This window comes from Ictalurus punctatus, chromosome 5 (assembly GCF_001660625.3).
Source record: "Ictalurus punctatus breed USDA103 chromosome 5, Coco_2.0, whole genome shotgun sequence".
NCBI lineage: Eukaryota > Metazoa > Chordata > Actinopteri > Siluriformes > Ictaluridae > Ictalurus > Ictalurus punctatus.
In genome coordinates this window covers 11,882,076-11,949,922 of record NC_030420.2, presented here as the reverse complement: position 1 = coordinate 11,949,922, position 67,847 = coordinate 11,882,076, and the positions used below count along the sequence as shown (strand labels likewise).

The following is a 67,847-nucleotide window of genomic DNA, read 5'->3' as shown; positions in this document are numbered from 1 at the left end:
AAAGTACAAACACCGAAAACAAACCTGGTTACATGATTTCCTCCAAAACTAATGTCATGTGATTCTAAAAGGGTGGTCTGTCATGTAGCTCCAGGGGTCAGTGGCTTTTTATTTTTAATCACATGACTGTAGTGGAGATTACCATTAACTAGTATCGTGGTTGGCATCATAACTGACTAATTGCCTGTTAACTTTAAATGAAGGGGCTTCATCTAAGACTCAAAAACCAAAAAATAAACAAAAGACTTAAATCGTTTTAATAAAATCATGAAGTGTTGATAATGATACCCAGTGTTTCAAATCTACAGCTCGAATGGCTTGAATAAATTAGTATGATGGCACATACACTAGCCGTCCACTTTATTAGGAACACTTGCACATTTATGCAGTTATCTTATCAGCCAATCATGTGGCAGCAACACAGTGCATAAAATCATGCAGATACAGGTCAAGAGCTTCAGTTAATGTTCACATCAACCATCAGAATAAAGCAAAATTGTGATCTCTGTGACTTAACCATGTCATTGTTGTTGGTGCCAGATGAGCTGGTTTGAGTATTTCAGAAACTGCTGATCTCTCTATTTTCATACACAACAGTCTGTAGAGTTTACACAGAATAGTGCAAAAAACAAAAACCACCGAGTGAGCGACAGGTCTGTGGGGGGAAACACCCTTGTTGATAAGAGAGGTCAAAGTAAAATGGCCAGATTGGTTCGAGCTGCCAGGATGGACATAGTAATTCATATAATCCATCCAATCATTTTCTGTACCACTTATCCTACACAGGGTCATGGAGAGCCTGAAGCCTATCCCAGGGGACTCGGGGCACAAGGCGGGGGACACCCTGGATGTGGTGTCAACCCATCAGAGGGCACAATCACACACCCATTCACACACTACAGACAACTTGGAAACGCCAACCAGACTACAATGCATGTCTTTGGACTGGGGAGCAAACCAGAGTACTCCCCACTCATATAATCACTCTTTACAATCGTGGTGAGCAGAAAAGCATCTTAGCATGTGGTCCACCTTGTGGTGGATGGGCTACAACAGCAGAAGACCACATTGCATTCCAATTCTGTCATCTAAGAACAGGAATTTGAGGCTATAATGGGTACAGACTCACCCAAACTGGACAGATGAAGACTGGAAAAAGACCAGATGATTTTTTTCCCCTAATTTTCCAAGTTGCTGAAACACCCAATCCAGCCCATCTGATACCAATATCCAAGCCATGGTTGAAGTCACAGAGATCACACATTTTCCTCATTCTGGTGTTTGATCAGATACTGAGGATCTGACTGTTGATTTTAAACACCAGACAAATATGGGATCTGTATTAAAATAGTTCCCAATTCTAAACCATCCACTGATATGTTTCTATATATACAATAAATGCATATGATCTTGACGGACGACACAGATTCTGCATGTGATCACATGACAGCTTGTCTTAAAGCAGCATTCTCAAATTCAATCATGAAGACCCACTCATCCCTTAACATGGTGTAACGTTTTTCAGATCCCAACACACCTGATCCAGCCCAGCAAAGCAAATGCAGCAAAGATCCGTGGTCAAAATGTAAACTGAAAGTATTGATTAAATTCTACTCTTACTGATTAAGAGAACAAAGAGTCACCAATTTGGACCACTATTGTGTTTAATGGCAGACAACACATGGATTAAGCATACTCGACTATGCTTTTACATAAATTACTATACTACACGTATTCTTATGAACACAGAACTAGATATTACCGTGTAAACCTTGAGGATAATGAATCATTTCAATACGTTGAGAAATTTTATGATGTTAATGCTTTGATATCAAAACCATAGAAAATAGGATCTGTGCAGTTCAACAGCTAATCAAACCATCCAATACCAAAATATGCCCCTCCCAAACCGTACAGCTGTACATCATGACTATTAGTTCCCAAATGTATTTCAGTATTTTCAAAATAACATAATATAAATACATGTTTCACAAAGCGATGCATGCAACTTGCCTAAACAGATCTTTTACCAAGAGCCTAATAATGTCTCATATGAGGGAGATAGATAGATAGATAGATAGATAGCTTTCTCATTCATTTTGGAAGTTTGGCTTCACAACACAGATCACTTACATGCACATGAATCAATAATCAATACTAGAACGAGACAAAAGAAAAATTAATACACAGGGGCATTTAAATGAAGAAGGCACCCACCAAAGCAACAGGACAAATATTATTTGCAGCTATAAGTACCCTGTAATGCAGAGGTGGGCAATCTTATCCGGAAAGGGGCTGTGTGGGTGCAGGTTTTCATTCCAACCAAGCAGAAGCTACACCTGAATCTATTGAAAGCTAAGATCAACTGATTAAACAGGTGGAATCAGGTGTGCCTCCTGCTTGGTTGGGATGAAAACCTGCACCCACACTGGCCCCTTCTGGATAAGCTTGCCCACCCCTGCTGTAATGGCTCCCAGAGAGAAGTTTGCCAAATCCACTAAAAAAAATAGGATGTCTCGCTTAAAGCCTGCTCATCGTCCTGTCTGCTAAAAAAAAAAGCCTACTTAAATGTCAAATATCAGATAGTTCACATTGCCACAAATAAAGTACAGCTATGACAAGATCATTGTTTACTGATACACATAACAGGAGGCTGCCTATGCACCATTTTACCTGTTAATTCACTATACTTTAAAAAAGTGTCCATCATCTACAAAAGTAACTGTGTTTCTTGCCCTCTTCTATTTTTCAATTTAGCTGAGGAAGCCGCTTTGATATAATGAATGCAATGCCTAACCCCAACTGGGGATATCATTGTGTTGTGGATTTTGTGTCTCGAGTTCAATACGTAATGAGCAACACTTCTCTGGTTGATGAATATGAATGGCTTTCTGGCACAAATGAAACATAAGACAATCTTGTTAGTGTGATCATTATAAAATGTATGCATCTATGTATTTGTCGACATTCCCTTCAACAAATGTACCAGTGACCCAAAAGGCACTGTTTTCACTAACCTAAAATGCTAGTTTTTATGGAGCCCCCCTAGTGTCAGGTAAGAAAAAAAACAGCCATGTGTAATCCGTACCCTCGGTTTTGTAAACCGTACCCTCGGTTTTGAAATCCATCCCCTCAGTTTTGTAAACCGCGTGCACCGCCTTAAAGTTGGGTTTATATTGGACAGTTGCTGTACATTCGAGCTTCTCTCTTCTATTTCTCAAGAAATAAACACACAAAAAGGACATAATGTGTATTGTCTTAATAATGTATATTGAGTGGACATAGAACCAATACAACTGAATATATATATATATATTTTTTTACATTTTCTCCCATTAAAGCCCGCGGAAGCGGAAACGCAGTTCATCAGCGCCTTATAGTAATGGAGGCAGGAAGGGACCGTCGAAAAAGTGCATGACCTCGGCAACTGTATAAGATTTTGCTAAGTTTATAGTCATCTACTTAACAGGATATCTAACTTATTGCAATGTTAGGATACAGTATGGATAAAGAATTTTTTATAGCATATATATTATTAATGATATACCTTTATATTACACATATAAACTTATTGTGCCATATAAAAATCTTATAGTTGCCCAAGTCATGCACTTTTTAGACGGTCCCTTACTGACTGCGCTGATAACCTGCGTTTCCCAAAGCCCGCTTCCGCCAGCTTTAACGGGAGAAAATTTAAAAATATATTCAGTTGTATTGGTTCTATGTCCACTCAAAACACATTATGTCCATTTTGTGTGTTTATATCTTGAGAAATAGAAGAGAGAAGCTCGAATGTACAGAGAATGTCGAATATAAACCCAACTTTAACACGGGGTGCGCGGTTTACAAAACCGAGGGTACGGATTACACATGGCTGTATTTTTTTTCTTACCTGACACTAGGGGGGCTCCGTAGAAGTTGGTCTCTTTAATTAAATAAATAAATAAATAAATGGGGGGGGGTTTAGCTTTTTGTTACCATTCGTCGTTCCACCTTAAATGACTGCAGGTACGATATTGCACCAGTAGAGGGCACTCAGTCTTCTTTAATCTTCTTTGTGGAGTATTGTGCTTTAGAATAGCAATGACTTGCTCAGATATACCATTTTAGAGTGCTTTTACTTTTCTTCATCTTTTTATTTTCATTTCCTTTACCTGCTTTCATATTTTTTGTTGGTATGAGTCAGGAAAAATACTTATTGTTCGAACCATTTTCAAAATACTATGTTGTATAAATTCCTACAAATGCCATATTGTTCTATATAACTAATGTTCAGACCGTGACTTCCTAAAATGGTGTTTCCAGCCCGACTAAAGAATCTTCTTTTTACCCTTAAAATGGTTATATTTCATTGGGAAAAAATGGCTATTTTTCAATAGTTTCACGTGACATCAGACAATAATCGCTGCCATTTTGAGGACAGCAAAAGACTGACTGCTTTAATGAGATGCCTTTAATTTGCTATGCTGTCAGTTGTAATAACCATAAAAGTAGTGTAGGATTAACATTTTATTTTTACCGCCATGATAAGTAGATCACCACCATAAAGAGGGACCCCAAAAGAACACTCCCGCCAGTGTAATGAGCACTTTATTTCAGTATAACATGCTAGCTAGCTAATGCTATCCTGCATTAACTAATGTTATTGCCTTGGGAATTACATTAATGTTAGGGCTCAAGAGCCTCTCTTGTTAAACACATCTTTCAAAACAAAATGTTTGTTTTTTTAACCATCTGGCAAGTTTGATCTTTAACAGTAGGAAAAGTTATAAAGTTATTAAGATATTGACTCCCCTTGACATACAGTGCCCTCCACTAGCATTGGCACCCTTGGTAAATATGAGCAAAAATGGCTGTGAAAATGGTCTTTATTGTTTAAACTTTTGATCTTTTGTTCAGAATATTCACAAAAATGCTCATGGATATCAAACAATTGCGAACACAACAACGGTTTATATATATATATAAATATATAAATATATATATATTATATATATATATAATCTTTGTTAAATATAGGTGGGCAACAATTATTGGCACCCCTTTGAATTCATATAAGAAAAATATATTTGACGTATATTCCCAGTGATATTTTACATTTCTTTAGTATACCTGGGTGACTAGGAAGAGGAAATTGTTCAACCATGACTTCCTGTTTTATAGGGGTATAAATATGAGGTAACACATAGGTCAAATTCTCTTAGTAATTCATAACAATGGGTAAGATAAAGGAATATAGCTGTAGTGTGCTGCAAAAGGTTGTTGAGCTTCACAAAACGGGGAGTGGCTATAAGGAAATAACAAAAGCATTTAAAATGACAATTTCCACCATCAGGGCAATAATTATGAAGTTTCAGTCAACTGGAAATGTTATGAATCAACCTGGAATTGGACGTGTGTCTATATTGTCTCAACGCACTGTGAAGATGGTTCGAGTGGGCAAATAATTCTCAAAGTATCACAGCTGGAGAATTGCAGATGTTACTTGCATTTTGGGGTCAGAAAGTCTCCAAAACTACAATCCGAAGTCACCTACATCCCCACAAGTTGTTTGGAAGGGTTTCAAGAAAAAAAAAGCCTCTGCTCTCACACAAAAACAAATTCAAACGTCTTCAGTTTGCCAGACACTATTGGACCTTCAAATGGGATCAGGTTCTATGGCCAGATGAAATCAAAATACAGCTTTTTGGCAATAAATACCAGAGGTGGTTTTGGCTCACACAGAGAGGTATCTATAAGGAAAATACCTCATGCCCACGGTTAAATATGGTGGTGGATCTTTAATGTTTTTCGACTGTTTTTCTGCCAGAGGACCTGGACATTTTGTTAGGATACATGACATTCTGGACTCTATTAAATATCAACAGATATTAAATGAAAACCTGACTGCCTCTGCCAGAAAGCTTAAAATTGGCTGTGGTTGGATCTTCCAGCAAGACAATGATCCAAAACATACATCAAAATCAACACAAAAATGGTTTACTGATCACAAGATCAAGGTCCGGCCATGGCCATCCCAGTCCTCTGACTTGAAACCCATAAAACACCTGTGGGGAGAACTGAAGAGGAGAGAGCACCAGCAAGAACCTTGAAGGATCTGGAGAGATTCTGTATGGCGGAATGGTCTCAGATCCCTTGCAATGTATTCTCCAACCTCATCAGGCATTATAGGAGAAGACTCAGAGCTGTTATCTTGGCAAAGGGAGGTAGCAAATGTATTGACTAAAAGGGTGCCAATAATTGTTGCACAGTGATATTTAACAAAGTTTATATATATATATATATATATATATATATATATATATATATTATATATAAACCTGTGTTTTGTTTGCAATTATTTGATATCCATTAGAGCAGAGTATTTTTGTGAATCTTTTTAACAGAAGATCAAAAGTTTAAACAATAAAGATTTTTTTTTACAGCCTTCTTTACTCATATTTACCAAGGGTGCCAATAAGGGTGGAGGACACAAATCATATCAGAAAGGCACAAAATTGACAAGTTTTCTGCTAGTTGGTATCAGCAGTTTATAAGCAGTATTACAATCCATTTGATCAATTTGTTGATGTACCACTTATTCTCTTCTCCAACTTGAGTTTTTATTTTAATTTTTTATCTTTCACCAAAAATGTTTAGACCACTTTAAGGGTTTATACGTTTTAGCCGATTAAAATCTCACCTCAATCTGAAAGAACAGGACTTCCTAAAATAGGACAATTTGTTCCAAGTCTGGTTCTGGACCCATTTGAGTGCAGACTCATTCCTCACTTTCATATCTACATTCCTTTCCTTAGTTAGTTTCACTGTAGTGACTGAATAATACTGGACAGAATATTGAATAAGGGACCACTGGTAATTACAGACGCCAATCTCCAAACAAGGCAGTAAAACACTTTGGGCCAGTAAAATAAAGAAATGTTAGGATACCATTAGGGCAAGACTGCTGGCCAGACAGCTTTAGCCCAGGGCTTCATGAGGCAAGTAGTACTATAGTGCCTGTGCACCCTGGAAAGGATGGTTTTAGCCTACTTAATTTGGACAAAACAGGCAACACTTTGTGTGTCATGTTCCTTGCCTTCTCCAGTGAATTTACCAAAAAATAAACCTATGTAGTAAGAAGATATGAATGATTCAGATGGGCATTAAGGCAGAAGAATTAGGAACGCTGGTAAGGTCACTGTAAACAACTTGGACTCTGTACAGCTGCATGTTCAGGGGAGGACTGTGGCTAAACTGGTGCTCATCTTAGACAATGTCTCCCACCCCCTGCATGACTAGTCTAGTCATATAACAAGAGCACCCTGATCTCCTGACTAATCTGGCCACGGTGCAGCAAGAAGCGATATTATGCATATATCAGAAAACGTAAGAGTTGTACCATGGATGATATCAGTCAGAAGGCTCCTGGTGAGAGCAGAAAAGCACTGGATCTGTTTCATTACAACTACAAGCTGAAGAAGAAGAAACATAAACGTTTTCCCTTTTAATGCTAGTAATCCCATGAAATGTTGAACGAAAATGCTTAAAATATGTTTCATACCTGCTGCTGTCAGACATTATATTCATATAACTTGTGCCATCTAGGCTTTAAGGCAACGTACAACCAATGATACACTATCACATTAATCTGATATTTATGCATTTATTTACATAGTTATTTTATTAGTTATCTAATGCCCATTATAAAAATAGCTATTTTATACAATATAAAGGGTGACAAAGACTTTATGCCAGACCTGATGTGCCAGAGGACCAAATGATCCTATTTTAGGACGTGATACTCTTATAGTCTGTGATTTTTTTCATCGCCGAAGATGTTTTACGCCCTTTAATCTGAGGTCTGAACATTGGGTCTTGTTGGAAAATGATACATTTTAATGCAACATATGATACATTTAAAGGTGAAGCAGACTTTGGGCAAGGCTAAAGCTATTTTAAAACCCATTTAGAAGGTCAGAAGACTGTGGCAGCTTTTTGGTGTCCAAAGACGTTTTAACCTACTAAACATGGCCTCATTAGGGGAAAGAGTCATTTTATACAATATGTTATGATACCTTTAAGAGTGAAGATGATATTGGGATGGACTGGAACCAAGATGCCATTTTACAATGTGCTTTTCTGACAGACTCCAATGAAATTAGTGGCCTGACATGTTTTTTCAGACTGTGAAAAACAATTTCCTTTCAGACTGTGGTCAGATTTTTGCGGCCCAACATGTTCTAACCTTTTACAGTTACACTATATGGCCAGCAGTATCTGGCACCTGAGTACTGAACATCCCGTTCCAAATCCATAGGCATTAATATTGAGTTGTTCCTACTTTGCTGTTATAACAGCCTCCACTCTTCTGGGAAGGTTTCCACTAGTTTTTGAAGCATGGCTGTGGGCATTTGTGCTCATTCAGCCACAAGAGCACAAGAGTTTTGGCACTGATGTGGCCAAAAAGGTCTTGCATGAAGTTGGGATTCCGGTTCATCCCAAAGGTGTTCAGTTGGGTCAAGGTCAGGGATCTGTGCAGGACACTCAAGTTCTTCCACATCAAACTTGGCAAACCATGTTTTCATGGACCTTACTTTGTACACAGGAGTATTGTCATGGTGGAACATGTTTGAACCCCTTAGTTCCACTGAAGGGAAATCTTAATGTTACAACATTCAAAGACATTCAAGACAGTTGTGCATTTCCAACTTTGTGGCAACAGATTGAGGAAGAACCACATGTAGGAATGATGGTCAGATGTCCACCAACTTTTGGCCATACAGTGTATTTCTCAGTCCATACAAGATTTGCTAGATTTTTTGTGATTGGTGAAGCCAAATATGATCGATTTTGCTACAGCTTTTTTCAAAATTACAATGCAATTTGCGGAGGAAAATCTTTGTGGAAAACTACCCGAGTTGGCAAAATTGCAATCCCATGAAATTGTTTTGCACGCCATTTCACAGTGATGTTTGTTGGTAAATGAGACCTAGCTCTACTCATGTTTGATGAACGTGAATCGAAGAGGGCTTTGGCTGAATGTGTACAGTGATGGTATGGATTGGCCCAAATCTGTGGAAAACCTGTGGCAATTTTTAAAAATTACAAGCTCTTCTGAATATTGTGGCGTTTCCTCGATTTTGCTTTCATTTCTGTGAGACTGATTTGTATCCAGCTGGATATAAATTTAGGGGTGGATTTTGGTGACCAAAGCCATCTGGTGATGTGAACAGAAAAATCAGGCATTAAATGCAATATAATATGATACTTTTAAAAGTTGAAAATGGTCCAAAGAGGTATTTTCCCAGTTTGTACTACCAACAAAAACGAAAGCCACCAAAAATGCATTTATGAATGAATGCCATGGATGGCACAGAGGCACAACAGGTAGTGTTGCTGCCCCACAGCTCCTGATCTCGGGTTACTGTCTGTACAGAGTTTCTATGCATGTTCTCATCTTGTTCTCACCGCATCTCTGTGGGTTTTCTTTGGGTTCACTGGTTTCCTCCAATCCCCAAAAAACATGCCAGTAGGTTGACTAGAATTGTAAAATTGCCCTAGAAGCGTATGAATGTTTAGGTGTGTGCGCACTGCAATGGACTGCTGTCCCATCTAGGGTGTACAGTATTCCTGCACCCAGTGTTCCTGAGATAGAGTCTGGATCCACCGGGCGCTTGAGCACGATAACGTGGCAATGAAAATGAACGAATGACTGCGCCCTCTGCAGGCTGAATAACGTAACCGTCATTATTTAAGGTGGAACGGCGAATTGTAATAAGAATATTATTTGAGCCTCGTTGCACTGTCAATGAGCACCGGTCAGGCACTGCATTTCAATTAAGTGGTGGTTTCGGATACACGGAACAGACAAAGCTTGTTCATTTAATGCGAAACACACGCGTAATTAAGTTTCCCTCATGGCAGTGCGTCTTTGTTTACTATGACAAAACCAGAAACTAAACTATTTACTGTAACCCAGTAACGCTTCCTGCGAGCTAATTAGCCTGCTTGCTCTGTCCACTCACACATCGTGTTGCCTGGCTAGTTAGCCATCTAGCCCATTTCTGAACTCCATCACACAGCTAGTTAAGATACTTCGCAGATTGCCCTCTCAGAAAAACCAACAAATGTAGTTTTTCGTATGTTCAGATAAGCAGTTCCTCTTCCCACAACCAAGTTAAGCTAACAACCGAAGCCTGAGTATGAATGCTCATTGAGACAACTAGCTAGTTGGCATCTTTGTTGTTGTTAGCTTGCTAGCTGAAGTTAGCCAGCAGTAGCAGAATAGTTTAGGAGCTCATTAGTAGCCAGCAGGGTTTAGCGATTTGTGTACCAGATGCAGATGAATTAAACGTTACTGTGGTTATTATTACTATATATATATATATATATATATATATATATATATATATATATATATATATATATATATATATATATATATATATATATATAAAACGAACACTATAGTATGGTGCACCTGTATGGAATAAAATATAACTCAGACACAAGATTTACATTGCAGATGTGACATATGCGCTGGTTGGTTCGCGAGTATTTAAATATGGAAAAGATTGAAAAGAAAAGTCGGAGTCAGAGCTGGACAAAGAGAGAACAGTATATAGTGTGTGTACCTGTGATGAAATCCCGGGGTGGTCCCACAGTGCAGCCGCAGTGTCCCAGCGACCTGAACCACAACTCAACTCACTGCGTCAACTTCAAATATATATCAATAAACACAATTTAACAGCCAAGACACGCAGTTCTCACTCTTTCACCACTGTCAAGACTGGATGTTTCACTCAGACCCCTCATCCACATCCTCGTCCTCGTCCTTGACAACTGGGGGGGATGCCCGAACACCCAGCGCACTCTCTCTCACTCTCTCTCTCTCTCACACACACACACACACACACACACACACGCAAGCCGGCTACACTAACCATCCCGGAAACTCTGGCTTCCCCAAAACACACAACGCCATCAACATATTTGACTTTTCTCCCCGTTTTTCTCAGCGGAGTCCAAAAGCAATGGGTTTGATGAAATATGTGAATATTTCGGAGCATCCGTTTTTGTTTTGTTTTTAATCTGCGATACACTAGTGATGTGATCACTTCCTCCATATTTAGTGCTCATAATCATCGACAAATATCAGCTCTGAACTTCTCAGTCTTGCATGCTTTTATACTTGAGTAAAAATCCAATGTATTATTAATAATATTATTTTATTATATTATTAGTAATATATAATAATAGGATGCTGATCACACAAATATCCTAATCTTAACTAAATCACCACAGAATCTTCCCATCCATGATTAGTTGGCTGCTGTAGATTTCAGGCCATTATCTCGTGGAAAGTGCTCCATGTGTCTGGAGGGTTTTCTGCAAGTCATCGTAGTGCTTCTTCTTTAGGTACATTAGTAACAGAGGAATCAGCCAGCAGTACAGCACACCTTACTCATTCTCAGTACTTTACAATAATACAATGTGTGATTAGTCTTTTGTTTTTGCCTTACTCTATCATCAAAGCTTAAAACATGTGACTACAGGTGAACTTTGTAACCAGAAGCAAAAATGGTACCATGGAAATTCTAAAAAACTGAATTTCTAATGAAAAATCTGTCAAACAGTACAATGGAATGAGAAAATCTACATTTTATTATTTTATGCAACATGTACTGTAATTGTAAGTATTTTTTTGAAAAATATAAGTATGTAAAGCAAGTAGCACTGGTTGAGGATGAAACACACAAAGGTGTTTAGGACATTTGTTCTGTGTAGAGTGTGTGTGTAATGTAATCTTCTATCTTGCTGGTGAAGTGGGGAAGTGGAGGGCTTCCAGTTGAACATGGCTTCCCCACACCAACAAAGTAGAAAGGCACGTGAGAGATTCGGCCATTTGACCAGCACTGCAAACAGAAATGATTACCATAACAATCTGCATAAATCACACCTGAAATTAAGCACCTCATTCAGTTCAAAGTAAATTCCCCCCAAACGTTTTTAGACAGACTCACTGAGATTACTCCCCTTTTTTTAAATAAAGACAAATGCATTTTTTAAATTTGACAACTGATTGTGAATCCACAGGTTGCAGTTTCCTGCAGTTATTGATCTACTACCTAACATAACCATTTTCCACTGTCAAAGTGCCAGTGCTGAATCAGGGATCAGCAGATGCTTTTAAAAACTGACCTGCGTTTCCACTGCGCCAAACCGTTACATAGTTTCCTAATGCATGGCGTAACAATATCACGGCTATTACGGCTTTATATATTTTATGGCTTTAAGGTCTTTAGAGTCTACTCTAATCTGGGTATCTGCAGGTATCAGCACTTCAAATTTAATACTTTTTAATACCATTTTCAAGACATTTCCAAAAAAAATGTAAGACCTGCATGTCACTTCAATCATGCTAGACGATCCATCAGCTATAATGGATTGTGTTTATGCATATACATCCATTTCTGGGTTCAAGTAAACTATAGCAGGGTAAACTTCTATAGAGGTATATGGGAGACCAGAGCAAACCATGCATTACCATTTCTCCAACAGTGAAAGAAAAAAAAAAATCCACTATATCCTTCCCATGGCTTTCCAAGAGAGGAAAACAAAATACAGAGAGAGGGATTATGGCAGTCAGAAGAAAAAAGATCTCAACTCCCACGCAGCAGTGTTTATGAGTTTGTTTGTTTTTTTGTAATTTAATGCAAGGTAATATAAAAAGCAGTGTTATAAATGTACAAAAATGTTTGTAAATAAGAAAATATATATATATATTTAAAAAAAAAAAAAGTTGCTATTTTGTAATATATTATTGCACTCAATAATAGTTAATAATAATACATTTTTATTTGGGGGAACAAATAGTAATATTTTTCTGACTTAATTCACTTTTGTGTGTTAGACCTTGTGGCTTTTATTTTGGCGGAAAACCGCAGGAAGACCTCCTTTTAGATGGCAACAGTTTTTTAAAATTCACTTCTCATTGCCAATCAGGTGAAATGCTGTAAACCACAAAAATGTTTGAGATTACGCTAACGTAAAACCAAAGTGAATCTGGCACGTGTTGGGTTCTAAACGCACGTTAAAAGCGACTCAAAATCACAGCACAGACAGAGATGAAGTTGGTGTGGAGCGGCATTTACTGTGACCTGAGCCGCTCTAAAACACAGATGAGCCACACACACTGAGTGCAACACTGACATGGGTTTACCATTTCAAACAGCAATGAGCCAAAATAACATCTAAATCTTCATTACAGTGTCGGTTCGATTGCATTTTTAAGATTTTTGAAACGTGAATTTAAGACATTTTAATGCTAATTAAGGCCTTATTTTTATAGTAAGGAGTTTAAGACATTTTAAGGACCCACAGACACCATGCTAGTACTAAAAACTTTATTTTAATAGGACTTTTATTTGCCTGCAGATCTCATCTTACTATCAGTTTTATTATAATAAATACTAAAGCAATTAGTTTACTTTGTTTTTTGTTTTTAAAATATCAATACATACATATAGGGATGTCCCGATCAGATCTGAAAGATCACTATTGGGGCTGATTAAGGCATTTTTCAAACTGATCGGTATCAGCTTTATTGAGCATTAAGCCCAGTCCATTGTTGTACGTCAGCTGTCACTGAGAGCACAATTTGTGGGAGGACTACGCGCCTGAAATGTCTGCTGTGTGGAAATATTTTAAATTGGAAAACGAAAGCAGTCCAACAGCCACTTGTAATGTCTGCAATGCGAGCATTTCATGAGGCTTTTCATGAGGCACAAGAGCAGCGTTCAACACCATCAATTTCATAAGGCAACTAAACACTCAACAGAATACAATGAGTTCACTCGGGTAACTCGAGCAAAGGCTGCACTAAAGCAACACACACTGGAGGATACTTGTAAAAGGACAGAGAAATTTTTTCCTGGAGATTTTAAGATAATAACCATGGCTCTGAATTGATGAGCCCTATAAAAATATTTTTAGTTTGTTTACTTCGTAGGTAAAAATTTTTATTTATTTATTTTTTTTAAACTATAAGGAACAGCTTGGATTCAGGCAATTTTTTTCTTAATGCATTGAAGAACTATTCAGTTGTCAAGCATATACTGTACATCAGACATTTTTTTTTTTTTTTTTTTTTAATAACTTTAATGTATTTGAAGTGTGCACCTAGCATTAGCAAAATACAAGTATCAGATCAGGGCTCTATATCGGCAAATATTCAATATTAAATGATCCGGGTCGTGGTTGAGGGAAAAAACTTGATTGAGACATCCCTACATACATTATAATTTTTTGCAAAACTTTAGCCAAAAATTGTCAAAATGGATCTTTCAGTTTTTGTTAGAGCTGCAACAACTAATTGATTAAACTGATAATAATCGATTATGAAAATCATCGTCAACGAATCTCATTATCGATTAGTTGGTCTGTGCGCGGCACGAGGTACATTAACTCACTATGTTACTTCTGTTCTGAAAACATGCTTCGGAGAGTAAATACTAAAGTTGTGTCCCAAATAACGTACCATACATTACACTATGCACTCTGCGTAAGTCTAGTGTATGAATTTTAGAAAGGTAATATCATCTCAAAAGGAACACTAGCGGGTTTTTTTACTAACCGGAAGTATAAGCCGCTTCCTAGTCGATGGCGCATGACGTCATACGCACGTATTGCGACACCACTAGCTTTACCAGATACCCAGAGTCACCGACAATGACTTTCTTCAGCTTACTGTTTATGTCGTTACCCTTTATAAAAAGTAATGCATAAATATTATTATATAATATAAACTTAAATATTAGTTTATATCATATATAATTATAAGTATGCATTATTTGTATGGATGCACAGAAAGCACTGAATTAAACTACAGTCCTAAATGAATAATATATATTCTGGTGTGTGTCTGTGTGTATTGGGTTCTTTTCAGTCTTATATAATTGGACAAACAGTTGTGTAAATTTATTGTCTGACGTTTATATTTGTAATATAAAACATTATTTTAAATAAACAAAAAAGGGTACTGAAATTCCCCCCACCCGACTAATCGATTAATCAAAGAAAAATAATAATAAATAATCGGCCAACTAATCGGTTATGAAAATAATCGTTAGTTGCAGCCCTAGTTTTTATTCAGAAGAGGAGGGAAAAAAATAGGACAAAGGTTGACACAAAATGATGAAACAATGATAACATTAATGATGGTGATAATTATAACGCGATTCATTACGCTGTGGGGTAATGCCCGGTAGTCTTCTGCTCTTTATTGTGGTCTCCTGAGCAACACTGAGCAGCATCAACAGAGAAAATGTCAGCCATGTGAATGTTTGACAACTGATTTCTAAAAGGATTCCATCGAAATGAATCATTGAACCGCCTACAAATCCATCTGCCAATCATCCAGCTGATTTTTCACGATTGCCAGTTTTCAATTGCACAGCTGATAATACCGTTAATACACACACAATACACACTCCTTGATGCTGAAATGGTGGACATGCTCGTTGTCCTGTCTCTTTTTAAGGCCAGTCGTTCTGGACAATTAAATTGTTAATCGTGACATGTTAAAAGGAAAAATTGAGACATCAACAACAACATATAATAAAAACACTCACCACAGTGAGCAATGCACCATGCTGAAAGTGAGGCTGGAACTGCATCAGTCTTGGCTCTGCTCCGGCCTCGCCTTTCACAAAACCGCTAAAATAAAGTACATAACAGCCACGTGAACACATTACACACATGATATTCAAGGCTGTGGATTTTACTTTACCAATCTACAGCGCAATCAGTCAGTTTTAATTCATCGCATAAAGTTAGACAAAATCATGTTGTGGTACTGTTTATTTAATTAAGCAAAACATAAATCTGTACATTCCTAGCTCTAGCCTCTCTAATTTAAACCTACAGAAAATATCAACAGAACCCAGTTATTTATTCAATTATATACTACAGCCTAAATTTCTGTGAATCCATAAGGTTTTGTTTTTTTACATACATCATTAATAATATATATAACATACTTTCAGCTGTTTGCAATGAACAAATCAAACAAAACCAATTGAAATAGTTCAACACAACGAATGCTTTAAGTGGTTTCCCGAAATTCAACTGAAAATGCAACTTATAATGACTTCTCCAGTTCAAAATTATTCAACCCCTTCATGGCAAGCGTCTTTACTACTTAGTAGAGCACCCTTTTGCTGTTATGACCTGCCTCAAACGAGATGCAGAGAGAAAACCAGCTTCTGGCAGCGTTCCTGAGGAATCTTATCCCATTCCTCATGAGCAACAGGCTCCAGTTCAGTAATATTCTTGGGCTTGCGTGCTGCAACTGCCTTCTTCAAATCCCACCAGAGATTTTCTATGGAGTTCAAGTCAGGTGACTGTGATGACCCTGTAGAATCTTGCAGGACTTCGTCTGCAACAAAGCCTTGGTGGAATTTGAAGTATACTTGGGATCACTGTCCTGTTAGAAGGTCCAATGAGACCAAATCTTCAGCTTACTCACAGACAGCATGACGTTTTCTCCTAGGATTTCCTGATACTTCAGTGATTCCATCTCGCCTTCCACACGCTGTAGGTTTCCAGTGCCAGAAGATGCAAAGCAGTCCCAGAGCATCACCGAGCCACCACCATGTTTGACTGTGGACAGAGTGTTCTTTCTTCATTCTTCTTCCTCCAGACATACCGCTGATCCATGGTGCCGAAAAGTTCCAGTTTTGTTTAATTACTCCACAGAACAGAATCCCAAAACTTCTGTGGCTTATATATATGATTTTAAGCAGACTTTTCTTTTGCTTTTGGGTCAGTAGTGGTGTACGTCTTGGAGTTCTGGCATGGAAACCTTCTGTGTATAGTACGCTCCATACTGTGCTCACCTCAGTGCCTGTTGCCACCATGTCTTTCTGCAGGTCTTTTGCAGTCACTCGAGGGTTTTTCACAACCTGCCTTCTCAAAAATCTGGCTGCAGCCATTGATAGCTTCCTTTTTCTGCCCTGTCCAGGTATTTCATACATTTTCTGCCCCTAGCCAGTTCAGTTATTTCATGTGTTCCAGCTCAAGCAAAGCTGGTGCAACTAATGAATCCCTTGATTAGATGCATCAGGTGTGCTTGAGACAACATCTGTTTTGCATGTTTGTGTTGTTGTGAATGATTCTATTCAAGGGGTTGAATAATTTTGAGACTGGAGAAGTCATTAATAAAGTTGCATTTTCAGTTGAATTTGGGGAAACCACTTGAAGCATTCTCTGCGTTGAACTATTTCAATTGCTTTTGTTTGATTTATTCATTGCAAACAGCTTAAAGTCTGTAAATTTTGACAAACCTGATTTGCAGTGGGGGTTGAATACTTTTGATTGTATACACGTATATGAATACATACATACACACATATATAGTGTGTGCATGTGTATGTATTATATATATATATATATATATATATATATATATATATATATATATATATATATATATATATATATATATATATATATATATATACACACACACACATACATACACACACACACACACACACACACACACACACACTTACTTTGCCAAAAGAATGAGCCCACTAGACTTTGAAGTATACTTGGGATCACTGTCCTGTTAGAAGGTCCAATGAGACCAAATTGGATACAGCATACAAAGCTACAGCATACAAATGCTGTTTTTTTTCTTCTTCTGTATAACAATTCTTTTCTTTCACTTTTTATTATTATAAATTGTAAGGGCCGGTTAAACTCAGGGACAGTGTAGCACACCACTGTAAAGCTCTGACTGATCAGTTTGCTTTTTGCCTGTAAAGTGCACAATTGCCTGCCGTAATCCTTCATGCAAATGCTACTCAGAAAGGTGCGGTAAATGTTTAGTTTAGTTATTTATAAAGCACATTTAGAAAACAACAGAAGCTGAAACCAAAGTACTATACATATAGTATAAAACAGATTTAAAACAAACATTTAATAGTATCAAATACAAATGGACAAATGAAAATTCTACACCCTCAGAACGAATTAAACGATAACGAATAAAAGTGGGTCTTCCAAGAAGATTTAAACATAGCAATAAGAGGGTGAAGATCTAATATGCAAAGGGACACTATTCCAGAGCCTGGAGCAGCTACTGAGAAAGCCTGGTCACCTTTGGTTTTAAAGCTTGGACAAGGGACTCAAAAGAGTAGATGGTAAGGAGATCACACATGTACTGAGGAGTAAGTCCATGTAAAGCTTTAAAAAAGAATAGCAAAATGTTTAAATCATTGCGGAAATTGACTGGCAACCAGTGTAAAGCGGTGAGGACAGGAGTAATATGCTCACGTTTTCTGGTGCCAGCCAATAATCTAGCCACATTTTGTACTATCTGTAAGCGATCTAGAGCAGGGGATTACAGTAGTCTACCCATGATGTTATAAAAGCATGAATAACGTTTCCAGGTCCTTCTTAGATTAATTAAATGTCGCTTACCATACTGTAAAGAGAAAAACCCTCAGTACAGACAAATCCCACTCAGATGGACACCAGTAGCGCATGATACTCACCATGGAAGTAACTCAAAGACGGGGCTGGAGCGTGTTTTAAATACAGCAATGATGGCAGAATGATTGGAGGATTCTGCATTTCCTGGTAAAGAAAAATAAGAAAGAGAGACTTTTAAATCACATTTGATATATTTGTTATATAATTTTTTTATTAGTTGCCGCTTGCAAACTGGAATCATTGGTATTTGCGAAAATGTTCTATGTAGAGTTGCAACAACGAATCGATAAAAAATAATAATCGATAATCATCAATAATAATCGATAATCAACATGCCTCGGAGAGTAAATACTAAAGTTGTGTCCCAAATGAAGTACTATACACTTACACTATGCACTGTATACTCTACCATCTAGTGTGTGGATTTTAGAAAGGAAATATCGTCTCAAATATATCACTAGCGTTGTTTTTTTTTTACTAACCGGAAGTATAAGCTGCTTTCTAGGCAATGGCGCATGACGTCATACGCACGCTAGCATTAGCAGACACCCAGAATCACTGACAATAACGTTCTTCAGTTTACTTCCTGTCAGCGTTACCTTTTATTCCCAGCATGACCTCAGTCACCATCAGATGGAGGCGAAATAGTCATGTGACTGAGGAAGAAAGCGTGTAACCTCCAAGTCCTCTAAGGCAGGGAGGCATTTTAAACACTGCGAAAATCAAACTGATGCACGAGGACAAACTTATGTTTATATCCAAAATGCTCCACTGTGTGCAAAGAGTTGGGGAAACTGGCACACACTGTTTAAAAGGTTTAGTTTAATTTAAGTTTATTGTCATTATATACTGTATTTGCACACTTGCAGTGTAAATTCTGTTGTTTATTATAACGAAAGTGATCTATTAGTAACAAGGCCACGTTGCTGATCACGTGTGGTGTAGACGCACTGATATAGAGAGGGAGCACGAGTAAGTCTAAAGGCAGTGAGTAACAGAAACCATTGCAAAGGTGCAGTGAAAGTGAGTTTTTATTATTAATTTAGGACTGTAGTTTAATTGGGTGCTTTTTGTGCATCCATAAAAATAATGTATAAATACTATATAAAATTTATTTTGTAGTATTTATGCATTATTTTTTATGGATGCACAAAAAGCACCCAATTAAACTACAGTCCTAAATTAATAATATATATTTGTGTGTGTGTGTGTGTGTGTGTGTGTGTGTGTGTGTGTGTGTGTGTGTGTGTGTGTGTGTGTGTATTGGGTTTTTTTCTGTTTTGGACAAACAGTTGTGTAAAGTTTTAATCTGAAAAAAGGGTAAAAGAAAGTTTGCCCCGCCCCATCCGATTAATCGAAAAAAATAATCAGCCAAACCTATTGATTATGAAAATAATCGTTAGTTGCAGGCCTAGATGTAATTAATCAGAAAATGTTAAAATAATTTCTTATTATTGACACTTTTTGACAATTACTGAAAGAAAACATACAAACCATATTTAAAACAATACATGATTAAAACATATTTTAAACTTTATAGGTTTGCATTGTGATGGACACACTGTGGCACTGCTGCACTAAATAAATTAACAAGGCCTTTTCCCTACCTTTCAGAAGCACAGCCAGCCTCTCTCCGGTGGGATCCCAGGCAAGAGACTGAACCTCTCCCCCAACTCTGATTAGCATAGGATAAGATTAATTTCAGTAAATATATTAATGCAAAAAAAAAGAAAAGAAAAGAAAAGAAAAAAAAGAGAGAATCTCTAGGATCTAGAAACTTACATTAGGTCACCGTCAGGCCCACTGAAAGTAGTCACAGAGAGATTAGCCACCACTGCAGCAGACTTAGGTCCTCCTGAAACCAATGATATTAATTAGTCCATTAGTAATGAACTCTAATCATTATACACGATGTCACAAAGAACATTCAGAATGTATTTCTCCAATGTGCTTGAAAGGATCAGATATAAATCTTTTAGTGAAAGTATTAAGAAAACCAATGGAGGACGCAAGAGGAAACTTTCAACGGATGAGGCACGAGCAAGCAGAACAATTTGGGGAATGAGCAGGCTTGATTAGAGCTCTGAATGCCAAAGTCTAAAAACCACCTTAAGGTGTCTCCACCTTAATTAATCCTCTATTTCTAATTTTTTTTAATGCTCGAATGACTGTAGGATCAACAACTACAACAAGCTGCTCAGGCTACAATCAATTAAGTCACATCATTCACTTCAGATTTATTCTTTGCACACCACGGAAATTTGGGATCTTCTGTGTCAAGGAACCCTTCAGGTAAATGATCCTGTAATGTATGAGCCTCGTCTGCACTTGTCTGTGTAGTGTGCCAACTGTTATGTCAACACACATGGCCAAGAACTGCCTACAGTCAGAAATCTGGGGTAAATAAATAAATAAATAAAAATTCCAATCTTCAACTGTCCAGTTTGAGTGAGCCTGTGCCCACTGTAGCCTCAGATTCTTGTTGTTGGCTGACAGAAGTGGAACCTGATGTGGTCTATTGTTGTAGCCCATCCACCTCAAGGTTCAGATGTACTGTGCATTCTGAGATGCTTTTCTGCTAACCATAGTTATAAAGAGTGGTTATTTGAGTAACTGTAGCCTGGCCACTCTCCTATGACCTCTCTCAACAAGATGTTTCCACTCGCAAAAAGATGTTTTTGTGTGTGTGTTATACACAAGTTTGTGTAAACTATAGTGTTGTGTGAAAATCCCAGGAGATCAACAGTTTCTGCAATACTAAAACCAGCCCATATACTTAAACCAGCCCACCTGGCAACAAAAAACTTTGGCATAGTCACTGAGATCACATTTTCTCCCCATTCTGATGCTTTTCTGGTCTTTATCTGTGTCTGCACAATTTTATGCATTGCGCTGCTGCCACTTGATTGGCTGAGTTTACAGTAAGTGTATATTTAAAAAGAACCCCGACTATGAAGACTTGTAGGCCTCAGCACGCAGTAATTGCCCTCTTCTACTTTAATACGTTGTTAGAAACACATGAAATGTTCATTACTTTAAAAATCCTTAATATTTAATACATATTTTAACCTACGGAGACCGCCATTACGTGACATGCTCAATGCACTCTGAGTCGATGACGTAAAATGGTTGCACTTGAGCACTCAAAAGAATTAGCTACTAGCCGCCGCAGCAGGAAAAGAATGTCATATTGTGCTGCTTTTGGCTGTAATTTTCTAGTTCTTGTGTGCTGTGATACAGGAGATATCTGTACATTTATTCAAACCCGTAAGAATCTTTGTAATGTGTTTTTTCTGTATATTCTCATAACATAAAGCTCCTGCAAAGTTCGCCTAAAACGCATAGCCAAGGCATACCGAAAGTAAAATTAAAGCTGTTCTTGAACCATCTGGGAGTACATGCATGGTTTTGGTCTCTTCTGAAAGGTGGACTAAATATTTTACATAATTGGATTGTTTGGACATTTGCCAGTGTAACAACTTTTTTTTCAGGATGTTATGGATCAGTGGATTACTGTGAGGCTTCAAATGAGGTGAGTTTCCTCCGTTTCATAAATGTTTGTTTGTATGTCGGTGGTCTGACAGAGACACTGATTGTAGCTGCTGTTGTGATTGTGTCTCAAAATGGTTTATATCAATCGAATCACAATAATCTTAGCTTTCCAAAGATATGAGTACCTTCGTTCACACAGAAGCTGTGTACATAGCATAGATTTGCTCATAACATGGCGACAGCGCGCTGGCCGTCGGAATTTTAACAGGATAAAGTATAAGATATGACGATAATCTCAAAAAATTATTGATATTAGAATACGTTTAATCATAAAACGATAGTTTTATCCATATGCTTACCTTGAACAGCAAGCACTCTGGCATAGACGTGCAGTTGCTACACAGACACCATCGATTTTGTCCCACTCTCACCTCCCTGATCGTCTTCATTTTCATGTACATTTGTCTTACAGATGTCTTCCATATATACATATGTCTTCTATATTAGCCTCCTCACTTATGTTATGCTCGGGTTCAAATTGAAAAGGCTGAAGACATGTTTACATCACTGAAGAATCAAGACCATTGCAGACATTTGACGTCACTACCCAGAATGCATTGCGACGTAAACAGCAGTGGTAGCCTATGAGTGCAAGGATTTATTTATTTTTTTAAACTGACATCTAGAGTGTTTTTGTAAAGCGGATTTATATAGAGGATGTCAGCGTTAATCTAATAAGCAATACAAGTCTTCATAGTCATGGTTCCCTTTAAAATAGCAAACTTGCTTCACAAAGAATGAAATGTTTGAACAATTTGGTATATAAATTAAGAGGCAAATAATCTAAAAAATTCCCAAAGCTGTGAGTGTTGTAGTATATATAATTGTAGAAAATAAAACACACTAGGATTTATTACCTGCCACATCTGAAAAAGTAAGCGCGTAGATCACCGTTTCTCCCTGAACGCAGAACAACAATCTACTTCCATCCGGACTCCAGCACCCTGACTGGGGGTTAAATAAACAGACAGCATTACACAGAAAGTAATAACCTGTCTGTTGAGATAACATCACTTACATTCATATATGCCTTGCATCATTTTTGTTATTTTTTGAAAATCTTTAGAAAATGACATGCAAGTGCTTCAGTGAAATGTCTTCTCAGCCCAACTGGACTGGCATAGTTAAGAAAATAATGCTTTAAATTGTATGTTTTTTGGTATGATTAGCTAATCAATTAACACCTCAAGGCCTCGAATAAATCGGCTGGTGTAAATGTGCAAAAACTGACATGGAAATGAGCTGCAGTACCAACTACAGAATTTTCACACTAGCACAGCAGACCTGTAGTGTAGCAGCTGCCTGCACCTCTGTACAGCGCACGCAGACTCACACCGCTAGAACACTGGTTAAACTCATCGCCTGTCTGCTATGTGTGTCATGCACTTCAAACCCATGTCTAAAACAAAATTCAGAAATGAGTCAACCTTTAGTGTGATTCAGTGATTAACTCTAAATCCAAAAATGCATCTCTCTGTGTAGAGACCTATAAATATGCTGAAAAAAGAGAAGTCGATGAAGCATGAAGAAGAGAGATGAGAGACAAAGGACATGTATATTCTTAGAGTACAAGTTACATTTTCATTTCTTAAATCTTGGTCTTATTGTTATGTATGTGATATTTGGAAAAACAGTTTTAACCTATATAAGGGGTTGCATGACTATTAAGTTTAGTCAACCAGTAGGCATAATTCAAAAAAGTAGCTAAAGCAATAACTGATGAGCGCAGTACATGTCATACAAAGTGTAAACACCTCATTAAAGCAGAAGTAAAAAAAACACCCTTCCTGCATAGCTTTACACAATATCAATATATACATTATGCCATTAATTGCCGTCAGCCATTTAGGACTGTTTGTGACCTGGGAGTCTTCTGAACTACCAGGATCTTGCAGAATTCAGACTGTCAATTTTTGTTTTTTTACAGTCAAATGCATTGTTAATCACTCTTGCTTATAGGAAAATTAGGAGCCTTAATTTTAGGATACAGGGTTGGAAGTTCAGTCCTGTACTCAGGTTAATGTCTGTGTGGCATTACACATGATCTCCACCTGGGTCCTCATGGGTTTCCTACAGGTTTTTGTCACTTCTGAAAAACATGCCAGTAAATGTAGCCCCAAAAACATGCCGGTGGTGGATACTCTAAAGTGCCCCTAGGTGTGAAGCAGTGTGTGCGTGCAACCCTGACCAGGATAAAGTGGTTACTGAAGATGAATGGAGGAATATTAGGACTAACACATCCATTTTTAAAATGAGCTCCAATCAGCCACATATTCTTTGTGAATATGACCCCTGCTTTTTACACATATGTTTCTCTAATATTTGCTCCAGTACTTGTCCTAGTTGAGATGCCTTCCCCCCCCCCCAACCTGATTTATAGCATATGAGCAATTCCCACGGCCAAGAATTTCCACCGATATAACCTGTTTACTGAAAACCTACCATCACAGAAGACTAGGGTCAGTTGTTGGAGCAAACAATACTCATTTATATAAAATATTTAAAATATTTCCATGATTTTAACAGACTTGTAAAATGTTTAAAATCTGTCCTTTCTGAGCATTTTGCTTTTAGATAGAAGAATCTGTTATGTAATACCACAGTAATTAGTCTGGGTTTAGAACTTTTTTTTTCTTTTTTTTTCTTTTTTTTTTACTGTTTTGGTCCAGTGCTGGAAAGTTGAATAAAACTGTACAAGAATAAACATTGATAAAACATTATTGCAGGTCTGTTTCATCCAAACACTAATGTGAGCCTGGAATAGTTGTAGCTTTCAATTCATGTTATACAGCTGTGTCTTTTCAAACATTTATCAAATTTAACAATTGCCCTTAGACAATGATCAAACACAGGTCAATTTGATTTTCCCCAGTAGAGACGCAGTAAATAGAAAAACGCTGGGTAACTGGATAAATATACTGTATTTTTGTAAATAAATAGTCAATTAACAAAACAGGCAAATTATTTCCCTTGATCAGGCTGTGCATAATGACATAAAATGGAATCAAGTGAATAATTTATTACTGCATTATGCAATATCTTACCTGACAGCGGCCTTTGAGACAAGGCCACCTTTCACACGTCCACATCTTTGTCTCCCATACCCTGCAGATGCGCACACACACACACATTCATTTATATCTGTAAATTACTGCACAAAGTCCAATTGTACAGGCATGTAAAGGCAAACAGTTCAAAGAGACAGTAATTATAATAATGAAAAGCCATTAGCAATATTTCAACAATATATTTTTTCAAGTGTTGAAATAAGAGCAAGCTTAATATTCATTAAAATACTAAAGAACAGAATGAAGGCTTTTCTTTCATTGCCATGGTGAACAAATTCCAATCTGAATGAATGAATGAATGAATGCATGCATGTAAGAAATACTAGCCAGCACAGGAGGCAAGGTGTTGGAATACCAAGGGTAAAATTAATTTACCATTAACTAAACATTAATTTAGTGACTGCTATTTTATTTGTGCAAAGAAGACTTAAAACAGTCAGTACAGAGTAAAAAGTCTATTCTCTGCTTAAAAAAAAAGAAGCTGACTTGTATTCATAACTTATATGCTCTCCACCTATATTACTGCAGTGCTGGTTTCCAAGTCACATCAAAACCAAGAATATGGACCTTAAATTATGCTCCATTTCATGGACCATGACTCACTTGCAAATTAATGCAATAGCCCAGAAACTCCCAACTGTATCAAAACACAGCTAAACATGAGCTACCTTAATCATGCATGTCATCCTTGAAAGCAGGTTTAAAAAACAAACAAACAAAAAAAAAAACAGATGATGTGAAACTGGGCCATCTGCAACATCCTTGTCAAACTTGATACGTGTGCATACCTGAACAGAGCAGATGGAGTGGCCGCCAACAGTCGGCTGCCATCTGGCGACCATGACAGATTTGTGACTCCTCCACCTCCTACACGCTGCAGAGGAACACAGATTTCTGCAGCCACATTCCATACCTGAATAACACACAACGCAAAACACAGCTGGGCACTGGTCTGTAACTGCTGGGGTATAAAAGACATAAATATGCACAATTACATAAAACTTTGTCTAAATCTTGTGAACACAGTATATTGTATACAATGTCTCATGCTCCGTGAGATTTATTTTACTAAGAATTCAGCTGCTTAAAAAAATAATAATAATAAAATAAAAAATACTGGCACCTACCATCATGGCTGTGTCAACAGGAGAGGCAGATACTAGTAGAGAACCAGAAGGGGACCAAGAAATGGAAGTAACTGGAGAGTGACCAGGATGAGATAATACCTGAGCACAACCAGAAGAGGGCCTGTGTGTGTGTGTGTGTGTGTGTGAGTCAGTGAATGAGTGAACGTGTGAGTGAATGAATAAGAGAGAATGAAGGAGCGAGAGAGCAAAGAGGAGGTAAGGGAAGAAGGGTGAGGGGAGAGAGAGAGAGAGAGAGAGAGAGAGAGAGAGAGAGACTTCTTAACCTAGTCCATCAGAATATTTGCAAAGCTTGACATTTATACAGTCGGGCTGCACGATTATGGCCAAAATGATAATCATGATTTTGAACAATACTGAGATCACGATTATTCATTGATTTTAGGGACAACATATTTTTATTGCACTTTCACACTTAAATAAACAGACCATGGCTTTCACCTCCATGTTGTGCTACATTCCTGCTAATGTACAAATCTTTGCATCAAATTAGACTGGTCCTGTGCATCATCTTGTAGAAGCAAAATATAAATAAAATTGTACCCAAAATATAGGATAAGTAAAAATATAAATGCCATTAACCAAATGAAAATATGCAATCAAATGAAAACAATTCAGGCCTATGCAGAAAAGGCAATAACAGTGTTTACAGGAGCAGAGACGCAGCCAAATCACCCAATAGAGTGGCGCAGGGATGACATCATTTTGTATCAGAACCCGGAAGTTAGCATCACACTGCTTCCCTCGACAAAAATCCAATAAGATTTTCCACATAGGCTTTTGGATTATTGTAATAAATAAGCTCTGTGATCAACAAAAGTTTACAATACTAACACGTTTTGTCCATCAAGATAATTTTCACAAATGAACACAGCTTTTATGAAGTTTGAAGCCTAAATACAATCGCCAGAAATAAACAGCTTGAATCTTCATCCACTTCTTTTGGGGGGAATTGTGCAGAACATACCTGAACCAGTTTATTTGCAAAGTTTTTTCCTGTTCGGCGTGATGACGTTTAATGTCCCCAACAACATCTGTAGTGCCATTTAGCAACATGTTAGTGTCATGATTTCCCCTGGTGCAAGAACTGAAATTCGCAGCTCGCTCTTTTTGCGACAGTGACTTTGTTTACTTTCTACATGTGAATTTGTTATGATTTCTGTCCTGTCTCCTCCCCCGTATGGTCATTGGTTGTTCCCTTTGTGTCATCATTAGTCTCAGCTGTTTCACGTTCACCTATAATTACGTTTGTCATTTAAACCCCTCATGTATCTTTGTTCGACGCAAAGTATTGCATGAGTTTTCCGTGTACCAAGCCTTTGTTCATAGTATCACGTCTCACAGTTTTGATCCTATTCTCAACCTCGTTGTTTGATTCTTGTTTAGCCCTGTTTATGCCCGTTTGCCGATCGCCTGTTCTTTTGCTTGTTTTTGACCATGCTATTTCTCTCACGTTTTTCGATTTGTTTACCTCTCTTCAGTAATGCTCTTATATGCACTTGCATCCATCCTAAACCCTCATTACGTGACAGTTAGCCTTTTTCAATACACATAAAAGCGTTTAAAAAAATCATGAGTGGGATTTTACTGGCGTATTTCATGTCGTAGAACATGTAAAAAATGTGAAAAATATTTTGAACTTGTGTTCATCACAGACCTTATTTCAGGCTTTTAACCAAAATCCCATGTAAAAAACCCGTTGACTTCAGGACGATGGAACCGAAGTGCTAAAATGCTAACTCGTTTCTGGGTTTTGACATGCAAAATGACGTCATCCCTGCGCCGCTCTATGGTAACTGGCTGTAAGTTTAGGAACTGCTTGATTTGATCTGCAACGGAGTTTTTTATGAGCGGAGGACGACCTTTAAACATCAATATCACAGTCGATCATGTCCAAATCGTAATCGAGATCAATATTCGATTAGTTGTGCAGCCCTATTATACAGTGATAACTCTTGGAACGGCAAGTCTGTCTAGATAAAAAATGCTGTTCATTTATGAACATTTTTAACCATTAATAATTAAAAATAAGCCAAATTTTTGTTTACCGTGTAGCAGGATACAGGACATTATAGAAGGTCATGCAATACAAAACAGAAAAGGGTGCATTTTTGCTCATTTGTGCTTGCTAAGATAAGAGATCACAAATAAATCGAGTCCTGTGCTTCCTTAAAATAAAAAAAATGCTGTGAGTGAGTGAGTGAATGAGAGAGAGAGAGAGAGAGAGGAAATCTAACAGTACCGTGTAGAGAGCGAGTTCGGGTCCACGTGCCAAATTAGTAGGCAGGTGTGGCAGGCCACGGCCAGTGTAGATGCACACAGAGGCTTCCACTGCATAGCACTCACACTCCTCTGCAGTCTGTGCTTCAGGATCGGAGTTATTGCACTGACAGATGAGGAAAAAAATGCAAGATAATACCTTTAGCAACATTTAGCAACATGTTAGGGTCATGATTTCCCCTGGTGCAAGCACTGAAGTTCGCAGTGCGCTCTTTTTGCGACACTGACTTTGTTTACTTTTTACATGTGCATTTGTTATGATATCCGTCCTGTCGCCGCCCCCGTATGGTCATTGGTTGTTTCCTTATGTGTCATCATTAGTCTCAGCTGTTTTACGCTCACCCTTAATTACGTTTGTCATTTAAACCCCTCATGTATCTTTGTTCGACGCGAAGTATTGCGTGAGTTTTCCGTGTACCAAGCAGGCTGTGCTTCAGAGTCGGAGTTATTGCACTGACAGATGAGGAAAAAAAACACAAGATAATATAATACCTTTGTGTAGTACTTAACTTTTTAAATCATGAACAGTCATAAAATGCACAGAGTGTACACACCGAGTAAAATAATTACATTTGGTTTCATACTTATTTTTGTTTGTAAAATTAGAACTTCTGTTCTTCATAAACTTTTAACACCGTTGAAGACTAGGTAGATATTACAGTTTTCCCACATCTGGCAATTAAATAAGCTGAAAGCATGTAGCCTACTAATACATAAATCTTTGTATTCAAGGACGTCGCTGTTCTCAATCAGATTCTAATGAGACTTACAATACTAATGTTTTGTTAATATAAGCCTATATTTTACTTACAATTGACATTAGACAATGTAAATAACAACCAATACAAATATCTTGTGTGCGACAAGCACCTATTGCAAAGATGATACAATTGTTTTGTAAAGAGTGTTCAATAATAAATAAAGAGTATTTAACCCTTCTATTGAAGTTTTGCCAAAAGTGTTAATTAGGGCTGCAACTAATGATTATTTTCATAGGCAATTAGTTGGCCGATTATTATTATTATTATTTTCGATTAATCGGATGGGGGGGGGCTTTCGGTACCATTTTTTAATTTATTTAAAATAAAATCCACAATTATATAAATTATATGTTTGTCCAATTATATAAGACTGAAAAGAACCCAATACACAGACACACACCAGAATATATATTATTAATTTAGGACTATAGTTTAATTCAGTTTTTTTCATCCATAAAAAAAATGCATAAATACTTACATATATTATAAACTAATATATAAGTTTATATTATATAATGGTATTTATGAATTACTTTTTATAAAAGGTAACGTTGACAAACAGTAAACTGAAGATAGTCATTGTCGGTGATTCTGGGTATCTGCTAAAGCTAACGGCGTCACATTACGTGCATGTGACGTCATGCGCCATCGACTAGGAAGCAGCTTATACTCCCAGTTCGTAAAAAAAGAAAACATTCCTTTTGAGACTATATTACCTTTCTAAAATTCATACACTGGAAGGTAGAGTAAACAGTGCATAGTGTAAGTGTATAGTACTTAATTTGGGACGCGGCTTTAGTATTTACTCTCTGAAGCATGTTTTCAGAACAGAAGTAACGTAGTGAGTAAACGTACTCCATGCCACGCGCAGACCAACTAATCGATAATTAGATTCATTGACAACGATTTTCATAATCAATTATTATCGATTAGTTGTTGCAGCTCTAGTGTTAATGTAGCGTGTTCAAAAACTTGACTGGCAGTATTACTCATGAACTGCAGTTTTGGAGACGAACAGATACTCAATGAAGCAATGAAAATTTAAATAGTATTTGGGCATTTTACTGATCTTTCCATTTTACTACTTACTAAATGGAAATTAAAATTTACTCCTAATAATTGTAATAAATGTAACTTGTAAAACATCAAAACTGGAAACATTTCCAGCAATTGTTTTACATAACGGCTTCTACGTTTGTCCACTCGGTGTACCTCCGAGAGTTGTAGATCTTAATGGAGTCATCCAGGAGGGCTACTGCAAACTTGTCTGTGTGAGGATGCCATGCAAAGCTTTGGACAGCGCTATCAGACCTAAGAGAAACACAAATAACTTTACTTGTACATAATACTTAAGACAAATATACAATCTCAAAACTAAATTCAGTAGGCGAATAAGGTCAACCTTCATGTGTGTATATGGATGTACTAAGAGTTACAATAAAATTTATAATTGTCTTACCAGCAAAAAAAGAGGATAAACATCTAATTGGTTTAAAAATAAATAAACAAATAATTTTAAAGTGTATGAAAAAGAACTCACCAACTCAATACTTGTGAAAATTCAGCGACCATATCCTCACCACTTAACTGGTAAAAGGTGACAGTAATCAAATTACCTTTGCACTTTTAACAAACAAAAGGCCAACAAAGTATCTGGATATGTAAATATAATGAATGAGGTGGAGGCAATGTACAAAATGAAGCAGTGCTTATTTCACATACAGTTGTTTAAAAAGAGCTCCATAGATTGCCATTACATAATCACCATAGCAAAATACTTAATTGTATCATTTAATGTCCACTTTATCATGTACAAAATGCCTTTTTTATATAAGAATGATGTAAAGGCCATATTTAATTCAAACAATCCAGGGCTGCTGAAACCAATACATCAAGGTGTAAACCAAGAGACTGAAAAGGGAAAACAATTAATTAATGTCAGAGTTACGGATGAAGCACTGCCCACCGTCAGATGTGGAAACAGAGAACAATGGAATGAAGACATCCATCGCAGAAGAGCCAAAACACATCCGGAACTCAACGTCAGCCACTTGGGTACTGTGAAAGACAAACACTTCAATACATTCAGTCTGATAGAGGAGAACAGGATTCAACATCAAAATAGTCAAAAATAGCAATAAATAAATAAATAAATAAAAAAAATTAAAACACACACACACCTTCTTCAGAACTGTTAGTAATTTCATCTAATAGCCCAGTAAGCCCAGCATCATGCCTACAAAGGGAGTCCGAGAACATAAGCAATATTGATGTCTTGAGGCTGTTTGCCTCTAGAAATTTATATTTTTATTATGAAATAAAACAGTAATACTGCTACTATCTGGTATTTTATCAAAACATAACCTATATCCCTTTAAAACCATTAAATCTTCATTTAGGAAATTCTGGATGAGGTTTTGGGCGTATGTGTAAGTGCATGTGTACCAGGCTCCAGCACTTCTCATCCACAAAGTATCTCTGTGATCCAGGAAGGCTGCTTTGCTGCTGCTCTCTGGGCGACTGTGTGGTTTCAGCGTCTCCCTTGGAAAATGAAGGCTAGGAGGTGTCCAGTGCTAAAACGTGTCAACAGATATTTCGATACTTTCAAAAAGTTATTTTAAATGGGTGTGGTTTCATTTAACAGTAAAAAAAATACATCAGTTAACAGTTAGACTGTTAAGACTAGGCTGTTTTATAGTGTCAGTATATCATGTGGACTCTGAATAGTAGGCAGGTTACTAGCACTTTGTCCAGGTAGAGCATGAGTTTTACCATCACATTTAACTCAGGTCAGTGAGCTAAATAAGTCAACAGTCATGTTAGTAGTGTATTCATCAGGATTCATCTGCCTCCTGAAGAAGGCAGATCATGGCCTGCATATACTGCTGGCTATGGTCTTGATCCAGACTTGTTGCACAACTTCACTAGTGTCTACAACTGGCTTAATGGTTTAACAACAGTTGATCCAGCTTTAGAAGCACTCATTTTAAAAGTACAGACAAATGCTCATTAAAGTGCCACAAAATCTAACAAAGCCAGGATCAACGGCCACAGCAAGGACTCAACTTTAACATCCAATGCGGAAGCCAAAATACACACCATACAGGTGCTATCCAAACTCCAAAGACATCCTCCATAAAACCTCAAGGAACAGAAATTAACATGCTGAAACATTAATGACCAGGCATGGAGTCATGACAGTACCCAATTCAAAAAAGCAGATACGCCTGACCAAAGCATGGTTTACATACTGCTGGTTGCTATGTGATGCTGTCTAACAGGCCGTTCTGGAGAGTGAAGTAGTTGAAAATGCATCATTAATCTGGTCCTCCTGTGTCTTGGGTGTTTGAGTGAACATAACACTGCTTCAAAACTTTTCTGCTGACGATAAGGGAGACTACCTGGAGAAATTTGTAGTCGAGATGCAAAGTAGGGTAGATTAACCTGCCTGAAGCACTGGCCATCAATTAAAGATGCGTAATTTCACAGGTGCATTTTATGTACAGGTAAGGTAAAAGCAGAACAGGTTGCATTTATATGGTCAGCAGAAAATGTGGGCTTCTCTGTCACTCACTCTCTTTGCATTACAGGTTTGACTCTCCTGGCAGAGGACACCATTTTTTTTTAGCCGAAATATCCTGTATTGAGCAGAATTAGGGCTGTGACTGTGGTAGCTTTTTACCAGTCAGGGAGACTTTATTTTAGCACTTCCATCAGTGAAACATCTCAATACACCCTTTTTGTGTCATGTTGTTGCAATGAGAAACAGCCTGAGGGCGCTGTGGGATATGGTATTGTGATTGAGAGAAGAAGTGGGTAATAAAGAGATGGAGTGAAACATCACATTGTGTAGTATAGCTCAAGCCTATAAAACTTTGAAAGAAATACCAGTAGGATGGTAACCTAAATAATATGTTAAAAATCTAAATATTATATAAAATAAAAAACACAGTTGGGTGACATGTCTGGAAATGGATCCTGAGATTTGTAGTGTTTGCCCATTTAACACTTTTTTTCCCCACAAAGCCGACATATGGCTTTATCCAAATTTATTGGTTCACCTCTCCCATTAGGCACGAATCCAAAATGTTCCCAGATCACAGATGTAACATTTCATTTCCCACCAAGATCCATCACAGCGACAGAACCCGAGGTGAAATCACAGATTACGTAATTTGTCTGTTAACATAAAATCTCCCACAATATGGTAGGCTATAATTACAATTTAATATTGCAACTGTTATTATTATTACACTTGTATACAAATCGTTGTACTTTGTACTTGTCATAATGCCCACTCAAGCAGAAAAATTAATGTGGCGTATGATGTGACACCACCGCAGGTAGCACTCCACCACCACAATTTAGGTGGTGCGGTTTTCATGGCCACTGTCACAGCCCTAAGCAAAAGTTTAGTAATTCTGGAAATACCTTGGTAACTTACCAGAGTGATGCCATAAACATAAGAGCCACATGAAACAATAGCCAGATAAGCATCATTAATCCACCACCATATTTTACAGGCTTATTATCAGCCATATAGTACACTATATAGAGAGTACAAGACATTATGTTTTGCCCTGTGTAATGCATGTCTAGAGAGTGGGAATACATTTGGGAGTCAGCCTCTGGCATGGCGATCATCATTACCATCATGTCATCTACTTTAACTTTGGGTATGGGACTGCTGCTGAGTCTGCATTGATGATTGGTTCACTGACCACCATTGTTCCCAGCGACCAATCACTGACCACCATTGTTCCCAACAGCCAATCACTGAGCACCTTTGTTCCTAACGGCCAATCACTGACCACTAGTGGATTACGTTATCGACTTATCGTACAATATATGGACATGATCTTGATCATTTTTGCTGACCTCGACATTGCCCATTGTGTTTACATGCATGTTTTGTTTACATATGTGAATGAATGTAACCAACATTTTAGCCATTCACGCTGCTTCTGTCCTCGTCTGCTCTAGGGCTGTCAAAATGAAAATACGAACTTTGAATATTTCTTGAATTTAAACTAAAAATGCACATTCAAATACAAAAACTGTGTGCATTAGAATTTAAGACGTGTAGCACTAGCACCAATTTAAATTAAAGTATACTGTTGAGAAAAATTACACGCAAGATAACAATGCACCAACAATGTTTAATGAAGAAGAAAATATCTCAAGAGAATAGTTATAGTGTTTCAAATAATCCAGTCATAGTCAATAATGTCGGGATTGAGCCGCTTAAGCTGCGTTCGCTGAAGCTGAACAGTGAATGATCTAAAAGAATTAAAAGTTCATGGCTCCTTGAAAGGCTGTACTTGCATTAATATACTATTATATTATCATTATATCAGTGGGATTAAATCATCTTAAAATGACTATCATTTATCAGTATTATTTCTGGAACAATATATCGTCCAGATAAAGTAATTATCGTGACAGGCCAATGACCACCATCGTTCCTGACAACCAACCATGACCACCATCGTTCCCGACAACCAATCCATGACCACCATCGTTCCCGACGACCAATCCATGACCACCATCGTTCCCGGCAACCAATCAACGACCACCATCATTCCCGGCGACCAATCAATGACCACTATCGTTCCCGGCGACCAATCAATGACCACCATTGTTTGTCCCACATGAGTCTGTTTTAAACTCTTTTCATGGCTGTATTTACAAGTAATAATAGTAAGTGATCCCATCTACAACCATTTCTTTCATGTCTATTTCCCACCTACTTACCATCACTGCTTATTTTTGTCTGCATTCGTGACAACTTCCGTCTTTAACAAATTACCATTCATTATTATTTTTTATTTAAAGAAACACTTATTTCATTCTATTTTACGTCAGAAAATAATGGTTCCTGTTACTCGTATTGATATGCAAATCAATGATTATGAAAATTAGCGTCGGCTGTCATCTGGCGACTTCTAGTGCCTTTTTGAGCACGAGTTAGCTACTTTCCCCTGAAAAGAGTTGGCAAGTGGCCGCTGTGTCACCTGTTTCTCGCAGCACTCGGTCCAATTCCCCCATACGAGCTCATTATTTGCCTCATATAAAGTAACCTGTCCGCTGAACGGCGGCGGCGGCGGGAAGAACGCGAGGGAGCACATGGTTCCCACATCGACCTGAAGAGAAGACAAACTAGTCTTATTACAGGCAAAATCTCTGTTACACTCAACTGTGTGCACATGACGTTCGCTCATAAAGCCAAAAAACAACGCTCGTGTTTGTTATCTAGTTGCTTTTCGTTCCCTATTAAAACTCGCTAGACATCTAAGATTACAGTAAACATGTCAGCTAATGAAATGTATTTTGGACATGGGTAACAGTATTCTATCTAACTATCAAGCAAACGTTATAAGCCAAACAGCTAGCTTTAAAACTTATGGCTAACTAGCACCCTTAGCATGAAAACAGTCATAATAAAAGCTCAGGCGATGAACTTAGATTTTTATGTGTGTTTTTAATAAGTAGCTAGGTATTTTATTTTGTGTCTGGCGCAAGAATCATTAAAAGGTCATATAAATGAAGAAGAAACAATCGGACAAACCGGATTTAACTTCAGCTGTGCTCCAGAAACCGCGCCATGCTCTTAACTACGGAACCTCAGTAGGGACAAACACCAGCTGCGCGCAAAACAACCCGAGACTGCCATCTGCAGCATGAAACCGCGCCATGCTCTTAACTACGGAACCTCAGTAGGGACAAATACCAGCTGCGCGCAAAACAACCCGAGACTGCCATCTGCAGCATGAAACCGCTTCGCTTTCACTGGTTTGTCCTCAGTATTTCAGTGTTCACAGGAGAGCCACAGTTTGATCAAAAATGTTGACTGAAAGACTGTCAGTTTATATGTCTAGTAGGTAGAACCAGTGCTTTGGAGTGACTGGTGTTTGGTTTGTTTTTTTTTCAATAATCAACTGTCCAGTTTTGGTGAACCTGTGTCCAGTAGCCTCAGATTCCTGTTCTTGACAGACAGGAGAGAAACCTAACTGATCATCTGCTGTTGCAGCCCATCTTCTTCAAGGAACGATGCGTACACCTTCTGACATGCTTTTCTACTCACCAAGGGTGATTATTTAGTTACTGTAGATCTCCTGGCAGCTTGGACCATTCTGGCCAATTTCCCCTGACCTCTTTCATCAATAAAACAGATCTACCACTAAATGGATGGGTGTTGTTGTTGTTGTTGTTGTTGTTGTTGTTGTCAGCGCCATGCTGTGGTAACTCTAGAGCAGATCACTTCGATCTTATCACTGGCATAAAGTTGGTTCGATGTTGGACGTTCGATATTTGCAGATCTGCACAAATTAATGGACCGTCTCTAAAGTTAGATACGACATTGGTATACATATTTCTAACTTCAATAGCATTTGAAGGGAATGACTTACATGTATTCATGAAGGTGTCAGCTATAATTCACACCTTTTAGATTTTATATATTTACTCAAATAAACTATTAAATCATATGTAAATTTGATATGAATTTCACTACCGAATGGGCCCATACACAAAATATACCATAATTTAAAGCTCAATAGCATTTGAAGGGTATGACATACAGTCACAAAACCAACTGTAAAGTGTTCATCTAGGTGTTTGGTATGACGCAAAAGAAAAGTCTATTGAAGTTAGAAACGTGTATATGTCGTATGTAACTTTACAGACGGTCTCTTAATTTGCGCATATCTGCGAATATCCAACGTTCAACGTCAAGCCAACTTTATGCCAGTGATCTAATCCACAAACGGCCACAAAATCCAACCTGGCAAAAGCCACACCTGATTTCATTTGTTTAATCAGATCATTTTGGCCTCCAATCAACTATTAAGTGTTCTCATATTTTTCTGGTATGAAAGCCTGCAGCTGCACTGGCCCTTCAGATACTATTGAAGACCCCTGCTCTAGATTCTGTTGTGTGTGAAATTCCCAAGAGATCAGCAATTTCTGAAATACTCAAATACACATGACTTGCATCAAAGAATGTTTCAGCAACAGTATTCACATTCAAGTTTGCATGCATTAAGTTAGACGTAGCCTATTCTATCTATTAAATCAAGCCCTAGTAGTCGTGTGCTATAGGCTAGATAGTTTGCAGTGTATGCACAGTATCACGGCAGTCTGAGAAGCAGCAGGTTGAGTTGCAGCCTTACAATTTCAGGGACCTTGATTTGATCCTGAGCATGGGTTGCTGCCTGTGAAGAGCTTCACATGTTCTTCCTGTATCTGTGTGGGTTTGTCAGTTTCATACAACAAAACAATGCCGGTAGATTGGGATTATGTGTTCGCAGCCCCCCATCCCCCCGTCCCCCCACCCCCAATAATTAGAGGGATACTATCTAATTATTATTTTTTTTATATTAACCCAGTAATATAAAAGGCAGTCGACAGTTTTTCAGATTCATACCACTGTTGAACCGCAGGTGTGTTAGCCGTCACAGCGCACACAGAAAAGCTAATATCATTAATCAGGGCTGCCAGGTTCCAAAATTTCCAGAACAAATACATCTCAAAAAACGACACAAATAACCTGAAACTGGCCCCCCAAAAAATCGGCCATTGGAAAAAGGGAGCCAAAAGGAGAAATTTTATTTCTTTTTCTCAGTTTTTGCTTAGGAAACAAGGCCACTGTGGTGCACGGTGATGTATGGACATTATCCACTCCATAATCTTCCCTTTCCCTCTTCAAGTCTTTGCAATAGATGTCGTTATGTAGCATCTTTGCAATAGATGTCGTGCATGCATAAAAGACATGCTGCATCTACTTGCACTTTGCCACTTTGTTTGTGGAAGTTTTTTTTTTTTTTTTAGATTTTATTCAGATTATTTGCTCTAAAACAAGATCTTGGCAGCCACTGAGTATTTTTTGCTATCCTAATTTGGTATTTTTAAAAAATGCAACCCTGGCAACCCTGTAATTAACTGTCCTGTCCATTTAGAAAAGTAAGGAAATCATTGGAATATCTGCTAGTATGTGTTAAATAGCAACATTTTTAACCTGGTGGTCACTCAAAGGACTCCATTCGCATTTAAATAGAATTTTAAATGCATGGGGTTGCGAATGAGGACTTTATGAAGATTCACATTGGTTGAGCAGCTGATATATACTCACCAATCACCTTAACAGAAACACCTGTGCACCTGTTCATTTATGCAGTTTATACAGGCAGCCAATCATGTGACAGCAGCACAATGCATAAAATGCAGATACAGGTCAAGAGCTTCAGTTAATGTTCACATTAAACATTGGAATGAAGAAAAAGTGTGATCGCTGTGATTTTGATCGTGACATGGTTGTTGGTACCAGAAGGGCTGGTTTGAGTATTTCAGAAACTGCTGATCTCCTGGGATTTTCCATACACAGCAGCCTCTAGAGTTTACACAGAATGATTTGAAAGCATCTTGTGTGTGGAGGGTCTGCAGGCTGAAACACCTTGTTGACTGTTGTGTGTGGAAAATCCCAGGAGATCAGCAGTTTCTGAAATACTCAAACCAGCCCTATCTGGCACCAACAACCACACCACCATTGAAGACACAGAGATCACACTTTCCCCCATTCTGATGTTTGATGTGAACATTAACTGTAGCTCTTGACCTGTATCTGAATGATTTTATCCACTGTGCTGCTGCCACATGATTGGCTATTTAGGTAACTTCATAAATGAGCAGGTGTACAGGTATTCCTATTAAAGTGCACAGTGAGTATATATAGTGAGGCCCACCACTGGCCCAACCTGACTGGGTGCACTATTTTGGCCCTAAGTGTTAATAAGTGTGTGTGCATTGTGCTGTGCAATATGTCCCTTTCTGGGTGTATTCCTGCCTCATACCCAGTGTTCCCAGGATAGTTTCCAAATACACTGTAACCCGGACTAATATGAATGAAAATGAATGAATATGAGAACATTTTAGGATCTTGGTGAAAGAACTACTTGGGTGAGTTTCAAGCTTTTAATTCAGCTCCGATACAAATATTGTAGCCTATAATGTTATTAATACATATTGTAATATATTTTGCAATAACAGCTAGTTTTTAAAGCTTGGGTTTCAAAATCTGTTTGGACTTAACTGGGCTGGTGTTTGGGCTGGTTGTGAATAGTAATCGGACTGTTTTTATTTGTAAGGAAAACCTGGCAACCCTGAAGACTAGTAAAATTTCAGCGCTGTTCGGATTGAGGCACCATTTTGGCTCGAGCGTCATTGCGCCCCCTCGCGGGAGTGACGCGTGACTCGGAGGCGTGACGTCAGCTTCAGCACCGGACAGCTCATTCCCCCTTTCTCCTCAGCTTGATCGACGAGGCCCGTTTGCCCGATGGGACTCGTTCTGAATCGGCTGGACTCACGCGGGCTCCTTAGAAAACAAGGAGAGAAGGCGAGTGGAGAGGACGCGCAGAGAGAAACGACGCTGCAGCCGGAATCCGAGGAGAAAAAAAATCTGATCCCACCCCTCACTTGACAACGCGACAACACCAAGCTCGTGCGATACGGTAATGTTTTATTCGCGAATAACCGAAACTCGCCGTACAGCGCCGCGTCTCGTGCGCGCTTCACCCCGGATTACGGCGTAATGCATCGCAGCACGACATGAGTGTGAAATGTGAGCGAAATCGATGGGATACGTTTTGAAAATGTACGATAAAATGTGTGTGTGTGTGTGTGTGTGTGTGTGCGCGCGCGCATGCGTGCATGTTCTCAACAGACATTGCGGCACTTTGCGCTGGCTCTGGGGCGCATGGCTGAATGATCTCACATTGGCCATTAAGGCTTGTGGTTGGTGAAGGTGCCCCCCCCCCCCCCCCCCCCACACACACACCGTTTTACGCAACTGCGCGATTATACACAGCGAGCTCATTTATTTCGGCTTTGTTTTGGATATCAAGCGGACAGCGACGGTGCCAAATCTCAGCGTCGGTGTTAGCGCTGCGGGTAACATTTAGTATCAAAACACACACACACACACACACACACACACACAGGCTACATCATGTGATATGTAGGTGTGTAGGGTACTGTTTATGCCTGCATTTAAGGAAGAGTGCTGCCTGGCGTACAGTCCTTGCTTGATACTGGTTATTTAATCATATTGTGCGGAAACTGAAATGACGCACGCACGGTTTTTACGTAGGCGCGTGTGTGTTTGGAGCATCTCACGGAAACATCGTAGCGTTCAGAAGCCTGAATGATGTAGAGCCATGTAGAGCATGATTCTTCTTCATGGAGCAATAAATGAGCTGTTTTCATTCAAATACTATCAACACTGTAAGAAAAATAAGCTATTGATCATACTAATTGTTGAGCCTGGTGTCACAGCTACACCTAATATTATCACATTATTATTACAAACACTTTTATTGTAAATACTATTATACTGTACGCTATATATTATATTCTGTCATAACAAAAGATTTCACTGATAATATAGTCCCAGCTATCATTTGGTTATAGTTACAAAAGTCATACAAACTATTATTATTATTATTATTATTATTATTATTATTATTATTATTAATTTAGCAACTCCTTGTAGCCTTCCTGCACAGTTTTGTATTTCAACACACCCTTTTTATACAACGTAGTGTAAGTAGCTTTAAACATTAAGTTCCAAGTTAAGATGCCTTGTTATTATCAAGTCTTAACTTGTTCTGCAAATCCTGAATCAGGTGCAATAGCAATGGGGAATGCTATCATGAGACAATCATGAAACCATATGAAATCATGTACACTATATGGCCAAAGTTTTGTAGACCCAGCCATTACACTCATATGTGCTTTTTGAACATCCCATTCCAGGTTTAGTGCCTCTTTGCTGTTATAATAACCTTCACTCTTCTGGGAAGGCTTTCCACTAGATTTTGGAGCATGGCTGTGGGGATTTGTGCTCACTCATCCATCAGAGCATTAGTGAGACCAGTCAAATTCTTCCACGCCAAACTTGGCAAGCCATGATTTCATGGAGCTCACTTTGTGCAATGGCAATGCTGGAACATGTTTGGACCTCTTAGTTCCAGTGAAGGAAATTGTAATGCTACAGTATACAAAAACGTCCCATACAATCGTGTTCTTCCAACTTTGTAGCAACAGTTTATAGAAGGTCCACATACGATCGTGATGATGAGGTGTTCACATACATTTGGTCATATAGTGCATATAGAAAATGTTGGACAAAATATTCTGCCTCCAAGTCTTAATATGCAAGAGAATACAGGGACACTGTACAGAGGACAGTATGAGACATGAGCAATGTACAAAATGTTTTAATACAATGACAAGTAGAGCACAACAGAATACACAGGACAGTACTGAAAAACTTGCAAACTAACTTCACACAAAAGACAGGAACAGTATTTTCTTGTCCCTTCAGTCACCGATCTCATCCTCTCATTTCTTTCTCCAGGTATTTTGACATTAAACATCAGTGTTTCAGCCCTTTCATTTGAACATTAAGGGCTCCAGATCTTGGGGTTTCTTAGATGAGTGTAGCCGCCCATGGCTTGTGTCCATGAGCAGTGTCCCTCCCCCTCCCTTTCGGGATTCAGTACCCCAATTTCTGATGCTCCATTTCGCCGGCCAGACTCTGATGTGGCTGCATGTACCCCGGATACCGAACTGACCCCCACACAGTGTGTTCTGCGCAACGTATTGTCTATTGATCCTGTCGGGGATGGGACCCACACACGGGGCAACACCCCAACTCCTAGTGATGACCCTGCACAGTTCTCCAACAGTGTGCTGAAGCTGCACGAAGGTGGAGCTGAAGGGGGAGCAATGCGCAACCAGTCGGAGAGCTTTAGGCTGCAGGCAGGTGGAGGAGGCTTTCTGGAGGGACTGTTTGGTTGCCTGAAGCCGGTGTGGACCATGATTGGCAAAGCATACTCTACTGAAAACAAGCAGACCCAGGAAGGTGAGTAACAAGAACATTCATAAATGTATGTAATTGCTCATTTCTAGACAATTTAACTGTTAAACTCCCAGGACCTTTTGGCTGGTCAAGACTTACATTACTCTCTTGAAACTACATACTCTTCCTATTAGTTTTGTTTAAGCTACTGAATTATGTGTCTTAACCTAAATAACTAAATAAGGAACTGAGACTTCAAGGATCTAAATCTTTTGAGTAGGTTTTTTCTCATGGAAAAATCTTGACACTTTTAGAGTTAGAGTTAATCAAGTTACACATTTATACAGTTTCTCAAAGAGCCATCAACAAGTTAATGCAGACTAAGACATTTATTACTATATACAGTACTGAGCAAGAGTCTTAGGCAAGCAATTTTTTTTTTACTACAAACGTTGTTATAGATTTTTATTTTATGACTTCTGCATTATCAGGTCAGTTCAATAAGCATTTTAGATTACCAAATATTAGTTTTCCAGCACAAAATTAAATGTTAACGAAAAATGTTTGTATGTCAGAAAAGAAAGCAGCATATGATGTAAGAGACCACTTTTCAGACAAAAAACATAATGAAGGCTGCTGGGTCTTGCTGAAAAAATAAGAAGCAAGTGCAACAGTCAACCCCTCCAGAAGAACCATGACTGGTTCTGCAAGATGCTCAATAAAACTTACAGCTCATTTCCTTATAAAACTGTAGAAAGTGTTCCTGAGACTAGTCTTTTTTTTCTTTCTTTTCTTTTTTTTTTTTAAAGCAAAGGGTCATCAAACTAAATAGTGACTTTGTTTCATATGTTACTGTTTATAACTGTACTTTATAGTATTTTTTTTTTTAATGTAGAAATATTTAATTTCTTTATTTTTTAAGGCATCTTTGCTCTACAGCATTTCTTTGTATGTACCTAAGACTTTTGCACAGTACTGTACCTAGGAAGGAACATCAAGTTAAAGCAAATGAGAAAGCTTCTTCAGAGTCACATACTCAACTTCTGAAATCTCAAATCAAATCACAAATCTGAAATCACAAATCAACTTCTGAAATCACTTCCTCAGAGTCCTGGGAGGTGCCTTTTGAGGAGATCTCAGAACTACAGTGGGTGGGCAGTGGGGCTCAAGGAGCAGTGTTCCTGGGCAAGTTCCATGGCGAAGAGGTGGCTGTGAAGAAAGTGAGAGACATCAAAGAAACCGAGATCAAACACCTTCGTAAGCTCAAGCACCCCAACATCATCACATTCAAGTAAGTAAATACATCCAATTGTGGTTGAAAATGCCATAGAGTTTCTTAGCCATTGTCGCGTGTATTGTTTGTTTCTGTACATTTTATATATATATATATATATATATATATATATATATATATATATATATATATATATATATATATATATATATATATATATATATATGTATGTATACAGTACATACACTCTGTATCAAGACACAAGGTATGGCAACCTTGACTGACATGAACCTCTCTCTTTGTAGGATTCTATATGGAACATTAGGATGCTATATGCAATCTTGTTCAATGATTTTTATTAATAGAAGCTGTAAAACATAATCATATAAAAATAATAAAAAATCAGAATGGATGCTTATATAACATTTACTGTGCATTCAAAGAAAATATATGGTATTTTACATTTATAGGTGCCTATATTTCAGTGATGTTCCTCCTTTCCTTTGGCAACATTTTGGGTTGTACTCTTCAGAATACAGAAATTATTGTGTTAGTTTTAGCTCAATGATGATTTGCTTGAATCTTAGAGCATTATAATTTTGCGGTTTTTGTTTCTCCAACTTAGTCCTGGAGTATGACAGGCTTTTTTGTGCATTTGGGACATAATTAAATAAATTGATACACAAATTATAGAATTATACACAAAACACTAAAAATTATATATTCTTTTAGTACAGTACAGAAGTCGTAGAACATCTGCGAAGTACAGGTGCTTTTAAAAAATTCTCTATCAAATGAATGACAGTAAATCGTTAAAAATCTAATCAAATCAATATTTGACTTTTAAAAATACAACAGTTTTGTCAGGTACACATTTTTTATTTATTTATTTATTTTTTTGCCATTTAAAAATTTTATAAGGAAATGGACTGGTACTGTAGGTTAAATCTGAAACCTTTTGTAGACACTGACTGTCACACTTGCTTCTGTTGTAATTCTGCATGTAATTCCAGATGTATAATTTTTGGTCTTACTGAATATCCTCTTTAACAGTAAACCAAATATTCCTATAAGATTAAAAATTGTATTGGAAAAGAATATCTTGTGTCTAAAATTTGGTTTTTATCAAAGAATAAAGCATTGATCAAAGAATATACTGTTTGTCTAAGACTTTGGAACCGTATTGTATAGTGTATCTAGTATATAGAAAACATACTAATAGGTTATTGCACAGTCATACAGTCTTAGTGGACATTAAACAGCAGCCACTACACAAGTTTTTGAGCAACTGCTTTCACTGTCAGTGAATAAATGGTTGTGAAATACTGTGAAATCTGGTCAATGCCTTGCATGTTTTTTATGAGTATGTATGTGTTTGTGCCTGTGTTTTAGGGGTGTGTGCACACAAGCTCCATGTTACTGCATAATCATGGAGTACTGTGCACAGGGGCAGCTGTATGAGGTTTTGAGAGCAGGGAGAAAGATCACACCATCACTGCTCGTTGACTGGGCCATGGGTATCGCAGGCGGCATGAACTACCTTCACCTGCACAAGATCATTCACAGAGACCTCAAATCACCTAAGTAAGTTCTGTATATTGTTGCTTAAGTTATTTATGCCAAACCTCTCGGCATTTTCATAGTATGCATATAAAATCCAGACAGTTGTTGGCTGCTGTAAGTGCTCCTTATGCTGTGCATGCTTGGTAGGATGAAGAACATTTAGAAGTACAGTGTATCGTGAAAAATGCAAAGAAAAAAATATTATATTTGTTGCAATCTTGAGCTTTGTGGTCCTGTTTTTTGTTTGTTTGTTTGTATTTTTGTTTTTCAAAAGTGAAATTCTTAGTTATTTCAGTGTTTAAGCCTGCCTGTATTTGTATTGTATTGTATTGTGTATATACAGTGGGGGGAAACAAGTATTGGATGCGTCCAAAAAAATTTCAGTAAATATATTTCCAATGAGGTTGTTCACATAAAATTTTCACCAGACATCAGTATTAAATCAAGAACTCTGGAAATATAAAGAATTAACAACATTAAAGTCCATAAATAAAGTTATGTGTAGTAAAGTGGAATGACAGGAAAAAAGTATTGAACACGCTAAGCAAAAGCAGTTCTATAAGGCAAGGTAAGGCAAGGAACAAGTTGAAATACTTATGTATTAATTATACCTCCTATCTGTGCAAAAAAATTATATCAGCTGGGTTAGTAAATTGATGGTCTATAAACAGGCTTTTCGTTTGCAAGGTGTCACACAAGAAACATGTCATGATGGTAAAAGCAAAGAACTCTCCCAAGACCTTTGCAACCTTATTGTTGCAAAACATATTGATGGAAAAGCACTCCAGAAACACTTGGAGGCAGCAGGTGCCATCGTCACAGAGAAAACAATAGGCAATGCACTCTACTGCTCACGCTCACCTTGCAAGACTCCATTACTAAGGAAAAGGCATGTCAAAGCTCGTTTAAACTTTGCTACAACTCATTTGGACAAGCCTATTAAATACTGGGAGAGTGTAGTTTGGTCAGACGAGAGCAAAATTGAACTTTTTGGCTGTCATGCTACACACCATGTTTGGAGAAGAAATGGCACTGCACATCACCCTAAAAGCACTATACCAACAGACTTCATATAATTGAAGGAACGATGAATGGACCCTTTACTAGGAGATTCTTGAGAAGAATCTTCTGCCATCCACCAGAATGATGAAGATGAGATGTGGGTGGACCTTCCAGCAGGACAACGATCCAAAACATACAGCAAAGGAAACTCTCAATTGGTTTAAGATAAAAAATAATCAAGGCGTTAGAATGGCCCAGTCAATCACCTGACTTGAATCCAATTGAAAAAGATTTAAAGACAATATGTTTCGAAGAATGGGCCAAAATCACACCTGAATACTGAGGCTGATTAATTTCTTCATACAGGAAGCGTCTTGAAGCTGTCATTACAAACAAAGACTTCTCTACTAAGTATTAAATAAATTTCAGTAAGCGTGTTCAATACTTTTTTCCTGTGTCATTTCTCTTTATTACACATAACTTTATTTATGAACTTTAATGTTTGGATTTATTTATATGTGTGGATTTCTTGAGTTAATACTAATGTCTGGTGAAAATTTCATGTGAATAGTCTCATTGGAAATATATTTACAAAAAAAGAAAATGTTGACGCGTTCAATACTTATTTCCCCCACTGTATATATAATGTTAATAATTACTTGAGTAAGAGTAATTAAGTATCCAATGAGAAGACTACTCAAAAAGCAAGTTACTAATTACTTCAGATCTGATTAAAAAGAAGGCAAAATCCTGAATCTCTGACTACATGGAGAACTGTAAGTCACACCTCTTCTTGAAAGTCTTTTCTGTTTATATGATATAAAATCTGGTTTCAAGATAAAGCAGCATATCCCAGTCCTGTGATGGTACAACACACAACCTGTCATTTTCAACACAATATCTCTCTTTCACATACACATACACACACACACACACACACACACACACACACACACACACACACACACACACACACACACACACACCTATGGAACAGAACAGAAGACAAAGTGTGTGTAGAGAGAGAGAGTGAGAGTTTGTGTGTGTTAGTATGTGTGTGTGTGTGTGTGTGTGTGTGTGTGTGTGTATGTGTGTGTGTGTGTGCGTGTGTGTGTGTGTGTGTGTGTGTGTGAGTGTGTGTAGTGTGTGTGTGTGTCCTTCCGACACGTCACCTGTGGGTGGCTGTGGCTCAGGTGGTAGAGCGGGTAGTCCACTAAACGTAGGGTTGGTGGTTCGATTCCTGGCCCATGTGACTCCACATGCCTTGAACCCCAAGTTGCTCCCGATGGCAAGTTAGTGCCTTTCATGGCAGCTCTGCTACCACTGGTGTGTGTGTGTGTGAATGGGTGAATGAGACACAGTGTAAAGCGCTTTGGATAAAAGTGCCATATAAGTGCGCCATTTACCTCTCCCCCCTCTAAAAGAGTGAGTGGTTGTTGCACCTGCATTCAGACGACTGCAGTGTATCGTTATGACCTCATTATACGTGATATAAACCAATTATTAAAACTAAATGTATTCACTAACATTTAACAGTAACGGAGGAATGCCTCCAAATGTAGTGAAGTAAAAGAACATTTCTGTGATTAAAAATTAACTTGAGTAAGAGTAAAATATGGCCAGTTAAACCTGCTCTTAAATTTTTTTTCAAAAAGTTACTCAAGTAAATGCAACAAAGTAAATGTAGTGCGTTACTACCCACCTCTGTGTATATATGATATATGTGATTTTAATGCATGACATGGAGGCAAAGAACCTCCTCTTTGCCTCTGCAGAGTGCATTAAAATCAAGTAATGCACACCTAGCCATTGATTATCCCACTTATACCATGGTCACTTGCCAGCATTGACAAGTTAAAGCTGTCATTGATTTTTGCAGTGAGAGGATTGGAAGGATAGAAATAACAGTTAATTTTCGTAAGTTATTTTATATACAGGTTGTTAGATTATGAATTCTGCCCGCTCTAAATCATACACAGAGATAAAGTAGTGCAATAAGATTACATTTATTTAAATGACTTATAATAAATAGTTTTTAGAGAGAGAGAGAGAGAGAGAGATTGTGCTTGTGCTTGTGTGTGTGTGTGTGTGTGTGTGTGTGTGTGTGTGTGTGTGTGTGTGTGTGTATGTGTATATATATAACAATACAAATATTTTGAGTGTGCACATCCATTTCTGACCTATCTCTGGCAACTGAATGTTACACAATGAAACTAAATATTAACACTTCATTTCAGCATAAGAAGTAGATAAATGCATCATTGTAAAGAGTGTGAATCTGTCAGTGAAAGCAAGTGAAAAGTGCAGAAACTTGGTGGCTGAAACACCAGATTCCTATTTAGCAAAATGTCCAGCGTGTAACAGAACAGTGTAAAAAATAGTACCCTATCTGTCATATAGTTATTAATACTGTAACATGTAGTGATGTGTAGAAACACTGATTTATAGACTCCAAGTATATTGGGTTATGCTTTATTATTCATGAAGACAATTACACACACTTTTCCTGGTACATGGTTCCTGGTCAATGTCTATGTTTGACAAGGCAGGAGCAATCAAAAATATATTCTACACAAGATTTGCTCACATTCTATCTTCTCTGGTTTCCCTACTGTTAGTATGCTGATTACCCATGATGACCTGGTGAAGATCTCAGATTTTGGCACGTCAAAGGAGTTGCGAGATAAGAGCACAAAAATGTCCTTTGCCGGCACCGTGGCTTGGATGGCACCGGAAGTCATAAGAAATGAACCCGTCTCAGAGAAAGTGGACATATGGTGCGCATTTTTGTCACTTTTCTTTTCCTGAATATGACTGAGTGAGTGTGAGTGAATTAATTAGTGTAATAGTGAATGATGGAGTGGGATGAATGATTCTATATTTCAATAGTCATTGAGCGACTGAGTGAGTAAATTAGTACATTCAGGATATGCATCCGCCCATACCATATGCCCTACTTTTCATCTCTATTTCTTCTCACTGTTTTCACCAGGTCATTTGGGGTGGTTCTCTGGGAGATGCTCACAGGCGAAATCCCCTACAAAGATGTGGACTCTTCAGCTATTATCTGGGGCGTGGGCAACAACAGCCTGCAACTGCCTCTGCCAGAAAGCTGCCCTGATGGTTTTAAGATCCTCTTAAAACAATGCTGGTGAGTCTAATAAAAATAATACAGAACATCCAAGAGTTATGGAAATCTGATTAATGTCCTGTAATCTCCATTGACTGATTCTGGATCCTGTGATTCTCTAAATGAAATGGACTAATAAATGAGCCCCCTTCTCCTTCTTAACAAAAAAGCATGTAGTTTTGTTAATAGCTATATGAATGACTGACACGCCTTGTGTAATTGTTACAGAGACCTGAAAGGCAATGTTGGGAGGAATTCAGAGACTGGAATAATGACCAACTCCAAATAAAGTAAATTATACAACAGTTAGTTCTGGTCCACTAATTAGATCGGACAAGTGGCATTCCAAGAGTGCTGATATTTAGTGCTACTAATTAATATACTACACTTACTACGGACCATCAGTCATTCTATGCATTGACATGGCAACATGCAATGCTCCATCCAGCTGTGACTTCTTTGGGAACTATTTTCGTTGACAGGGCAAAAATTACCAAAATATTTGGATTTGGCCTTACCGTGTCTGAAATGTCAGTTACTCGATATTAATTTCTGGTTCATAGAACTGTTGTATAAATGCAATATCACAATTTTTCTGTGCTGTGCTGATATTCAGTACAACAGCAGTCTTGCTCATGTGATTAATTTTGCTTAATTATGACAACACAACTTTTCAGTAACCATAGCTATCATCTTTTAAAATGTTTTTTTATTTAAAAACATCGTTAAGGTCATTTTAAGAATTTTAATTGAATAAAATTTACAATGCAGTTACTAGAAAAAAATGGAAATATTTAATAAATGGCCTATACTGTACATTAACTATTCAGCTGGCTAGTGCTTGCCAATTGCTGTCTAGTTAACTTTTAGCTTACAGACTATGACAAATTGTAAATCTGATACATTTTTGAGTGTTACTTGAGAATTTTTTTCCCAAGCAAGACTTTTAATTTACACACATATTAAAAATTTGTTCATCCATGTTTTAAACAAAAATTTATCTACTTTTTCAACCTAAAGAAAAAGTTGTTTTAAAAGGCAGAACAATTAAACAAGTAAAAGGCAGAAAAGTTTTTGGTAAAATGTTGCCAGTGCATCACGAGCATAACCTCACAGAGCCATCAGAGTTCACATAACTTAAAATCTCTAAGCCCTATCTACACACTTGACACAGTTGAACATTGATCCAGTAGCAAGAGTGTAAATAAAATCAAAAATCAAAGTTAAGTCTATGCTAATGGGGATTTGTGTGCAGGAATTGCAAGCCCAGAAATAGGCCATCATTCAGACAGATTCTGCTACACCTGGATATTGCCTCTGCTGATGTGCTATCCACCCCACAGGAGACCTACTTCAAATCACAGGTAACACACCTATGCAGACATAAGTATGGCTGTTTCAGTTAGAACAAAAATACTGTGTCAGACATGTTAGATGCAGTATCTTTTCTGCATTGCTGCATCTGCCTTGTTGTATACATGGCCGTGTACATGGGTTTTGTGTGCTTGGTGGGGTTAGGCTGAATGGCGTGAGGAGGTAAAACAACATTTTGAGAAGATAAAGTCTGAGGGAACATGTCTGCACCGACTGGATGAGGAGCTCATTAACCGTCGCCGTGAAGAGCTAAGGTCAGTGCCATGGCAACAACAAACATAGACTTCATTTCAAAAATCCTATTCCATTTTATCACTGCTGTCGAGATATTATGTTTATTGTGGAATCAGGCATGTGATTTTTTTTTCTTTTCAGTCATATGACAGAAAAGAAAAGAAAACACCTAGCTATCTATGACATACTTATGAAAGACTAAAATATTGAATATGCGAACAATATAGAATGCCAAAGTAAAAACTCTAAAACTACATGATAGATTTGGTGGTTGTAGTTGGAATATCAGTATTATTGAATTGGATGGGTGGCACAGTGAGCTTGGGTTACTGTCTGTATGGAGTTTCACAGGTTCTCCTCATGTCCATGAGAGCTTCCTCTGGGTTCTCCTGTTTCTAAGTGGGCCACGACTGTATTCCTGAGAAATACCTTGTATGAGGGGTTCATTTCCAATCCTCCATTTTTGGAAATAAATAGAACTGTAAGCTATTATTTTTGAACAAATGCTCAACTGAAACATTGTGGAAAACTTCAAAGCAGAATTTCAAACATGTTTCAAACAGGCATGCCCTTGACATCAGAGAGCATTATGAGAGGAAGCTGGAAAGAGCCAACAACCTTTACATGGAACTGAGTGCTGTCATGCTACAGCTAGAGCTGAAAGAAAAAGAACTGCTTAGGTAAAAGAAAACACACACACACACACACACACACACACACACACACAATATTTATTTACAGATCCTATATTAAGTATAGAGTTGACTTCATGTAATATACATAATATGGAACATTAATTAGGTCATTTTGGATATGTATGGTATATAGTTAAAATGAAAAATCCCTTATTTTATTCAGTTCCCTTTCAAATTACTTAACAAATGAATTACTATATCTCCAGCACTATCTTCTGTGAGTACACACAAACAAAATGAAAATAAACACATTTCATAATGTTTGGTGTACTGCCTGATGTCTCATAATACAAATTGAGCATATACCACAGTACCATAATGTTATGTAAAAAAGTACCAAATGTAGTACTTTTCTAACTCAAATGTTTGCATGCATGATGGTTTCTGAGAAACAGTAACAATAATTTAATGGTAGCTGAGAAAATACTTCTGTTAAGTAACATTAATAAATATCCTGGTATGGTTCAAACATATGGTTCAAGCATTTTCTCCCAATAAATAAAAAAAAAAAACACAATTGTGTTTACAGAAGGGAGCAGTGCCTGGATAAGAAATATCCTGGGCTGTTCAAACACCATTCTTCAAACACAGTGGACAAACTCATTAAGAAGAGGAATGTACCCCAAAAGCTTCCTTCGCATGGCAAGAGGTGAGTGTTGCTGTAAGTAGAGGGTTGTCTTTGCTTTTCTGAGACATGTTGTGCCTTATGTGTCTTTGAGTTTTGTATATTTGATGGCAATTGAAGTTTCCAATTTGAACAGTTTGACCCACCTTGAGTGGCACAATACAAACAATAGAGTGCTGTAAAAATGAGTCTTAAAACCCAGAAATGGGTTAGCATTTTTACACTTCTGGATCCAGCGTCCCGAAGTCAGTGGGGTTTTTAAAATGGGTTTTTGGTTTTTTGGTTAATTGCCTGAAATAAGGTCTGTGTCTAACACAAGCTCAAGGTATTTTCACGTTTTATTCTATGATATAAAATACATCAGTAATACCCCACTCGTGATTTTGTTAAGCTTTCACGTGTCTTGAAAAAGGTGGTTGCTAACAAGTGGATAAATAGGACTACAGAGGTTGTCAGGGACATTAAGCGTCATCACGCCAAACAGGAAAACTCCTCTACTACAGCCTTGTTGTGTTTATACTCGCACTCTTGCAAATTTTCCAACTCAAACTTTCCAACTAGTAATTTATAGTCAAATAAATTGCTATATTTAACTGTAAATAATAATACATTTATAGTATTTTCCAGTAGCATTTTTTTCTGCTATAAAGCATAGCGGTGGTGATGTTGAACTCATGCGACTGTAGTGTAGTTTGTTTATAACCTAACTTTAGCTTTTTACTTCTGGTGATTGTTTCGGCTTCAAAATTTATCAAAGTTGTTTTATCTTGATGAACAAAACTTGTATCATAAATCTTTGTTGGTCACAGAGTTTATTTTCTGCAATAATCCAAAAGCCAATGGAAAAATCCTATTGGCTTCTTGTTGAGGGAACCAGGGCCTACAATTTATGGTGCTATGTATTCCTGTGCATGCATTGATAAATGGCACACATTAATTACAAAAAAAGATTTCATGGCTGAATTGCATTTATTGATGTTCACAAAAACTCCATAAAATCAGTCTAACAAAACATGTAACAAAAGCAGTATAACAGCACCTGAAAAGGCCAAAATCTGAAATTAGGTGTGAATTAAGTGAGAGGAAAAAGAAAATGGAGCAAAAAGATCTATACTGTACCCAGGTGTACCCAATGCAGCCCCATTAAATGCTGGGATAACCTGGAGAAGAGGGAAACCTGATGTACAGTATTTAGGAAGAAGCCTGATAATGGCACACAGCACATTAGGGGGTATACAGCTGACTGTAGGCTGAGACAAACCAGATCGGTCACTTATCGCGTTTGGAAACATGCCAGTACTCAAAATCTAAGCACTGACACAGCACAGGAATGGCACAGGATTGTTTTGCTGGTTGAAATAGTGTTGGCTCATAAGTGTTGCACAGCATGAAAAGAAGATGTTGAGGTAAATGGAACCAATTTATAAGCCAGCCCTCTGAAAAAAATCTTGTCACTAAATTTTAGTCTTATTTGTCCTATTATGAAATGACGAGTTTCACAAAATGTTTGTAGTTATGTGCACAACTGAAATAAAAAAGCAATTTTAAACTTGACAGCATAAACCATATATACAAATGCAGAAACTTTACTCAAACTCTTGAGCTCTCATAAGATACAAGCGTTTTTTACAGACTGACAGGATTTTTACGAATGCCAAATTTTGTAAACACTCTTCCAGAATATTTATGAATAAATATTTTCATATCCTGCTTCATAAAATGAATTTTTTTTTTCCAACTTGAAACTTTATTTAATTGCCTCAATTTCTTAGGGAACAAGAAAATATTGTTTGGGACATTTTGATCTATGAGCAAAATTAGTGACTGACCTTAGTAATATTTGGTTCAATTCAACTTTATTTGTATAGCACTTTAAAATTAGACATGGTCACAAAGCAGCTTTACAGAAATCCTGTCAAAAAAAGCTAAGTCATGCTAACAGGCAGTTGGGAGTGGGCGATCAGTTATGAAGCTTGTGGAAATAAGAAAGGCCACATTCATTAATATATTGTAACATATTGGAACATATTGTACATTGTCTGCTAATGTGCACATTTACTGGGTCCATTCATTCAGCTTTAGTAAATGCTTCTCTGAATTATGATTGGTTTAGTTTATATTGCGAATTGTTTTATACTTTGTGAAACAGACCCAAAAATATATAACAGGTGAGTACATGTAGTTGTTCTTTGTCTCTGGATTATGGAGTGGGCAGGAGAGGTCAAACTGTCTGCAGGAGTGAGATTTAAAAATTTCCACACACACCCACACACATCAGATAAAATCAGTACTTTGTGTCCTACCCTCAGAATTTTTGGACTTGCATAATGTAATTAATTTGTGTAAAAAAAATTGTGTAAACGTCTCTTCATGTTTCCATAAACAGACCTGACCTCCTAAGATCAGAGGTCATTCTCCCTAAAATGGACCCTGGTGTGGTGCAAGTGACGGTTCCTTCTTGTGCCAACCGGACGTCCACTTCACCAAGTCGTGCCCGGAGGGTTAAAACACGACATCGCAGGGGGGGCCGAGGCAGCAGTGGTGATCTCTCGGGGCCCAAGCACTCCACTGGTACCTCCACCAGAGAGAGAGAAACGCCCACATTGGGCACTGCAGCACCCAGTGGCACTCCAGAAACTGTTCAGACAGCGAGTACTGCTTCAAGAGGAAGCCAGCTGGAAGCTCCTCCACTAAAACTGTCCTCCTCTAGCCCAGACCTGCTTTGCTCCACCCATGGAGCTGAGGGCGGAGCCAGTGGTGGGGCTGGCAGTCTGAGTGTGTGTGAAGGGCTTGTTAGCGGAGTCCGAGGTGTGGCAGAAGCCACTGTGGGATTGGATGAAACTCCTCCACGAAGCGACACAGCAAGTGAGGACGCAGCTTCACTCCCATTCTCAAGCAGTCCTGATTCACCCTGCTGCGCAAGAGGTGTGGCTGTGGGACGGGGACACACTCTAGGGGAGGAAAGGGAGGAAGGAGCCGGGGCAGTACGATTGCCGAGGGGAGCCAGTGGTAGTCATTTGACTCCATCAGCTATACTTTACAGAGCAGCTATCACACGCAAGCAGGTCTGTCATTCCCTCTCACTCTTTCTCACACATGTGTAAGTATCTGGTAATATTACTAATCAGCTGAAATGCAATGACGTATACAATGCCCTCCACTAATATTGGCACCCTTGGTAAATATGAGCAAATAAGTCTGTGAAAAACTGTCTTTATTGTTTAACTTTTTGATCTTTTGTTTTTTTAAGAATCACAAAAATACTCTGCTCTTATGGATATTAAACAATTGCAAACACAGCACAGGTTTATAAATAAAAAAAAAGTTAAATATAGGTGTGCAACAGTTATTGGCACCCCTATGAATTCATATGAGAAAAATTTATTTGAAGTATTCCCATTGATATTTTAATTTTTTTTAGTACACCTGGGTGACTAGGAACAGGAAATTGTTTAACCACGAGTTCCTGTTTCACAAGGGGTATAAATATGAGGTAACGCATAAGCCAAATTCAATTAGTCATTCATAATAATGGGTAAGGCCAAGGAATATAGCTGTGGTATGCGACAAAAGGTTGTTGAGCTTCACAAAATGGGAAGTGGCTATAAGAAAATAGCACAAGCATTGAAAATACCCATTTCCACTATCAGGGCAATAATGAAGAAGTTCCAGTCAACTGGAAATGTTATGAATCAACCTGCAATTGGACGTGTGTCTATATTGTCCCAATGCACTGTGAAGAGGACGGTTCGAGTGGCCAAAGGGAGGTAGCACAAAGTATTACTAAAAGGGTGCCTATAATTGTTGCAGACATATATTTAACAAAGATCTTTTTGTTCTTTTTTTGTATTTTTGTGAATTTTTTTAACAAAATATCAAAAGGGTAAACAAAAAAGACACACAGCCTTTTTTTGCTCATATTTACCAAGGGTGCCAATAATAGTGGAGGGCACTGTATGTAAATCTGTGTACGTTGTGTCATACAGCGTCGTGGTGTGTCTTCAGAGGAAGAGGAGGGAGAAGTAGATAGTGAAGTGGAACTACCAAGGAGACGGTGAGTGAAAATATATTTATGGATTTTGTACGTGAAAACACTAGATATTATAAGGGAGATAAATTTGTGATAAAAAAAAAACTGGACCTAAGAAAGCTAGGTGAGCAGTTTTAAAGAATATAGAATGTAAAACGTAAAACATCCTTGTAAAGGATCACTGTTTCTCACCTTGTTACTCTGAAGCTAAAATGGCTTTAACATAATTTGATTATGTGATCGCTGTAATGCAGATTTTTCTTTAAATGTAATTATTTTCATATTCACTGAAGAAATTGAGCAAAGCACATAAAGGTTCATGTTGTTATCAGTACAAAGATAAATAGATCTTAGGGATGCACCGAATGTTCGGCAACCGAAATTATTCGGCTGAAAATAGCAAAAAAAAAGCACTTTCGGTGTTTGGCCGAATAAGTGAAAAGGCTGAATAAATTTGACCAAACAATGACGTGTTTGATGACACGACCAAATAGCCTAGCAACCAGAGTGAGATGCGCGAATGTCACGATCTCCCCTTCTGGCAACACGCTCAGAGAGATGAGGGGGCGCGCGTACGCACGAGCTACGTGCATGACTGCTCAGCGAGCGCATGCTCTTCGGATGTTGATAACCGTGACATTGTTTACTGTGGACACGTGCGTTTGTTGTGTTTCTGTTCTGTCTCTTCCCTGTTTTGTCATTGGTTGTTGTTCAGGGGTGTGGCTTTATTGTTTTCAGCTGCCAGCACTTAGCGCTGATTATATTCAGGATATATACCGCTCGCGTCCCTGTACACCTCATGGAGTATTCTGTCACGTCGCGAGACATAAGGGAGTACAGTACGGAAGCAGGTGCAGGTAAAGACGTATTTATTTAAGGGCAGGCAGACAGATCCAAATCGTAATCCAAAAAACGTTGTCAAGACAGACAAAGGGTCGGGCGATCGGCAAACAGGCATAAACGGGGCAAAGCAGGAATCAAAGTCACGGTCACAGATAACAGGGTCAAAACACAAAACAAGAAACATGAACTAGTACTGTGGACTGGGAGCGGAAAAACCAGTGGGGACTAAATGAAGTAATCTATAGTTTAAACTAACTAAACCTATCAAGGAACATAACATTAACAACATATCTACATCTAACGTGTACAGGGACGCGAGTGGTATATATCCCGAATATAATCAGCCGTATATAAGCGAATAGAACCATTTTTTGCACTCTTATCAATGCACTTTTTGTTGTAGGCTACAGAGTGTTACATTCTTTCAGCAGTCAGTTATAGGCATAACATAGGCTATTTCAGGGGGGCTCAAAGATGACCACATAAAAATATTTTTATTTTACTCATTTATTTATTTAAAGGTATATTGTGCCTTGTTGGTAGCGTATGCCTGCTGGAATGAAAAAAAAATGTTCAGTGTTAAATAAATATTTTGAAATTGTAGTTTTTGTAATTGATTTTTTTTTCTTTGAAAAGCAAGACAAAATAGTAAAAAACACATTTTGACTATTTAATTTATGCAGTGGTGAAAAAAATGGCTAAATAAATAAATAAAAAACGTGTTCGGTTGTCATGTATTGTGACGTAACGGAGATATGACGGATGCAAGTGCAGTATGAACAGTTTTATTTAAGAGAGGCACAGACAGGTAAATCCAAAACGTGATCCAAAAACGTAATCCAGTAATATGCAAAGTTCAGACGATCGGCAAACAGGCATACACAGGGCTAGGCAGGAATCAAGGTTGTGGTCACGGAAAACAGGGTCGAGACACAAAACATGAAACATAAACAATGGTGAGATACTGGGAGCGGAGAAACCAGTGTAAACTGAATATGACTATGACTATGACTCTAAACTAAACGTATTCTACTATATCTAGTGTGCTGGGATGTGCGCGGTATATATACAAACCTAATCAGCCTCATAATGGCTGACGGCTGAGGGCAATTCAGACACACGTGAAACCATAACCAATGACAGAACGGGGAGGAGACATAACAGAAACATAAACAATTGCATGTGTCGTAATGTCACGATTGTCAACAAGGGAAAAGCAGGTGCTTGCTCATGCACGCGTGCTCACATGCTCCACAGCACGCTACTTAAAGGGGAACTCGTGACATCGGTATTCGGCCTCTGTCCAAGTTTTTCATTATATTCGGTTTCGGCTTCGGCCAAGAATTTTCATTTCGGTGCATCCCTAAAAGTTTTGTTTATTGAGTAGAAAATGAGAATTATTATATGTAATGTTTATTTCATACAATCATTCCAGTAATTATGCCAATAATTCTGGTGGAATCTGTACAAATTTACATTATGTGGGTTCTGTTGTGTAAGGAACACATTTAAACCAGAGTAAAAGTACTATATTATATTAACATTCTGATGTCAGATTTTTTAATGAGCAGGTTACTGATATGTCTGCCTTAATTTTCAGACGGCCAACTAGTATATCCAAGTGCCAGTCTATATCCACCTTCAGCTCAGAGAATTTGTCTGTCTCTGATGGAGAGGAAGGCCATACCACTGACCACTCTCACAGCGGCACACCAGATGTGGTCAGCACCAATACCGATGAGCGGCTGGACGATCGAAGTGATGACCTCATCTCACAGGGCTCTGAGATCCCTGCTGACATCACAGACCCTGCAATCTCAGAGAGGGAGGCTGCTGCTCTTGAACAGGAGAGAGCAAATTTTGATCTGGAACAAAACATTTTAGAGGTAAAAATTCTAGTTCCACACACAGAGTATGAATGATCTCAAGATGAAGTACATGTAATTATGAGTTCTTCATGATGTGATCATCATTAGTTTTAAATTTCAGGAAAACCCTTTTAGAAAGTAACTCATAAGTCACTTAATCTGTTACATTACAAGGGTTTCATGTGCTTTGATGCCTAAAATGCCTAAAATGCAGCACGTGTGTCACGTAATGTAGGCGCAGGACAGAAGCAAGTGCAGGTATGACAGTTATTCAAACAATAAGAAGTACAAAGGTTCAGGCAGAAAACTGGAAACAGGCTGGAGTGCACGTTGCAAAAACATTTCCAGCAACTCCATTTCTGTGTTGATTTGGAAATGTTAGAGTTTTATCTTGTGCTAAGTTCCCTTTTACAATAAGTCTTAACCGCTGATAGACGAAACCAAGTTTTGTGTTAAATTATCCTGGAATTTGGCAGAATTCATGAAGCCATCGACCTTCACATGAAGCCATGTATGCAGAAGATCACCAAACTGTCAATTATCCACCGCCATATTTCACAGTGGAAATCAGATGCTTTGTCCTTGTATGCAGTCCTCAGTATCTTTAAACATGCTAATGGTGTTCATGGTAAAAAACATCTGAGCATGGTCGCATCTGGCCACAGCACACGATTCCATTTGTAGTTCTAATAATGCTTGCCAAAGCTGCAGCTTTACCTAGTTAGAAATGCTAACTATATATATATACTAATAATAATTTGTATATGAAAGATGTCAATAAACTTTGTTTACTGTAAATGCAAAATTAAACATACCTGAAATGGTAAGAAATGAAAAATATAAACCTCAGGAAACCGCAATATGCAATATGCAATATGCAAATTTTAATACTAATTATTTTGTAGTATGAACAAACATGAGGCCACATGTTAATTTATTCTGATGTCTGAGCTACAGTACTCTCAAACAATCAGAAGCAGACCACATTAATATTATAACGAATGCTGACTGTCCTGGAGTATAATAAACTGTCCTGCAAAAACTGACAGATATGGAAACTGACATGATTATTAAGGTATAGTATAATATAATATTTGTAACATTTGCAACATGCCATGATTAAACAACCTAAACAAACCATAATTCTATTAGTTACTAGTTACACATTATAGTACAGACCTTCTTTTGTTTTCTTAGCCTTAAACATTATTGTTAATGAAAAATGACAGCAAACAGTAGAAATGACAAGAAATACACAATGCAAATGGTTTAAAATCATCTCTGTGTCTCCCCCAGACGCGGGCGTTGTGTGAAGATTCGGATTGTGACAGTGCCGAGCTAGACCAGTCGGGGAGTGGAGAACCAAGTCGCCCCCCAAGTGCAGGAGGCTGGGGTCAGGGTCCTCAGAACTAACAAACATGTGCATACACAAACACCCAGCCCTGTGCATTTGTACATATTGTATATATGTTCACCACAACACGTACCAGCACACTTCCTTATTTGTAGTCTCACTGAAACACCTGATATTAAAGACATACACTTTTACACAAACACCATGAATTTGCCTATCTTTGGGCTTGTAACAAACTGGTGATGCAGAATCAATTGATTAATGGAGAAAAAAAAGTTATATTAGCCACTTTAAGAACATACTTTTACAAGCTGGTCATGATGTCAATGAGATTCCAAAGATCAGGGCCCCATTCTTTGTACATGGCTCTCATATCAATATAATTTGAAATAATTCCCTGAATAATTTGAATTTGGTTACTCAAAGCAAGTTCAAGGTTACAGGTGTTCCTATCTTTTACTAATCAGCTCCAACACATACTCATAAAGCTTGAAATATATTACAGTCTTACCTGTAGTGTACTTACATATACCTATTATACTTGAACTCATTTATGTCTTCAACAAAAAATAGGGCTACACACTTTTCCATAGATAACGATTATGAAAGGTGCTGATTCTTATTATCTGGAGGCTTTAAAACAACACATACTGTCACCCTCCAGTCTACATCCAAGCTACATGTCTATTCCTGTCTAATTCAATAGCGACGTACACGTTCATTCAAACCGTTACTCTGTGGGGTTGGTGTGGGAATTGAAGAGAAATATGATGTCTTATACAGGAGTAGACTTTGGGACTCATTTATCAATCATTAATAAAGTTGTGTGTAAAAGTTTTCGTAGGCCAAGCTGAAAATTCCTGACAGATAAAAGAAAAGGTTCCCTAGGGCTGATTTTCTTTTTCTGTTCATGTGCACATGTTGATAAATGCCAATCACCCATAAATTGCCAGGCTCGTTGATGGCACAGCTAATTTACATTTAGTGATGTCTACAAAACTCCATGAAAGGCAAAGTTCACAGAGGGCTGAATGACAAAATGATGGCCAAATATTGAAAGTGCACCTCCTTCCAGTAATGCAGCTCGGCCAATGCAGTGCATTGCGTTCCACAGGCACAGACTCACTGACAGTCTTCCTCTTATCCTAGGGTGCCATTATTTTTGTCCTAATTGAGTGACTTGTCTTATTTGTCTTAATTTATGTATAAAATATATTATGTCTTCATATATATGATTTTCATTAAAAGTTATTAATATAAAAGAAACAAGTTTCACAGATATTTGTGCAAGTGAAATAAATTGGCTATTTAAACTACAGAGCATAGTCTGTTTAAAAAAAAAACTCATGCCAGTTGTATAATTTGAATTGGCTATTTAAACTACAGAGCATAGTCTGTTTAAAAAAAACCTCATGCCAGTTGTATAATTTGAAGTATATCAGTTGAGGTTCAGATTAGTGTGCCTCCTTACACATAAATTTACACAAACTCAGGAGTTTGTGTAAACTTTACTAGTATAAATGTACTTTTGAACAATTTGCAACTAAATTGTTTGCATCTAACTTGATAAATGAGGCCCATTGTTTGCTTAAATGAAAACTTTCATCAGAGTGCCTGGCTACTGCACTTCTCTCTTTAATCCATGGATCAGTTGAAGTTATATAACTCAGCTGAAGTTATTCCTAGCAGAAATAATTAACTAGTTTATTTAGCTTTCTAGTTACTAATACACAAATTATTGCGCAAACTCAAAGGTGATAGTAGCATCACTTCACAAATGAACTGTATTCATATGAACACTACATTTTAACACTATATTCACTGATCTTACATTTTAGCTTTGTTAATTTCACCTTTGCCAGTTAATTAAGAATTTTCCAATCAGAATGTCAGAATAATCAAGAAAGTAAACATACTTGTTTCTTGTGCTATGGAAATTGAATATTCAGATACACTTTACTTAAAATCTAATAATCATGGGGTGCAGGGGTGTGTGTGTGTGTGTGTGTGTGTGTGTGACAGCAGCTGTTCCTAATGTATAGTTTTTCCCCCTATTGAAAGCAAATTCACAGCCAAATCTGATGCTTCATCCACCATTTTATCACGTCAAAACATGTAAGTCTTATTTGTAGAACACATTAACATGGCTAGCTACTTTGTCGACTAGCTGTTTGAATCTCACGGCTCATGTTTTAACATAAATATAGTGGTATAATAAAGTTAAAATGTAGATAAAGAAGAGATATACAGGTCATCGGTACAATTTCAGAGCTAGCACTTCGTCACTTCTGCAATCGCATGAAAGCAGTATTTAAGGTTTACAGATGGCACTATTTTCCAAAGACACGTTTTCTAACTTGCCTTTGTTATTGGCATCTATAGTTATTTGATAGATAAGGGAATTAAGGGACATGTGTGAAAGTTTAATTTTGAGTCATATTTTGCTTAGGACCCCACAAAAACTAGGATTGGTACTGTTTCCACCACAGGGACAAAGCAAAGCACACTTTAGGGTGCAAGATTTAGGGAACCTTTTTATTTTTTCTTGTTCTAAACATATACTCTTAAATGCATCAGCAGGTAATGTGATTTGCGATCTTTACATATTCACATAGCACCAAAGTTTTTGCATTTGTTATTTCTAAAATGGCATTCTCTATCCTGACAGTTTTCTGACTGATACTGAGTGAGACAGCATCAGAGATTTTCACAATTTAAAAATTTCGCCCTTGACTTGTCTTTGTGAACTCACGTAAACGTTTATGTCAAATGTGACTTCAAATTTCTTATATGATCCATGATTATAATAATAAAAAGCATGGCTTATATGAACAATCTATAAAGAATGGGGCCCAGGAAAATGCCACGGAAAATATACAAATATTTAGAACACCTTTTTTAAAAAAATGTTTTTAAATAAAAATAGAAAATTTGGCAGATGAGGATTTGATTTATTAATAACAAGAAGGTATTGATATCTGCCCAACTAACTAATGATAGCTGGAAAACATGGCAAATCTAATACAAGAATGCACAGCATGATGACATTCACCAAACTGGATCTACATTTCATGTAAGTGTCATTTTAGAATCTTTAAGGTGGACCTTAGGAGTAACATTGAATTAACATTCAGATATTTTTCATTTTCGTATTGCCTCCTGACCGTAAGATTTTTTTTCTCCTTTAATAGGGACATGCAATATGTACATTACAGATATTCGGAAGATGACACTTTTATTTTCTGTACTTCCTGTAAAAAAAAAAAAAAAACATGCCGTAAAACAAAAAATTTTTTTTTGGATGTATGAAGATTTTAACTTGATAGTTTTGAGAGGTATAATGAACAAAATGCATGAAGTCTGTTTGTAAGCAATTTAATTTTGAATTCATTGTTTTTATAAATTTAATAGAAAAAGATTTTTTTTTTTTTTTTATTTTTTTTTACCTTGAATGTGTGTAATAGCCTTGTGTTGCTTGTAGGCACTTTATATAATAGAATGTTAATGTCCACTAACTTATCACCTTCTCATGACACTAAAATTAATGTTTAGTGACAGATGGGTTTAGGTCAGGAGCAAAGGATGTAGGTCAAAAAATGCAGAATGTTTGTAGCTTTGTAGAATATCCTTTGAATATCTTTAGAGTCAGCACAACATATGGGGACTGTCATGAGTTTTTCCTTTAGAAATAATTCCAGCTCCTGGAGATGTACCTTCCTACAAAGTTCTTCAGGGTCTTCTGAAGATGGAGTGAGAGCAGGGGATTAGGTTTTGGGCTAAAATGTGTAGGAAGGTAGTCCTTTGGGAGTTGGATGATTAACCACTAATTGTTCAAAAACCACCATGCACAGTGTGTTCCATAAAATGCGACTCCCAGGTCAAATCAAGAAAATGTAAACTAAATAAAGAGCAACTGTGATTTTATGATGCCTGTTATCCTGGGTCAAATCAGTCCCAATCCATTTTGCCTCTTTTTTTTTTTAAATGAGAAATTTCTCCTTGTAGTAACTTTTTCAAACAAAGTGGATCTCTCTTTTCCAAATTGGAGCTATGATCAACAACAAAAAACAAACAAAAAAAGCCATGTTGGTCATTGTCTTATTTATCTATTTGTTTATTTATTTATTTAATCAGTATTTTATTTTTCTATGTCCACATTACATGGGCCTTCCTTTAAAAAAAATCTTATTTTCCACAGATTACTGAGATACTGTGGAGATATCTAAATGCCCTGACAAGTACTTGATTTAGACCTGGATAACTTTGGTTAAAAAAAAAGAGAAAATCACTGAGTATAGATAATAACTAGACATCAGGCAAAACTTTATATCTACTTCAGGTGGTACGGGTGCTGAACTTAGGTTTGAAGAGAATCCTTTTTCTCAAGCTTGTTTTAACTCAGTAATCATGTTGACCAATGTACATATATAGCAAAAAATATATAAGTGACATTATTGATGTAAATGCAGATATATTAATAAAACACTATGGGGCAGTTTTCTGGGCACTGGATAAATGTAATCTTAAGATTTGTGATTATGGTCTTAAGCTTTAATGACAAGGCTTCTCTGCCCCCCCCCAAAAAAACCCACAATTGTATAATGTAAAATTATGTAATAGCTGGCATTATGGGATTCGTTTATGTTACTTTCCAGTATCATTCTGCAATTTTGTATAACTGAACTTGAACACTGGCCAAGGGTGAAAGCTCATACTGATTACTCAGTGCTAACTTTACTCAGCACTGTACTGTGGAAACATGAGGTAGACATATGGTGCTTGGAAAATAAAAAATAAACATTTTGTTTGACTTCTAGATAACAAATAGCTAAGCCAAAGTCTCTGACTATTTCATAGCTATATGATGTTTTAATTGCCAATGAATAAAATTAAGTTGGTTAAAGATTTTTCATATAAATAACGTGACTATTAATAAAATATAAATGACACTATAGCAAAGAAGTATGTGGAATTTTTCAATTGAGAATTTTTCAATTTGTACAAATTATCTACACTGTCTACTATTCTATAGAAAGTGACTGTATGTGCTTTCACCCATGGCTTTGGTTTCTCTAAAGAGACAATCTGAAGACCACACTTTCTTCCTTTTTTTTGTTTCATCTCATTGAATAAAGATGTAAAAGAGCCAAAATCAAGAACAAACCCCTAAACCGTTGTTTAAGGTTCCTGTCTGTAAATATGGCACAATATGCAATGTTCTGACATACAACCATCCCAAATCTGCAAAAGAGGTTTTAATAGAGAGCTGGAAGAATCAGAAGAGTCAGAAAATATGGCACTACTATACAAAAAAGTAGACTGAGGCTACCTACCTCCCCCTTTTTGCTCTTTATATGGCAGGATGTAATGCCCAAATGAGATGCACTTTCTTTTCTCTACCTGATCCATCAGATTGACTTGTTGAAACTCACTGCAATCATGCAGTCATATGTGGAAACGACTGACTCAGTATATGAATGTGCAAAATTCAAGCAGTCTGGTTCTATGTGATTTCCTTTCCTTTACACTTTAAGAAAAGGTTAGATCATTAGATTTGTAAAAACAAATCTAAATGTAGACTCAGCTATCAACATCAGACTCGTTTTCATGAAAAGGCACTGATCCTAAATTTAAAGTCCGTCTGCCTGTACGTAGTTTACCTCTGCAGAAAATCCGGCGATTCTGGCAAGTCAGACCTTTAATGACGGGAGACATATTTACATCTTTAGATATATATTTGTTTTTGACTGCTTTGCATTAATGTATTCAATCTATCAGGGGACATTGTGTTTTCTTCCATTTGAAGGATGGCAGTGGACTCTTTTCACTCATCCTTCATGTTTCCAATCCAGTGATTATTTATTTATTTATTTATTTTGATATCGGAGTATATCACGTCACATAGCAGTACTGATATATGTTATATAGAAATGTGGAAGCTCAAGTTAAATGATCTTAGCTCAGTTGTCTAGACCAATATATGTTTTAGGCTTCTACTCTGGGAATGCAAGTCATGTTCACAAAATGAATTATTGGGTTGTTTTGGGTGCGTAATTGTGGGATGTCTTTTGGAGGAGGTGCATTAAAAACTCAAATTATGTCCTCTGACAGAATATAAATGTAACTATTGTTCAAAATATATTTAAATAAATTATGATGGTGATCAAAATAAAAACCTTTACTAGACCATACTAAGTTTTGTTTGCTGTTTATGTTGCCAATATGTGCCTAATACACATTTGGTACCCACTCAATTAAGAGATCACAGAATAACATGCCTTACCACTTTTATGTAATAACTGAAGATTAAGTATGCAACTATAGTTCTGTGACTGACTGGCAGACAACCAAGGCACTTTACTTTATAACTACATAATAGTCATCACAGGGGCTAATAACATACCATAATATATTGTTATTTTATTGATGATGAGAATTACTCAAGGTTCTCATACTGTTCCCACTTGAAAATAAATATTAAAACACACTAAAGCTAAGTAGGGTTGAGCCTGACTAGTACCTGGATGGGAGACCTCCTGAGGAAAACTAAGGTTGCTGCTGGAAAAGGGAGGCCAGCTGGTGGTGCTCAACCTGTGGTCTGTGTGAGTCCTAATACCCCAGTATAGTTACACAGGAATGGTCTACTATACCATATATAATTATATACACTATACTGTAAAAACAGCACCATCTTTCAGAAGAGACATTAAATTAATTTCCTGACTTTCTGTGCTCGTTTAAAAAAAATTTTTTTTGCAGAAAACTACTTGAATTGGCAAAATTCTTTTGTTGTCTTTCGCAGTGATGTTTGTTTGCAAATGCGACCTTTTAGCTGTACTCATGTTCGACACACATGAATCATCCATCCATCCATCTTCTATACCACTTAATCCTTTTCAGAGTCACGGGGAAACTTGCAGCATATCCCAGGGAGCATCGTGCACAAGGTGGGGTATACCCTAGACAGGGTGCCAATCCATCGCAGGGCACACATGAATCAAAGAGGGCTTAATGCGCATTTTGATGACAGCACATGATGCATCTTGGCCCATATCTGCGGTTTGCAGTAATTTTGAAAATTGCAAAATAGTATTAGTTATGCTATTATACTACAGTGATTTAAAAGGGTGTACATTTTAAGAGTCTGTAAGTGGGGTGACAGCATAACTACAGTGAGGGGAAAAAAGTATTCATAAACTTTTTTTTGTTATTTAATGTACTTCCAGTGTATATACTGTATATCCACATCAAATTTACAGTGTATTTTGACTTTGCACCTATATATATATATATATATATATATATATATATATATATATATATATATACTGTATATATATATATATATATATATATATATATATATATATATATATATATATATATATAAATAAACAAAAAGTAAGTATTACTTTAACATTTACCATAACATACGCATAAACAGAGATCCATCCATTCATGTTCTGTACCGCTTAACCTACACAGGGATGCAGGGAGCCTGGAGCCTATTGGCATACAAGGCAGGGAACACTCTGGACAGGGTGCCAACCCACTGCATGGCACAAGCTCTCTCACTCTCTCGTACAAACACACACACACACTATGCACAATATAGAGATCCCAATCAGCTTATAACACATGTCTTTGGACTGGGGTAGAAAACCAGAGCAAACCTCTAAGGCATGGGGAGAACATGCAAACTCAGGGCAGAGGCAGGAATCGAACCTGGAGGTGCGAGGCAAATGTGCAC

The 67,847-nt window shown here is 37.5% G+C and overlaps 3 protein-coding genes across 13 annotated transcripts in view; 1 reads left to right on the top strand and 2 right to left on the bottom strand.

Moving 5' to 3' along the window:
- The window catches only part of LOC108265240 (cyclin-dependent kinase 17), a 51,993-nt gene extending 41,075 nt beyond the window's left edge, over positions 1-10,918 (bottom strand). For 4 of the 10 annotated variants that reach the window (XR_006982541.2, XR_006982542.2, XM_047155527.2 and 1 more), the window contains exon 1: positions 10,617-10,914. The gene's annotated coding sequence lies outside the window, so the exon portion shown is untranslated. Of the gene's footprint in view, positions 1-3,088; positions 3,207-10,616 lie in introns of those variants that run through there. The other 6 variants (XM_047155525.2, XM_047155524.2, XM_047155526.2 and 3 more) reach the window with 5 other exon arrangements.
- A 710-nt stretch (positions 10,919-11,628) lies between these two features.
- Positions 11,629-35,998, bottom strand: aaas (achalasia, adrenocortical insufficiency, alacrimia). Of its 2 annotated transcripts, none has more exons than XM_017467364.3 (17): positions 35,858-35,998; positions 35,304-35,432; positions 31,735-31,862; positions 31,470-31,525; positions 31,256-31,347; positions 30,830-30,876; positions 30,502-30,600; positions 28,491-28,634; positions 26,231-26,351; positions 25,892-26,064; positions 25,080-25,140; positions 22,893-22,983; positions 20,266-20,338; positions 20,091-20,158; positions 18,546-18,627; positions 15,615-15,699; positions 11,629-11,897 (listed from the first exon to the last, which is right to left on the bottom strand). In XM_017467364.3, the coding sequence occupies exons 2-17, from the start codon at positions 35,415-35,417 to the stop codon at positions 11,748-11,750; spliced, it is 1,584 nt and encodes a 527-aa protein (XP_017322853.1). In that variant the 5' UTR covers positions 35,418-35,432; positions 35,858-35,998; the 3' UTR covers positions 11,629-11,747. The 2 variants fall into 2 exon arrangements, with proteins under 2 accessions (XP_017322853.1, XP_017322854.1); XM_017467365.3 differs by having other exon boundaries at positions 25,892-26,016.
- A 3,400-nt stretch (positions 35,999-39,398) lies between these two features.
- map3k12 (mitogen-activated protein kinase kinase kinase 12) lies at positions 39,399-66,659 on the top strand. Its single transcript, XM_017467355.3, has 14 exons — positions 39,399-39,794; positions 41,702-42,208; positions 43,253-43,436; positions 44,772-44,963; positions 48,563-48,721; positions 48,937-49,095; positions 50,330-50,438; positions 50,593-50,702; positions 51,246-51,362; positions 51,907-52,026; positions 54,389-55,067; positions 55,989-56,056; positions 58,476-58,761; positions 60,040-66,659. The coding sequence occupies exons 2-14, from the start codon at positions 41,794-41,796 to the stop codon at positions 60,154-60,156; spliced, it is 2,715 nt and encodes a 904-aa protein (XP_017322844.1). The 5' UTR covers positions 39,399-39,794; positions 41,702-41,793; the 3' UTR covers positions 60,157-66,659.
- The last annotated feature ends 1,188 nt before the right edge of the window (positions 66,660-67,847 follow it).

Bases quoted from the DNA above. Each gene is read 5' to 3' on its own strand.
- map3k12 (XM_017467355.3), top strand. From the start codon at position 41,794: ATGGCTTGTGTCCATGAGCAGTGTCCCTCCCCCTCCCTTTCGGGATTC. The intron at 42,209-43,252 runs GTGAGTAACAAG...TCACTTCCTCAG, and splicing joins AAACAAGCAGACCCAGGAAG to AGTCCTGGGAGGTGCCTTTT. The intron at 56,057-58,475 runs GTGAGTGAAAAT...CTTAATTTTCAG, and splicing joins GTGGAACTACCAAGGAGACG to ACGGCCAACTAGTATATCCA.
- aaas (XM_017467364.3), bottom strand. From the start codon at position 35,417: ATGTGCTCCCTCGCGTTCTTCCCGCCGCCGCCGCCGTTCAGCGGACAG. The intron at 30,601-30,829 runs GTGAGTTCTTTT...TGTTTCTCTTAG, and splicing joins TTTTCACAAGTATTGAGTTG to GTCTGATAGCGCTGTCCAAA. The intron at 26,065-26,230 runs GTAGGTGCCAGT...TTTATACCCCAG, and splicing joins CTGTTGACACAGCCATGATG to CAGTTACAGACCAGTGCCCA.